We start from the raw sequence: 71,622 nt of genomic DNA, 5'->3' as shown, positions 1-71,622 counted from the left end.
TGGCCAACTATCATCTAGCGTGATGATGATAGCGCAGCCCTTGCCTCATAGAACAGAAGGTCATTTCTATCTTTTTCCATTACAGATACTTGTAGCTCATTTGTGCCGTCATCTGCAGTCCCCTTCCACCCCCTCCTAAACATGGCCGACTATCATCTAGCGTGATGTTGATGATGGCGCAGCCCTTTCCTCATAGAACAGGTGCTCATGTCTATCTTCTTCCATTACAGATATTTGTATCTCACTTGTGCCGTCATCTGCAGTCCCCTTCCACCCCCTCCTAAACATGGCCGACTATCGTCTAGTGCAGAGGGTCCCAACTCCAGTCCTCAAGGCACACCAACAGTGCAGGTTTTCAGGCTTGCCTTAGTATTGCACAGGGGTTGAAATCATCCTGAAAACCTGCACTGTTGGTGTGCCTTGAGGACTGGAGTCGGGAACCTCTGGTCTAGTGTGATGATGATGATGATGATAGCGCAGCCCTTGCCTCGTAGAACAGAAGATCATTTCAATCTTCTTCCATTACAGATATTTGTAGCTCATTTGTGCCGTCATCTGCAGTCCTCTTCCACCCCCTCCTAAACATGGCCGACTATCATCTAGTGTGATGATGATGATGGCGTAGCCCTTGCCTCATAGAACAGAAGATCATTTCAATCTTCTTCCATTACAGATATTTGTAGCTCATTTGTGCCGTCATCTGCAGTCCTCTTCCACCCCCTCCTAAACATGGCCGACTATCATCTAGTGTGATGATGATGATAGCGCAGCCCTTGCCTCATAGAACAGAAGATCATTTCAATCTTCTTCCATTACAGATATTTGTAGCTCATTTGTGCCGTCATCTGCAGTCCTCTTCCACCCCCTCCTAAACATGGCCGACTATCATCTAGTGTGATGATGATGATGGCGTAGCCCTTGCCTCATAGAACAGAAGATCATTTCTATCTTCTTCATTACAGATATTTGTAGCTCATTTGTGCCATCATCTGCAGTCCCCTTCCACCCCCTCCTAAACATGGCCGACTATCATCTAATGTGATGATTATAGCGCAGTCCTTGCCTTCTAGAACAGACGCTGATTTAGTCGTCTTCCATTACAGATAGTTGTAGCTCATTTGTGCAGTCCCCTTCCACCCCCTCCTAAACATGGCCGACTATCATCTATTGATGATGATGATGATGATGATGATGATGATGATGATAGCGCAGCCCTTGCCTCATAGAACAGACGCTCACTTCTATCTTCTTCCATTACAGATATTTGTTGCTCATTTTTGCCGTCACCTGCAGTCCTCTCCCACCCCCCCACTAAACAGGGTCAACTATCATCTAGTGTGATGATGATGATGGCGCAGCCCTTTCCTCATAGAACAGGTGGTCATTTCTGTCTTCTTCCAACAGATATTTGTATCTCACTTGTGCCGTCATCTGCAGTCCCATTCCACCCCCTCCTAAACATGGCCGACTATCGTCTAGTGTGATGATGATAGCGCAGCCCCTTTCCTCATAGAACAGAAGGTCATTTCTATCTCCTTCCATTACAGATATTTGTAGCTGGTTTGTGCCGTCACCTGCAGTCCCCTCCCAGGTATGAAGGATAGTGAAGGCAATATGGGAAGGAAGAGGTTAATGGCAGATGACGATTACACGTCCTCTCCCCCCTTCTTGTGACATTTTCTGATACTCCTGTCACCACAAGAGTGACCCCGCTCCTCTCGGCGTGTGGTGTGCAGATATCCCTTGTGGCCGCGTCTTCAGAGGTGTCACACCGCGCCGTTCCGGGGCTCCGACCATGTGACTTATCAGAAGACCCTCTGTTGTGGGGGGGAGGGGTTTACTAGAAATGCTCATTCTGGTAATCAGAGGCCAGTAATGGGGTCCGCAGGTCCCTGATCACTGCACGGACGTCCGATACCACCCGTCACGTCCTCAGAGGCTCAAAGGGAATGTGGCATCAGAAAATGACCTGTTGAATGAAATGTTTGTTTTTTGTCATATAATATTAATTTAAAAACAAAATGGTATTGTCACAATTTTCACACTGACCACTGGGGCTGTCTTTTCAGGAAGAGTTTTCAGCAGGCTCAGTATCAAGAGGTATCAGGACAGTGACAGGTAACATCTCTATACAGTGGATAACACAGGATCCTCCATTCACAATAGATGTCACAGCTCACCTCCTCACCCTCCTGTACAATGACTGATAACACCTCTATATACAGTAGACAACAGGTATCACAGCTCACCGCCTACTCCTCCTATACAATGACATAACACCTCTATATACAGTAGATAACACAGGATTCACCATTCACAATAGGTAATGTCACAGCTCACATCCTCCCCTCCTGTGCAATTACTGAAAGACATCTGTATATAATAGACAAGAGCATCCACCATTCATAAGTGATGTCACAGCTCTCCTTCTCCCCCTCCTGTGCAATGACTGATAACACCTCTATATACAGTAGATAGCAGGTGTCACAGCTCACCTCCTCCTCCTATACAATGACATAACACCTCTATATACAGTAGATAACACAGGATCCACTAGTCACAATAGGTGATGTCACAGCTCACCTCCTTCCCCTCCTATACAAAGATTGATAATCCCTCTATATGCAGTAGATAATACAGGATCCACCATTCTCAATAGGTGATGTCACAGCTCACCTCCTCCCCCTCCTATACAGTGACTGATAACACCTCTGTATCCAGTGGATAATACAGGACAGTTCATGTCACAGCTCCCCTCCTCCTCCTGTACAATGACTGGATCCCTGTATATACATTAGATGCCACAGGATGCATCATTCCCGGCTCACCTCCTCTCCCTCCTAACTGATCGTCGAGATACAGTAGATAACACCGGATCCAATATTCACAATAGGCGATGTCACAGCTCCCCTCCTCCTCCTGTACAATGACTGATAATACCTCTATATACAATACATAACACAGGATTCACCATTCACAATAGGCGATGTCACAGCTCCCCTCCTCCTGTACAATGACTGATAATACCTCTATATACAATACATAACACAGGATTCACCATTCACAATAGGCGATGTCACAGCTCCCCTCCTCCTCCTGTACAATGACTGATAATACCTCTATATACAATACATAACACAGGATTCACCATTCACAATAGGCGATGTCACAGCTCCCCTCCTCCTCCTGTACAATGACTGATAATACCTCTATATACAATACATAACACAGGATTCACCATTCACAATAGGTGATGTCACAGCTCTCCTTCTCTCCCTCCTGTACAATGACAGTATACAGTAGATAACACAGGATCCACAATTCATAGCTCACCTCCGCAATAATGACTGATAACCTCTATATACAATAGATGACACAGGATAGGTGATGTCACAGCTCACCTCCTCCTCCTGTACAATGACTGATGACACCTCTATATACAGTAGATAACACAGAATCCACCGTTCACAATAGGTGATGTCACAGCTCACATCCTCCCCTTCTCTACAATAACTGATAACACTTCTAGATAAGGTAGATGACACAGGATCCACTATCCACAATAGGTGATGTCACAGCTCACCTCCTCCACCTCCTGTACAATGACAATATACAGTAGATAACACAGGATCCACAATAGGTGATGTCATAGCTCACCTCCGCAATAATGACTGATAACCTCTAAATACAGTAGATAACACAGGATAGGTCATGTCACATGACAGCTCACCTCCTCTCCCTCCTAAGTGACCGATGAATCGTCTATATACAGTAGATAACCCTGGATCCACCATTCACAATAGGTGATGTCACAGCTCACCTCCTCCTGTTCAATAACTGAAACATCTATATAGAACAGATAAGAGCATCCACCATTCACAATAGGTGATGTCACAGCTCTCCTTCTCCACCTCCTGTACAATAACTGTATACAGTGGATAACACAGGGTTCACAATAGGTGATGTTACAGCTCACCCCCTCACCCTCCTGTACAATAACTGAAACACATCTATATAGAACAGATAAGAGCATCCACCATTCACAATAGGTGATGTCACAGCTCTCCTTCTCCACCTCCTGTACAATGACTGTATACAGTGGATAACACAGGATTCACAATAGGTGATGTCACAGCTCACCTCCTCCACCTCCTGTACAATGTCTACCGTGGATAACACAGGATTCACAATAGGTGATGTCATAGCTCACCCCCTCACCCTCCTGTACAATAACTGAAACACATCTATATAGAACAGATAAGAGCATCCACCATTCACAATAGGTGATGTCACAGCTCTCCTTCTCCATCTCCTGTACAATGACTGTATACAGTGGATAACACAGGATTCACAATAGGTGATGTCACAGCTCACCTCCTCCACCTCCTGTACAATGACTGTATACAGTGGATAACACAGGATTCACAATAGGTGATGTCACAGCTCACCTCCTCCACCTCCTGTACAATGACTGTATACAGTGGATAACACAGGATTCACAATAGGTGATGTCACAGCTCACCCCCCTCACCCTCCTGTACAATAACTGAAACACATCTATATAGAACAGATAAGAGCATCCACCATTTACAATAGGTGATGTCACAGCTCACCTCCTCCACCTCCTGTACAATGACTGTATACAGTGGATAACACAGGATTCACAATAGGTGATGTCACAGCTCACCTCCTCCACCTCCTGTACAATGTATACCGTGGATAACACAGGATTCACAATAGGTGATGTCATAGCTCACCCCCTCACCCTCCTGTACAATAACTGAAACACATCTATATAGAACAGATAAGAGCATCCACCATTTACAATAGGTGATGTCACAGCTCACCTCCTCCACCTCCTGTACAATGACTGTATACAGTGGATAACACAGGATTCACAAGAGGTGATGTCACAGCTCACCTCCTCCCCGGTCATTGTCTGATGACACATTCTCTTTAATGTGACTGCAGTTATTAATAATGTCACCGTTGGCTCGCTACTTTCAGCTGTGACATCTACTCCGCAGCCAGACACCAGCATTTTGCTTCCCTTGACCTCTACATATTTGGAGACCCCCATACACGGTAGATGGTCGCCCCGTCCTGCCTAAATCCAGGGATCTGGCCGACCTTAATCTAATCTGCCATGGTGATGTGAGCAGCCGCGCGCGCCGGTGATCCATTGAGCATGACATAAGCGAGCGGCTGCTCATGCATCCGACTGTCAGCTCTGAGGTTTCCGTATTTATTTACACCTGTGTACACAGAGCTGGAGTGACGCATGAACTTGCATGGAAGTCCACGAGAGCTGAGACGTGTGTGACCTGCAGCTAAGATTCCCGTCAGGTTTGGATTTTTCAGTTGCTTTTATAGACTTTGTTTCGCTGCACAATTACCTTTAAAAAAACACAAAAAAAAATAATCTGTGAGCTCACTGACTGATCCCCAGTTAGCTCATTCTGGTCATAGTGCAGTGTCGAGGCTATAGAAGCCAAACAGTGCAACATTTGTAATGAAAACCAATTACAAACGTTATATATAGCCCAAAATACATTGATTTAAAGAGAAAAAAGTGCCCCCGAATTTGGACCCCCCCTTATTGCAGCTGTGGCAAATATGGCATGTATTCATAAGTAATTCTTTGTAATGTGGAAGTGGTGCAGCTTCCTTCCACCTCGCTTCCAGTACGGGCAAATATAGAACATGCTGCTAATTGGAAGTATATGTATAGCACGGACTAATATGAGCTGCACATGTAAAACCTGCCATCTGCAGAACTTGTAGGTATAAGGTCACTGGGGGGCGCCAGGGGTCCACCTGTGGGCACCATAGCATAGAGCTCGAGGAGACGAACAGATCGATATATATATTTGTGGTAAAAGACTCAGTATAACTTGTACATTTAGATCTGTGCATAAGAGTCCAGTGGGCGGGGATAAAAGTAAGACCGCCCACTGGACTCTTAAATATAGAACGATCTAAATAGATTACACGTAATGTTGACTCTTTTCCCACAAAGTCATATATCAATCTGTTCAGCTCCTCCTGCTCTATACAATAGTGGCACAACCACTGTTCGATAAAATATTTACAATAAATCTTAGAGGACGTGCCATTAATATGGATTGTTTTTTGTTTTGTTTTTTTCATCCTGGTGTAAAAGCCGCTGTTCTCCTGAATCCGGCGTTGTTTGTTTTTTCTCTCTACGCCGCTGCGTTCCCGAGATACGGCTCCTTCTTCCCTGTATAGAAATCGTATCCTTTTTAGCCAAGTGGTCGTGTCTTCAAATTTTCTGTGGGCGTTTCTTTTATGAACCACACCCACTTGGCTAACAAGCCAAGATTTTTACGCTGGGAAAAGGAAGCCATATCTCAGGAACAGAGAGGCGTAGGAACAAAAGAAAAACATCGCCGGATTCAGGAGGATGGCGGCGTTTACACTAGATAAAATATAACCTGTTTGTGACAAGTCCTAGTTAAAGGGATATTTAGATTTGAGACATTTATGGTATATCAACAGCATGTGATAAATATTTGATAGTTTGATGTTCCATGTTTGGGATTCCTGCAAACAGAAAAGTGGTGGTTCATGGGGAGGGGGTCCCCGATTACTAATCTAGGGCTTAGTGGCAGCGGTGAGCTGTCATTAACCCTGCCTTAGGTTGACCGGAGGCCACGCTTTCATGCTGCCTTCTCCATTGTAGTTTATAGAGCTGTGAAATGCCGACTTTCCTTCCCTCCATGGTACAAAATATACATTAACAGTTATATTGCTGGAATGTTGTTTTACGAAACGATAGTATTAACCCCTTTAAATCACCCACATGGGGGGGGGATGGGAAAAGTCTGAGGGGTCCAGATATTTTACTAGATGGGGTCCCTCAGCAGTTGTGCCCATGCGGGAGCCATGCTGGGGACGGGTGTCAGGTCTGATGTGACACCTGCCACGTTTCACTGACTCAAACGGAGAGTTTCACATCTCGCATCGGTCCAAGAGCCGCTCGGTGGTGACACGAAACCCGCGCTTCTAGAAACACTCGTCTACTGATTCCTGCCGCTTCTTACTCTGAGAAATTAAAGAAAAAAAAAATATTCTCTCAAATCTGTACAGAAAGTGGCAGATTATTATCACAAGGAAATATTTTTAGGCTTCATAAGAATACAGGAAATGTCATCAGTGAAGTAACAGCGTGTCTAATAGAAAAAAAAAATATATATATATATATACACACATACAAGTGCATCTCCATAAATTAGAATGTCATCAAAAACTTTATTTCAGTAATTCAATACGGGGAAACGCATATATAGAGTCGTCATACACAGAAGGATCTATTTCTATATATTATATAGAGTCGTCATACACAGAAGGATCTATTTCTATATATTATATAGAGTCGTCATACACAGAAGGATCTATTTCTATATATTATATAGAGTCGTCATACACAGAAGGATCTATTTCTATATATTATATAGAGTCGTCATACACAGAAGGATCTATTTCTGTATATTATATAGAGTCGTCATACACAGAAGGATCTAGTTCTGTATACTATATAGAGTCATTACACACAGGGATCTATTTCTATATATTATATAGAGTCATTACACACAGAGGGATCTATTTCTATATATGGTATAGAGTCGTTAGAACACACAGGGATCTATTCCTGTATATGATATACAGCCATTACACACAGAGGGATCTATTCCTATATATTATATAGAGTCATTACACACAGAGGGATCTATTCCTATATATTATATAGAGACATTACACACAGAGGGATCTATTCCTATATATTATATAGAGTCATTACACACAGAGGGATCTATTGCTATATATTATATAGTCATTACACACAGAGGGATCTATTGCTATATATTATATAGAGTCATTACACACAGAGGGATCTATTCCTATATATTATATAGAGTCATTACACATAGAGGGATCTATTCCTATATATTATAGAGTCATTGCACACAGAGGGATCTATTTCTATATATTATAGAGTCATTACACACAGAGGGATCTATTCCTATATATTATATAGAGTCATTACACACAGAGGGATCTATTCCTATATATTATGTAGCGTCATTACACACAGAGGGATCTATTCCTATATATTATAGAGTCATTGCACACAGAGGGATCTATTTCTATATATTATAGAGTCATTACACACAAAGGGATCTATTCCTATATATTATATAGAGTCATTACACACAGAGGGATCTATTCCTATATATTATATAGAGTCATTACACACAGAGGGATCTATTCCTATATATTATAGAGTCATTACACACAGAGGGATCTATTTCCAGTGTTTATTTCTGTTAATGTTGATGATTATGGCTTACAGCCAATGAAAACCCAAAAGTCATTATCTCAGAAAATTAGAACAATTATCACAAAACACCTGCAAAGGCTTCCTAAGTGTTTAAAATGGTCCCTTAGTCTGGTTCAGTAGGCTACACAATCATGGGGAAGACTGCTGACTTGACAGATGTCCAGAAGGCAGTCATTGACACACTCTACAAGGAGGGTAAGCCACAAAAGGTCATTGCTAAAGAAGCTTAGCTGTTCAGAGTGCTGTATCCAAGCATATTAATGGAGAGTTGAGTGGAAGGAAAAAGTGTGGTAGAAAAAGGTGCACAAGCACCAGGGATAACCGCAGCCTTGATAGGATTGTTAAGAAAAGGCCATTTAAACATTTGGGGGAGATTCACAAGGAGTGGACGCTGCTGGAGTCAAGAGCCACCACACACAGACGTGTCCAGGACATGGGCTACAAGTGTCACATTCCTTGTGTCAGGACGCTCATGACCAATAGACAATGCTAGAAGCGTCTTACCTGGGCCAAGGAGAAAAAGACCTGGACTGTTCTCAGGGTCCAAGGTGCTGTCTTCAGATGAAGGTAAATTGTGCATTTCATGTGGAAATCGCGGTCCCAGAGTCTGGAGGAAGAGGAGGCCACAATCCAAGCTGCTGAGGTCTGGTGTGAAGTCTCCACAATCAGTGATGGTTTGGGGCCAAGTCCTCTGCTGGTGAAGCTCCACTGTGTGTAAGGCCCTTTCACACGTCAGTGATTCTGGGACGTTTGTGCTTTTTTGTAAACGTACCAGAATCCCTGACATACGCAGAGCCATTATAATGAATGGGTCTGCTCACACGTCAGTGATTTATCACTGCACGTGTCTCCGTGCAGCGTACCCGCGTGTGCGTGATTGCTGCACGGAGACATGTCCATTTTTTTCTGGCATCACTGATGTTCCACGGACCACGCAGTGGTGTCATCCGTAAAACACGTGCCAGAAAAAAACGTACTTCTAAAATAAAAAACATTTTTACTCACCCGGCTTCAGCCGCGCTCTCTGCAGCCCGTGCAGCCTGCTGCTTCTAACCCGGCTGATTACTGTCACTCATATTCATGATGCACGACACAGCCGACCCGGAAGCAGCTGCTGCGGGGGTCAGCGCCGGCCGGATGCTGCGCCGCGGGAGCGATCAGCACCATGGAGAGCGGGAACGGGCACAGGTGAGTTAATCTCTAAGTGCAATCACGGGCCACGGAGAACGGAGCCCGGATTGCACTTAGACAACCCACGTGTGCCGTGAATCACGGCACACGGAGGAACATGTGCGTGTTTTACACGCCAGTGAAAAACGTCAGTGTTTTTCACTGACGTGTGAAACGGGCCTTATAAAGATCAAAGTCCGCGCAGCCGTCTACCAGGACATTGTACAGCACTTCAGGCTTCCCTCTGCCGACAAGCTTTATGGAGATGGAAATGTCATTTTCCAGCAGGGCTTGGCCCCTGTCCACACTGCCAAAAGCACCACTACCTGGTTTACTAACCACAGTATCACTGTGCTTGATTGGCAGCAAACTCACCTGACCTAAACCCCATAGAGAACCTATGAGAGACACCAGAGACAACAATGCAGACGAGCTGAAGGCGGTTATCAAAGCAACATCGGCTTCCACAACACCTCAGCAGTGCCACAGCCTGATCACCTCCATGCCACATTGCCGCACTGATGCAGTAATTCATGCAAAAGGAGCCGCGACCAAGTATTGAGGCATTTACTGTACAGACTTTTCAGGAGGCGCCGACATTTCTGGGTGTAAAATCATTTTTCAGTTGATCTTATATAATATTCTAATTTTCTGAGATAATGACTTTTGGGTTTCATTGGCTGTAACCAATAATCATCAACATTAACAGAAAGAAACACGTGAAATAGATCCCTCTGTGTGTAATGACTCTATATAATATATAGGAATAGATCCCTCTGTGTGTAATGACTCTATATAATATATAGGAATAGATCCCTCTGTGTGTAATGACTCTATATAATATATAGGAATAGATCCCTCTGTGTGTAATGACTCTATATAATATATAGGAATAGATCCCTCTGTGTGTAATGACTCTATATAATATATAGGAATAGATCCCTCTGTGTGTAATGACTCTATATAATATATAGGAATAGATCCCTCTGTGTGTGTAATGACCCTATATAGTATATAGGAATAGATCCCTCTGTGTGTAATGACTCTATATAATATATAGGAATAGATCCCTCTGTGTGTAATGACTCTATATAATATATAGGAATAGATCCCTCTGTGTGTAATGACAATAAATAATATATAGGAATAGATCCCTCTGTGTGCAATGACGCTATATAATATATAGGAATAGATCCCTCTGTGTGTAATGACTATATAATATATAGGAAGAGATCCCTCTGTGTGTAATTACTCTATAATATATAGAAATAGATCCCTCTGTGTGTAATGACTCTATAATATATAGAAATAGATCCCTCTGTGTGTAATGACTCTATATAATATATAGGAATAGATCCCTCTGTGTGTAATGACAATAAATAATATATAGGAATAGATCCCTCTGTGTGCAATGACGCTATATAATATATAGGAATAGATCCCTCTGTGTGTAATGACTATATAATATATAGGAAGAGATCCCTCTGTGTGTAATTACTCTATAATATATAGAAATAGATCCCTCTGTGTGTAATGACTCTATAATATATAGAAATAGATCCCTCTGTGTGTAATGACTCTATATAATATATAGGAATAGATCCCTCTGTGTGCAATGACTCTATATAATATATAGGAATAGATCCCTCTGTGTGTAATGACTATATAATATATAGGAAGAGATCCCTCTGTGTGTAATTACTCTATAATATATAGAAATAGATCCCTCTGTGTGTAATGACTCTATAATATATAGAAATAGATCCCTCTGTGTGTAATGACTCTATATAATATATAGGAATAGATCCGTCTGTGTGTAATGACTCTATATAATATATAGGAATAGATCCCTCTGTGTGCAATGACTCTATATAATATATAGGAATAGATCCTGTGAGGTAAATCCGGAGATATGACGATAAATCATGATATTCAAGTATGTCAGGAAGCCCTCTCCTGGTGTCACCCCCCCTTTCCTTCACACAACTGGTTTAGCAACAAATCCCATGGCCATCTACTGTGATATGGAGATGAGGTGGTGTGGGAACAATGGACACAGGATGACTCCCTGCCGTCACCCTGTAACAAGAGTTGTATCTCATTAGCAAGGCTATGGAACTAGCTAGACAGAACGACTCCAGTAAAAAATGGTTCATATCTCGCAAGCCATATTTCCGATAAATATGGCAACCATAAAAATGGTGTCGCCGCATGCGGACGATGCCGGCACACCCTTTTTATGGGAGCAGGACATTGGGAAATGCCCCAGGCGTGATATCAGCCAAGGGGGAACTGGCAGACAGGTCATGAGTCCCCTCGTTCTGTAGCTAAATTCATAACTGTCACAATGAGAGCATTGGCGTCCGCCTACGACGCTCCCAGGCCAAGTTATGGCCCATATTCCATGTTGTGGATTGTCCATAACTCAAGCCAGGGGTGGAGCAGTGCTCCCTGTGAGGTCACTAAGGTAGGAGGGGACCTGGATTTGCCCAGGTTGATAACCCTACTTCGGCCATTTTCCAGTGTTCTTTCGCTGGGGGTCACGTGTAGGAAACATCTGTGGGAGTTCCTGGAAACCTGGTCTACAGCGCCCCCCTGTGGCCAGACGCACAAGGTAACTGCTGGAACTGTGTATGCCTGTTTGTAACCCATGCTTGATTGTAACTGTACTCTGACATATGTATATTCTGTAGATTCCCTATTGTATATATTGTAGTTCTAGTGTGCTTTAGGCTGATTAAATTATATAATTAATCTTGGGCTGTTCTGTTATCTCGATCTTGAATCCCACGTCTGTGTGTTCGGCTAATAGTTACCGTAAATCGGTTGGTGGCAGCGAATTGTGCCAAGGATTATTGTGGGGAGGCCAGTGAGATTCGGGGAGATTTTATATATTCCGCCCGCGGAGGTCGGGGGAATATATACTTTACTCTCACCGGGGACCCTTCAATAATCGGCATAAGTAGTATAGCGGCCTCCTTGCTTATTGTCGGGCAATTCCATAATTGGCCTGACTATAAGAGGGGCGCTAGAGAGCGCGTCACGTGCTCTGTCTGTCGGTCGGGAGGTATAAAGGAGGGGTGACCCCCACTTGTTACCCCCCGATTGTGACGTACTGGTAGCCAGCGCGGGGGATTTCTGAGTGACCCCCCCGGTGGTTTGTGACATATTGGTGGCATAGCGGTGGGATCGAGATAATAGTGTGTGTGAGTGTGAGACCCATACTCCCAGACACTAAAGACTGCCTGCAGCAGCTGTGGCTGCTGGGGTCTTCAGACTAGCTCAACACTAGAGTGTCAGAGTGCAGATACTGTAAGGTGTGTGGAGGCATCAGGTGTCAGTTCTGTGTCAGTGACCAAAAGTCTGCAAGAATGGCTGATGGCACCAGGAGCAGAGCTATGCAACTGGCCAATGCTAAGGCAGGAGCCGAAGAGAGGGAGGACGGTGCTGTGGACAGCAATGAGGAGGTTGCCCACGAGTCCTCCAGGAGCTCGACGCCAGAAAACCGTTCTGCAGAGGACAGCGCACAAGCTGGCAATTATGGACAAGATGAGGAGCAGCTCACCCAAGGGTCCTCAACGAGCCAGATGCCAGCCCTCCGCTCTGCAATGGACAGTGAATCACCAGGCTCCGCAGCGGGCCGCAGATCACCACGTGCCATTCCACCGAGCCTGGGAGGCTCGGATAGCCTTCTTCAAATGGCTATGGCCCTTCTCCAGGCTGGAGACCAGGAGGGCTACAAGGGACTCCTGGCAGAGCGCAGGGCAGAGCGGCAAGCAGCGCGTGAGGCTGAGGCTGCGGAGCGGCAGGCAGCGCGTGAAGAGCGCCAGGCAGACCGTGACTACCAGCTGCAGCTAGCTCAGCTCCGGCCCTCATCAGCCACACGTGACCTTCAAGACACCAAACTTCCAAAGGTCCGTGTTGAGGACTTCCCAGTGCTGGAGAAGGATGGAGACTTGGACTCTTTCTTGACTGCTTTTGAACGGACTTGCTTGCAGCACCATCTGAACAAGGACCAGTGGGCCAAATACCTGACCCCCCGTTTAAGGGGTAAGGCCCTGGATATCCTTGGGGACTTGCCTGCTGAGGCAGATCAGGGCTACGACACCATCAAGCGGGCCCTGATCCAACAGTACAACCTCACCCCGGAGTCCTACCGCAAGAAGTTCCGGAGCCTACAGAAGGGACCAAAGGACTCCTGGGCTGACCACCGGCGGGCACTTGCCCGAGCTGCCGACCACTGGACCCAAGGCCTGCAGCTTTCCACCGGACCGGAGATCCTGGACTTGTTCATCACGGAGCAACTCTTGTGGAACTGCCCTGAGGATCTTCGCCAGTTCATCCGAGACCAGAAGCCAAAGGGGTCCACGGCTACAGCTGCCCTGGCCGATGACTACACCAACAATCGTGCTCCTGAGGCCAGGAGAGCAGCCACCAGCAGCACCTGGAGAGGGGGTAAGATGAATTCTGCGACTGCCCCACCTGCCCCTAGACTGCAGGGGGTGTCCCCCTCAACTCCCCTCTCCAGGCCCGTGGCGGAACCAAGACGGTGCCACCAGTGCAACCTACCTGGACACTTCAAGGCCATGTGCCCTCAGCGTCCCAAGGCCCCGGCTCCGTCCCCGTCCCAAGGGCCGCCCAAGGTGTATTGTGTGGGTGGGGGTGGTGGTAGGTCCCTGGACAGCTTCCAACCTGTCACCGTCGGCCGGTCTGTGACCATAGGACTACGAGACAGCGCCTCGGAGGTGACTCTGGTGCGGCCTGAGATGGTGTCCCCCCAAGACTTGATCCCTGGAAAAACCCTCGCTGTCTCCGGGATTGGAGGCACTGACCCGGCGCTGCCTGTTGCTGACATTTATGTGGACTGGGGCGCAGGGCGAGGGGTGAGGGAGGTGGGGGTAACTGATCGGATCCCTGCAAACGTGCTACTTGGGACAGATTTGGGGCAGATAACCTCCCAGTTTGGGCCCCAACCAAGGGCTGAACCTTCAGCCAGTACTGACATGCCTCCGGACAATGTTAATGTGTTATCTATGAATGATGTAAGGGAGGAGGGAGTGAACTCTGATATTTCTGCTTGCATAGACACCATAGACACACACTCAGCTGCAGCTGTGACAGGGGAGGGGGTCAGAGAAAGGTGTGACAATGCCTCTACAAGTAATCAGCCTGTGAGCTGGGATCTGTTGCCCTCTGAAGGGATAAGCAGAGAGCAGGGTGCTGCAGGGGGAGGACCAGTGTGTGGGGTGGGGGCTACCACAGCAAATGTGGGGTCCCCAGAGATTTCACAGCGGGGTTCTGTTGCTGCAGGAGGGGAACAGGCAGGTGAGATTGGGGCCGGTCCAGGAGCGGAAGTGCTCCCAGGTAAGATCTCGGTGCATGGTTCCCCCACAACCGGGGTGTCAGGAAGCCAGGTAGGTCTGCCTGAACCGGCGACTTGGTCAGGAACGGAGGAGGAGCAGGCACGACCCACGGTCGCAGCGGCTGTGGCCGCTGTCACCCGCAGTGGGAGTGCTGGAAGCCAAGGGGCCTCCCGGAGGTCCGATAGCTCTTCCCCTTCTGACCAAGTGGCAGCCGAGTCAGGTGGAGGCCAGGACACAGGTCCCGGGGTACTGACTGAAGATGTGACAGTCTCGTCGATTCTGGCCACATCTAGTCAGGGGTTTCAGGCAGCGTTAGAGGCTGACGACAGCCTGAAAGCTCTTAAGGAGCAGGCGGCACAGCCTCCCTCGGACTCGGACCCGGAGCGAGTGGTCTGGGACCAAGGACGGCTGTACCGGGCCACGGTCCAGCAGGGTTCACCGGAGGCGTGGCCCAGGGACCGACAGTTGGTGGTACCCTATCCGTTCCGGACGGAGTTGTTGCGGATCGCACATGAGATTCCGATGGCCGGACACCTAGGGATCGCTAAGACCAAGGCCAGGTTAAACCAGCATTTCTACTGGCCAAAAATGGGGGCCGATGTGGCTGCCTACTGCCGTTCGTGTGAAACCTGTCAGAGAGTGGGGAAGGCGGGGCCACGCCCCAAAGCCCCGCTAGTATCTCTGCCAATCATCGAGGAGCCTTTCAGGAGGGTGGCTGTGGATCTGGTCGGCCCGCTGGCCATCCCCAGCAGCTCCGGGAAACGCTTCATACTGACGGTAGTGGACTATGCCACCCGGTACCCAGAAGCAGTGGCCTTGTCGTCCATTCGGGCTGACAAGGTGGCCACCGCATTGCTGGAGATTTTCTCCCGAGTGGGTTTTCCCCAGGAAATGCTCACTGACCGGGGGACCCAATTCATGTCCCAGCTGATGGAGGCCCTCTGTAAGCAAGTCCAGGTGCGACATCTGGTGGCCAGCCCGTACCATCCACAGACTAATGGCCTGTGCGAGCGGTTCAATGGCACCTTAAAGCAGATGCTTAAGATGTTGGTCGACTCCCATGGGCGTGACTGGGAGCGGTATCTCCCACACCTGTTATTTGCTTACCGGGAGGTTCCACAGGCCTCAACAGGATTCTCACCGTTTGAGCTCCTGTACGGGCGACGTGTGCGGGGCCCCCTGGCTCTGGTGAAAGAGGCTTGGGAAGGGGATTTGGCCACCCCTGGAGTGTCGGTTATCGAGTATGTCATGCGCTTCCGGGACAAAATGCAGGCCTTGACGCAACTGGTACACGACAATATGGCTCAAGCCCAGGCCGATCAGAAGCGTTGGTACGACCAGAACGCTTGTGAGAGGACCTACCAAGTGGGTCAAAAGGTGTGGGTACTGGTCCCCGTACCACAGGACAAGCTTCAGGCAGCCTGGGAAGGCCCATACCTCGTGTACCAGCAGCTCAACCCTGTAACGTACCTGGTCACCCTGGACCCTGCCCGTGGAAGGCGGAAGCCCTTCCATGTGAACATGATGAAGGCACATCATGAGCGGGAGGCATGTGCGCTCCCCGTGTGCAACCTGCCCGAGGAGGGAGAAGCGGAAACCCTCTTGGATATGCTAGCCCAGGTTAGGGCAGGCGGATCCATTGAGGATGTGGAGGTTGGCCACCAGCTCTTGGAAGACCAACGGTCCCAGCTGTGGGCCACCCTCCTCCCCTTCCGGGGGTTGTTTACCAACCAGCCCGGAAGGACTGACTTGGCTGTCCATCACGTGGACACTGGGGATCATCCCCCGATCCGGCGTTCAGCATATCGGGTCTCCCTGGAGGTGCAGCAACACATGCGCCAGGAGATTGACGAGATGCTGAAGCTGGGGGTGATCCAGGCATCCAACAGCGCTTGGGCCTCGCCTGTAGTCCTCGTCCCTAAGAAGGACCGAACCACTCGGTTCTGCGTGGACTACAGGGGGCTCAATGCGGTCACGGTCGCCGATGCGTACCCAATGCCACGCATCGATGACCTGCTCGATCAGTTGGCCGGGGCTCAGTACCTGACCATCATGGATCTGAGCCGGGGATATTGGCAGATCCCCCTGACTCGCAAGGCCAGGGAACGCTCTGCCTTTATTACCCCATTTGGACTGTACGAGTCCACGGTGATGCCATTCGGGATGAGGAATGCCCCTGCCACTTTCCAGCGGATGGTCAACACCCTGCTCAAGGGACTTGAAGGGTACGCGGCCGCGTACCTGGATGACATTGCCGTCTTCAGTCCCACCTGGGAGGACCACCTAGAGCATCTAGCACAGGTGCTCAGGCGGATCCACCGGGCAGGTTTGACCATCAAGCCGGGAAAGTGTCAGCTGGCCATGAGCGAGGTCCAGTACCTCGGTCACCGGGTAGGTGGGAGAACACTGAAGCCCGAGCCTGAGAAAGTGGAAGCCATCGCATCCTGGCCCACCCCCAGGACCAAGAAGCAGGTGATGTCCTTCTTGGGGACCGCTGGGTACTATAGGAGGTTTGTTCCATGCTATAGTAGCCTGGCAAAGCCCTTGACGGACCTCACCAAGAAGAAGCTGCCCTCTGCAGTCGATTGGACAATGGACTGCGAGACAGCCTTCCGGGCCCTAAAGGACGCCCTGTCCAGCCCGCCCGTGCTACAGGCAGCCGACTTCACGCGGCCGTTTGTAGTACAGACCGACGCCAGTGACTTCGGCCTCGGTGCGGTGCTCAGCCAGGTGGACTCTGCGAGCCAAGAGCACCCAGTCTTGTACCTGAGCAGGAAGCTGTTACCAAGGGAAGTTGCCTATTCCACGATGGAGAAGGAGTGCCTGGCCATAGTGTGGGCCCTGCAGCGTCTGCAACCCTATCTATACGGGCGCCACTTCATCGTGGAGACGGACCACAATCCCCTCAGCTGGTTGCACACCGTCTCTGGGACGAATGGGCGATTGTTGCGATGGAGCCTTGCGCTCCAGCAATACAACTTCACCATTCGACACAAAAGGGGCCGTGACCACGGTAACGCAGACGGGCTGTCCCGACAAGGAGAGGTCGCGGACGGGCGCACGGGGGAACACCGGAGTGTGCTGCCCCCTAGCGCCCTCAAAAGGGGGGAGGTGTGAGGTAAATCCGGAGATATGACGATAAATCATGATATTCAAGTATGTCAGGAAGCCCTCTCCTGGTGTCACCCCCCCTTTCCTTCACACAACTGGTTTAGCAACAAATCCCATGGCCATCTACTGTGATATGGAGATGAGGTGGTGTGGGAACAATGGACACAGGATGACTCCCTGCCGTCACCCTGTAACAAGAGTTGTATCTCATTAGCAAGGCTATGGAACTAGCTAGACAGAACGACTCCAGTAAAAAATGGTTCATATCTCGCAAGCCATATTTCCGATAAATATGGCAACCATAAAAATGGTGTCTCCGCATGCGGACGATGCCGGCACACCCTTTTTATGGGAGCAGGACATTGGGAAATGCCCCAGGCGTGATATCAGCCAAGGGGGAACTGGCAGACAGGTCATGAGTCCCCTCGTTCTGTAGCTAAATTCATAACTGTCACAATGAGAGCATTGGCGTCCGCCTACGACGCTCCCAGGCCAAGTTATGGCCATATTCCATGTTGTGGATTTTGTCCATAACTCCAGCCAGGGGTGGAGCAGTGCTCCCTCTGAGGTCACGAAGGTAGGAGGGGACCTGGATTTGCCCAGGTTGATAACCCTACTTCGGCCATTTTCCAGTGTTCTTTCGCTGGGGGTCACGTGTAGGAAACATCTGTGGGAGTTCCTGGAAACCTGGTCTACAGCGCCCCCCTGTGGCCAGACGCACAAGGTAACTGATTGAATTGCATACCTGTTTGTAAACCATGCTTTATCTGTAACTGTACTCTGACATATGTATATTCTGTAGATTCCCTATTGTATATATTGTAGTTTCTAGTGTGCTTTAGGCTGATTAAATTATATAATTAATCTTGGGCTGTTCTGTTATCTCGATCTTGAATCCCACGTCTGTGTGTTCGGCTAATAGTTACCGTAAATCGGTTGGTGGCAGCGAATTGTGCCAAGGATTATTGTGGGGAGGCCAGTGAGATTCGGGGAGATTTTATATATTCCGCCCGCGGAGGTCGGGGGAATATATACCTTACTCTCACCGGGGACCCTTCAATAATCGGCATAAGTAGTATAGCGGCCTCCTTGCTTATTGTCGGGCAATTCCATAATTGGCCTGACTATAAGAGGGGCGCTAGAGAGCGCGTCACGTGCTCTGTCTGTCGGTCGGGAGGTATAGAGGAGGGGTGACCCCCACTTGTTACCCCCCGATTGTGACGTACTGGTAGCCAGCGCGGGGGATTTCTGAGTGACCCCCCCGGTGGTTTGTGACAGATCCCTCTGTGTGTAATGACTCTATAATATATAGGAAGAGATCCCTCTGTGTGTAATGACTCTATATAATATATAGGAATAGGTCCGTCTGTGTGTAATGACTCAATATAATAATAGGAATAGATCCCTCTGTGTGTAATGACTCTATATAATATATAGGAATAGATCCCTCTGTGTGTAACGACTCTATATAATATATAGCAATAGATCCCTCTGTGTGGAATGACTCTATATAATATATAGAAATAGATCCCTCTGTGTGGAATGACTCTATATAATATATAGGAATAGATCCCTCTGTGTGTAACGACTCTATATAATATATAGCAATAGATCCCTCTGTGTGGAATGACTCTATATAATATATAGGAATAGATCCCTCTGTGTGTAACGACTCTATATAATATATAGCAATAGATCCCTCTGTGTGGAATGACTCTATATAATATATAGGAATAGATCCCTCTGTGTGGAATGACTCTATATAATGTATAGAAATAGATCCCTCTGTGTGTAATGACTCTATATAATATATAGGAATAGATCCCTCTGTGTGGAATGACTCTATATAATATATAGGAATAGATCCCTCTGTGTGGAATGACTATATAATATATAGGAATAGATCCCTCTGTGTGGAATGACTCTATATAATATATAGGAATAGATCCCTCTGTGTGGAATGACTATATAATATATAGGAATAGATCCCTCTGTGTGGATTGACTCTATATAATATATAGGAATAGATCCCTCTGTGTGGAATGACTCTATATAATATATAGGAATAGATCCCTCTGTGTGTAACGACTCTATATAATATATAGGAATAGATCCCTCTGTGTGTAACGACTCTATATAATATATAGGAATAGATCCCTCTGTGTGGAATGACTATATAATATATAGGAATAGATCCCTCTGTGTGGAATGACTATATAATATATAGGAATAGATCCCTCTGTGTGGAATGACTCTATATCATATATAGGAATAGATCCTTGCTATCAGCGTATGCGGCAGAGTGGCTTTTGGCGCTCAGACCTTCCTGTGCGCTCGTGTATATGTTTGTATTGTATATATAGGGTTGTGCACATGGCGCTCGCTCACATCCGCGGTTTACAATTCCTAGTAAACACTCTTTATTTTGATGCTCTGACTCTCCCGCTCGCTCAGCTCACACCCTATTGGTCCTTGTAATTATTGTATTTGAATAATATCCTAACACTGATCTCTGATTGGTGGCTACTTCTGTTGACCACGCCCCTCCTTGCAAGTATTTGGAACCTCAACTGACAGTGTTCTTCATTCACTTGTTACAGTGTGTCAGAGCAGGTGACAGCGCAGGGGGCAGGTGACAGCGCAGGGGGCAGGTGGCAGCGCAGGGGGCAAGTGACAGTGCAGGGGGCAGGTGACAGCGCAGGACAGGGGGCAGGTGACAGCACAGGACAGGGGGCAGGTGACAGCGCAGCGAGCAGGTGACAGCACAGGGGGCAGGTGACAGTGCAGTAGGCAGGTGACCGCACAGGACAGGGGGCAGGTGACAGTGCAGGAGGCAGGTGACCGCACAGGACAGGGGGCAGGTGACAGCGCAGGGGGGAGGTGACAGCACAGGGGGCAGGTGACAGTGCAGGAGGCAGGTGACCGCACAGGACAGGGGGCAGGTGACAGTGCAGGAGGCAGGTGACCGCACAGGACAGGGGGCAGGTGACAGCGCAGGGGGCAGGTGACAGCGCAGGGGGCAGGTGACCGCACAGGACAGGGGGCAGGTGACAGCGCAGGGGGCAGGTGACAGCGCAGGACAGGGGGCAGGTGACAGCGCAGGGGGCAGGTGACCGCAGGAACAGGAGAAAGCGCAGGGGGCAGGTGACAGCGCAGGGGGCAGGTGACAGCGCAGGGGGCAGGTGACAGCGCAGGAACAGGTGAAAGTGCAGTTTCACCCTCTGTTCCCTCCATCGCTTTTCAGGATGATAACCCCCATCATTGACTCCTTGGCCTCCAAGTCAGGTAAGAAAACAATTCCAGTACTGGACTACAACTTCTCCATTCTATCACTGCTGACCTGAACTACAAGTCCCAGCATCTTCTAGACGAGAACCTCCAAGGATGAGCAGGGATGTGTAGTTCTCCTACACTCGGAGGATCATGCATTCACCGCAGTCCCTCTGAGTGTATGTAGGTCGCTGCTATTCCTCTGTGCTGCTGTGAGCCGTCCCCATGCAGTTTCGGTTGTGGTGCGTGGGAGTGTGGCAGGGTTGTAGTCACACACATGTGCCAGCTTGTCAGTAAAGGGCCGTGTCGTGTATATCTGGGGCAAGAAACAGAAAATCTTTTATAGGATGTGTTGAAATGGACCTCGTCCTCGTATCGTTCTCTGCTGAGAAACTACAGCTCCCGGCGTGCTGAGACTTGTAGTCTCCCAAGAGATGGAAATAAAGAATTACCAGAAGCACTGGGGATGTTTATCATGTTTAAAGTGGGGGGTCTTAGCCTCCGGTTGTGAGCGCCCCTTTAATGTTAATATGTTGTCTTTTACAGGAAAGGACAGGGCATGTTTTGAGAAGTTGTACCAGCTGGGTGCTGAGCTGGGACACGGCGGATTCGGGACGGTGTACGGGGCATGGAGACTGGCAGACCACACGCAGGTGAGTGTGGCAGGACCCTGCTTGTAGGATCTGCACGCCCCTGTCTGTAGGATCTGCACCCCTTCCTTGTAGGATCTGCACCCCTTCCTTGTAGGATCTGCACCCCTTCCTTGTAGGATCTGCACCCCCGTCTGTAGTATCTGCACTGCCTGTCTGTAGTATCTGCACCCCTTCCTTGTAAGCTCTGCGCCCCTTGCTTGTAGGATCTGCACCCCCGTCTGTAGTATCTGCACCCCTTCCTTGTAGTATCTGCACCCCTTCCTTGTAAGCTCTGCGCCCCTTGCTTGTAGGATCTGCACCTCTTGCTTGTAGGATCTGCACTGCCTGTCTGTAGTATCTGCACCCCTTCCTTGTAGTATCTGCACCCCTTCCTTGTACGCTCTGCACCCCTTGCTTGTATAATCTGCACCCCTTGCTTATAGGGTCTATAGTAGTATCTTGTAGTATCTGCACTCCCGCCTGTACGATCTGAACCCCCCCTGCTTGTAGGATCTGCACCCCTCGCCTGTAGGATCTGCACCCCTCGCCTGTAGGATCTGCACCCCTCGCCTGTAGGATCTGCACCCTTCGTTTGTAGGATCTGCACCCCCTTCTGGTATTATCTGCACCCCTCGCCTGTAGGATCTGCACCCCTCGCCTGTAGGATCTGCACCCTTCGTTTGTAGGATCTGCACCCCCTTCTGGTATTATCTGCACCCCTCGCCTGTAGGATCTGCACCCCTCGCCTGTAGGATCTGCACCCCTCGCCTGTAGGATCTGCACCCCTCGCCTGTAGGATCTGCACCCCTCATTTGTAGGATCTGCACCCTTCGTTTGTAGGATCTGCACCCCCTTCTGGTATTATCTGCACCCCTCGCCTGTAGGATCTGCACCCCTCGCCTGTAGGATCTGCACCCCTTGCCTGTAGGATCTGCACCCCTCGCCTGTAGGATCTGCACCCCTCGCCTGTAGGATCTGCACCCCTCGCCTGTAGGATCTGCACCCCTCATTTGTAGGATCTGCACCCTTCGTTTGTAGGATCTGCACCCCCTTCTTGTATTATCTGCACCCCTCGCCTGTAGGATCTGCACCCCTCGCCTGTAGGACCTGCACCCCTCGCCTGTAGGATCTGCACCTCTCGCCTGTATGATCTGCACCCCTCGCCTGTATGATCTGCACCCCTCGCCTGTAGGATCTGCACCCCTCGCCTGTATGATCTGCACCCCTCGCCTGCAGGATCTGCACCCCTCGCCTGTATGATCTGCATCTGTAGAATCTGCACCTCCCTGCCTCTAGGATCTGCACCTCCCTGTCTGTAGGATCTGCACCCCTCGCCTGTAGGATCTGCACCCCCTTCTTGTATTATCTGCACCCCTCGCCTGTAGGATCTGCACCCCTCGCCTGTAGGATCTGCACCCCTCGCCTGTAGGATCTGCACCCCTCGCCTGTATGATCTGCACCCCTCGCCTGTAGGATCTGCACCCCTCGCCTGTATGATCTGCACCCCTCGCCTGTAGGATCTGCACCCCTCGCCTGTAGGATCTGCACCCCTCGCCTGTAGGATCTGCACCCCTCGCCTGTATGATCTGCACCCCTCGCCTGTAGGATCTGCACCCCTCGCCTGTATGATCTGCACCCCTCGCCTGTAGGATCTGCACCCCTCGCCTGTAGGATCTGCACCCCTCGCCTGTAGGATCTGCACCCCTCGCCTGTATGATCTGCACCCCCCAGCCTGTAGGATCTGCACCCCTCGCCTGTAGGATCTGCACCCCTCGCCTGTATGATCTGCACCCCTCGCCTGTAGGATCTGCACCCCTCGCCTGTAGGATCTGCACCCCTCGCCTGTATGATCTGCACCCCTCGCCTGTAGGATCTGCACCCCTCGCCTGTATGATCTGCACCCCTCGCCTGTATGATCTGCACCCCTCGCCTGTAGGATCTGCACCCCTCGCCTGTAGGATCTGCACCCCTCGCCTGTATGATCTGCACCCCTCGCCTGTAGGATCTGCACCCCTCGCCTGTAGGATCTGCACCCCTCGCCTGTAGGATCTGCACCCCTCGCCTGTATGATCTGCACCCCTCGCCTGTATGATCTGCACCTCTCGCCTGTATGATCTGCACCCCTCGCCTGTATGATCTGCACCCCTCGCCTGTATGATCTGCACCCCTCGCCTGTATGATCTGCACCCCTCGCCTGTAGGATCTGCACCCCTCGCCTGTAGGATCTGCACCCCTCGCCTGTATGATCTGCACCTCTCGCCTGTATGATCTGCACCCCTCGCCTGTATGATCTGCACCCCTCACCTGTAGGATCTGCACCCCTCGCCTGTAGGATCTGCACCCCTCGCCTGTATGATCTGCACCTCTCGCCTGTATGATCTGCACCCCTCGCCTGTATGATCTGCACCCCTCACCTGTAGGATCTGCACCCCTCGCCTGTATGATCTGCATCTGTAGAATCTGCACCTCCCTGCCTGTAGGATCTGCACCCCTCGCCTGTAGGATCTGCACCCCTCTCTTATTGTATGGAGAGACTGACTTAATCTCTTGCTCCCCCAGGTGGCCGTGAAGCATATCAAGAAGAGTCGAGTGACGGATTGGGCTCAGCTGGTAAGCGATACACGTTCTCCGGCACCGGTGCCGCTCCCTGTTCAGTAAAGCTACATTAGCTGCATGTGATACTTTATCTGCTCTATGCTGCCCCCTAGACACCAAAAAATTGTTTACTGTAATTTGCTAATTTTATTTTTTCTCGCTTTTAGGGCAATTTCTCTCGGGTGCCCATGGAAGTGTATCTACTGTTGAAGGTGAAGGGCCACCACGGCATCGTTGAGCTCCTGGACTGGTTTGAGACCTCCGATGGCTTCATGCTGGTGATGGAGATGCCGGAGCACTGCCGGGACCTGTTTGACGTCATTACCGAGCACGGTCCCCTGGAAGAAGACGTCGCCCGCAGTCTGTTCTGTCAGGTGGTGGACGCCGTTGTGCACTGTCACGCCCAGGGGGTCACCCACCGAGACCTCAAAGACGAAAACCTTCTGCTCAACACCCAGACGGGGACGGTCAAACTCATTGATTTTGGCTCCGGCGCCTTACTCCACAATTCCACCTATAGTAACTTCGATGGTGAGTGATGCCTCTCATGCGCTGATACATTGTAACAAACTACCATAGACAGTTACTAGACCTGTATATAGGGATCGGACTGTATACAAAATTAACCCCATATGTTCTGCCCTACAGGAACTAGAGTGTACAGCCCGCCAGAATGGGTGGCATTTCGGAGGTACAAAGCGGTGCCCGCTACCGTGTGGTCTCTGGGTATCCTGCTCTACGACATGGTGTGTGGGGATATTCCGTTCGAGAGAGATCAAGAAATCCTACAGGCTCAAGTTGTCTTCAAAACCAAAGTTTCTCAAGGTAAGAGACCAGAGTAGTAAATATGTCGCCTTTAAGTGGGTCATCCTTGTTTAGAACACATGTACGCTCATCTTGAGTGAGCGTGCATGTGTAAAGGGATGGGAGAAATGGCTATGGATGGGTGGGGAGCGGGTCCTCCATCACTTCGTTGACGAGAGTGGTAAATATGCCACCATGTTGGCACCTTTAAGTGGGTCATCCTTGTTGAGAACACATGTACGCTCATCTTGAGGGAGCGTGCCTGTGTAAAGGGATGGGAGAAATGGCTATGGATGGGTGGGGTGCGGGTCCTCCATCACTTTGTTGCACTGTCTACGCAGCTTGCTTCACTTTCCACGCTAAAGTCGCCATATACCCATTATATCTTCATATGTGCCTTTCCAGAATGTGAAAATTTAATCCGCCGGTGTCTATCTACCCGCCCCTTGGAGCGTCCATCTCTAGAACAGATTCTTCAGCATCCCTGGATAAAAGAGGAGCGCACGTAACGCCGTAAATGGAGGCCGAGACATCCCTGGCCACCAGGGGGCACTGTACACTGGTGAAGCACAAAATGGCTACCTCCGATATTCCGGCCTAGGAGAGGAACATCAGCTCCGAAGGACAATAAACTTAATTAGACAAACTATTGTGACATTTACAAGATGTCCCGTAAGCGGTGCCAGTGCGGTGCTGCCGGCTGCACCCTGCCATGACTCAGAGATTGCGCAAACAGGAGAAATAATTCATTAAGATGGCCGGTTCTACAAGACAACCTTCCCGGGAGGCGGCAGATCCTCAGTAATAACCTGAGAAGAGCTTCGTGCTATTAAATAGGAACTTGGACCATATTAATGGAGACAAAATGGTGCTCGCGCATCACAGTCTAGGCCCGTCATGGCGCTCGCATGCCACAGTCTAGGCCCGTCATGGCGCTCGCGTGCCACAGTCTAGGCCCGTCATGGCGCTCGCGTGCCACAGTCTAGGCCCGTCATGGCGCTCGCATGCCACAGTCTAGGCCCGTCATGGTGCTCCCGTGCCACAGTCTAGGCCCGTCATGGCGCTCGCGTGCCACATTCTAGGCCGGTCATTGTGCTTGCGGGTCACAGTCTAGGCCGGTCATTGTGCTTGCGGGTCACAGTCTAGGCCCGTCATGGCGCTCGCGTGCCACAGTCTAGGCCGGTCATTGTGCTTGCGGGTCACATTCGAGGCCGGTCATGGCGCTTGTGGGTCACAGTCAAGGCCAGTCATGGCGCATATATTTATTAATATTGTCACTTAAAAAATATATATTACGCCTGTTTTAGGTATTCCTCAAAATGAGTCTTAAAGGAATGCGGCACTCAGACAGAAAATCGGCATAATATTATTTTTTTCATTCTTTCCATTCATAGGAATGACAATATTGGTTAATTCGTTTTTACAGAATATTCCCAACGTTGTCTATATAAGATAAAAGATACATTCTTGGCTCTTCACTACAGCAGGCACAAAATGGAGGAATTGACCATAGCAACCAATCAGATCGACTGTTTCATTTCCCAATCTGGGTTACAGAAATTAGACCTGGAATCTGATTGGTTGCTATACATTAAGATAAGGCAGCCATCCATAGCAACCAATTAAATTGCTTCTTTCATTTTACAGAAAGAACTGGCAGCTTATGGTTGCTAAGGGCAACACCTCAGAGGGGCGTCCTCCAGTTTTCTGCCATTTTGTCACCCTGTGAGGGGCTCATTGCATCTTTTGTTGAAAGAGTAAATACTTGTGTATTAAATGAAGCGTCCATATACTTTCCAGTCTGAGATTTGGGTGTTGTTATTTTTTTATATAATGTATTGATGTTATTTAATAAATGGCTGATATACGTTTTCTACACGATGTGTCTACATGGTTTCATGTGAGGGAATAATGAAGCCGTGGGCCTGCGGAAGCCTCCTGTCACCGCCATCTTGGTGCTTCCGTTAAGCCTAGTCACAGGCCGAGCTCCAGAGGACACTGCGATTTCTGCTATATTCTGACATACCAAAGCATTATATACATATATATATATATATATATATGTATGTGTGCGCGTGTGTGATCGCTTTCAATATATTATATATTATCTATGTGTATATATATATATATATATATATATATATATAAAATAAAATATAATATAAAGCTTAGTGTATATATGTGTGTGTATGCATGTATGTGTGTGTATATGTGTATGTCTGTATGTGTGTGTATATGTGTATGTCTGTATGTGTGTGTATATGTGTGTGTATGTATGTATGTATGTATATGTGTATATATGTGTATGTCTGTATGTGTGTGTATGTATATGTGTGTATGTATATATGTATGTATATGTGTGTGTTTGTATATGTGTGTATGTATGTATGTATATGTGCATGTATGTATGTGTGTGTAAGTAAATGGTGTATGTATATGTGTATATGTGTATGTGTGTGTGTGTGTGTATATATGTGTGTGTGTGTGTGTGTGTATATATATATATATGTATGTGTGTGTATGTATATCTGTGTGTATATGTGTGTATGTGTGTGTGTGTGTATGTATGTGTGTGTGTGTGTGTGTATATGTGTGTGTGTGTGTGTGTGTGTGTCTGCTAAACGAATCCGCACCGTCACAGTTACAATCACAAAGTTTTGCACAGATGCCTCATGTGACTCAGGGAACGTCATAGACTATGGTTTGAGGGGAAAATTTAACCCCATACTTTACAGTTATTTGCAAAAAAAACCTACTCACATTAAAGTCAATGGAGCTGGGAGCTACAGGTCATTAATAGCAGCTGTGATTGGTTGCTATAGGCAACCGGGGACATTCTTAGTATAAGAAGCTTATGTGTGAGGTAATAAGATATCGGTGGTGAGATGGATAGAGAGAGACAAACAGAGAGAGAGAGAGAGAGAGAGAGACAGTCGGATAGAGAGAAACAGAGACAGCGAAAGACAAAGAGAAGCAGAGACGGATAGAGAGAGATGGATAGAGAGAGAAACAGAGACAGACAGAAAGATGGTTAGAGAGAGCGAGACAAAGAGAAAAAGAGAGAGGCATACAAGGAGAGAGACGGAGAGAGACAGACGGAGAAAGACAGACAGAGACAGACAGACAGAGACAGACAGAGACAGACAGACAGAGACTTCGTTACTATCCCGGGCAATGCCAGGTACTACAGCTAGTGTGTGTGTATATATATATATGGATTAATATACGTAATAAGTATAATATATTGAAAGTGATCACAAGTCCCCTAAAAACTTAAAGTGCCCCATTTTTTTATTTTTTTTTATCTCTGCGCCTCCCCCAAAAATGTAATTAAAAAGTCATCAAAATTTCGTATGTCCCCCAGAATGCTGCCACTAACACTGCATTTTGCTGCCCAAAGAAAAGAACAAGTCCTCACTTCGCTCCATTGACGGAAGAGTAAAAAGTTGTGTCAGCCAATGGCGTCACTAATCACGATTTTTTTACTTCAGTACTAAAATACAAAGATAAACAAGACGCGTTTGGTGTCGCCGTCATCGCTGTGACCCGGAGGATCGAGTCACCGGGTGATTATTGCGGAATAATGGACGGTGTAATGGCGGAATCGCTCTATTTATTGTTTTTCTCATTTCGCCTCATTTGGAATTTTTTGCGTGAATTTTATAGTAAAGTGAACTCATTCCACAAAAGTAAACACGCCCCAATACGACAACCAGAAATGGTTAACGTCCCCATTCGGGAGGGGCTCGGTGTCTGATAACCAGGAGCAGCCGGGTAAACAATGGCGGACGTCAGAGACACAGGTGACACATGAAGCGAGGAAATCGATGTTTGACTGCCCCAGATCTGCTTCCGTGTATTTTCCAGGATGGGACACGAGCATCACAAACAATGTCAGAATATAGATAAATAAGGGCAGCGCCCGTCTGTCACGGCCGGGGGCGGAGGCCATCATAAACTGGCCCCGCAGTTTCCAGTCTGGAGATTCATCCCCCACTTCCTTTACTTTGCGCAATTCCTTAATTGACCTCCGGAGGCGCTAGAGCCCATTTCACAATCAATAATCGATCGATCAGACGGATGATGATGATTTATACGGCAAGATCATCCTTTATTTCGATATTAAAGTCAACCTATGAAGCACAATTTTATGTGCTGCCGAACGATCGACCGATCAATGATTGATAACGCTCAACGATCATCAATCGTCTTGTTATATCATGGATCCGTGCTCAATTGTTTGCCCTCATTAAAATACCCCACATGTAAACAATAAACAGATGCGATTGCCGGGTAAGCGATTGTCTATACAAAGAACAGAAGCAGAATTAGTGCTTTCCATAAACTGCTATCGCCGTCTAGTGGAATATGATGGAATTACACTGCCAACTGTAAATTCAGTCCATGCATAAAAGCTGAAACCTTACAAATTATTGCCATAGATTCCAAATCCACTGGTGACATCCACAGTATGACAGATGCACTCCTTCATATACGGAGGGAGCTGAGCCGCCCACAGGTGCCGGCTGTGTTATACAGCCAGAACCCAGGCTAGCTCAGATCACCGCAGTTTAACTCTTCAGGTGCATCTGTCAATTGTGATGGCAGCAGTTAAGAGGTTGGAAATAGGCCAGGTCTCTGCCATGTTTGTTCACCCATGAAACAATGTATTGTACAAGTGATCACAGGTTCAAGACCCCTTGGAGACAAATTCAAATTGGAGAAAAAAAAATCATGAAAAATATAAATATGTAAAATTTGATATCACTCCTTTTTCCACAACTAAAATACATAAACATTACAAATTGCCCCTATTTGTTCTTGCCGTGGGAGTAATCGAAGCAACTAAAAATGTCACCGCAACACCGCACGGAGGATAGATCTGCCCACTCATAGTGGGAATGGAGTGAGGGCACTGGGGGGTGGGTATTGTACACTGTGTGGGGGAGGCCATATTAAAGTGTGTATGGGCGAACATTGTGTGTGTGGGGGGCACTGTGGTGGGACCAGGCATTATACTGTGTGTGGGGGGCACGGTAGGAGCAGGCATTATACTGTGTGTGAGGGCACTGTGGGGCCAGCCATTATACTGGATGTGGGGGTGGCCATTATACTGTGTGTGGGAGCACTGTAGGAGCAGGCATTATACTGTGTGTGGGGGGCACTGTAGGAGCAGGCATTATACTGTGTGTGGGGGCACGGTAGGAGCAGGCATTATACTGTGTGTGGGGGGCACTGTGGGGGTGGCCATTATACTGTGTGTGGGGGCACGGTAGGAGCAGGCATTATACTGTGTGTGGGGGGCACTGTGGGGGTGGCCATTATTCTGTGTTTACAGGGCACTATGGGTATAGGCATTATACTATGTGGGGGGCACTGTGAGGGCAGGCAATATACTGTGTGTGTGCAGGGTCATTGTGGGGGTGGCCATTATACTCTGTGTGCAGGGGCACTGTCTGGGCGATCATTATACTATTTGTGGCGGGCACTGTGGGAGCAGGCATTATACTGTGTGTGGGAGCACTGTGGGAGCAGGCATTATACTGTGTGTGGGAGCACTGTGGGAGCAGGCATTATACTGTGTGTGGGGGGCACTGTGGGGGTAGGCATTATACTGTGTGTGGGAGCACTGTGGGAGCAGGCATTATACTGTGTGTGGGGGGCACTGTGGGGGTAGGCATTATATTGTGGGGGAGACTGCGAGGGCAGGCATTATACTGTGTGGGGGGGCATTGTGGGGGCAGCCATTATACTGTGTGTGGGGGGCCAATGTGGGGACAAGCATTATACTGGTTGTGGGGGGCCTTGTGGGGGTGGCCATTATACTGTGTGTGGGGGCACGGTAGGAGCAGGCATTATACTGTGTGTGAGGGCACTGTGGGACCAGCCATTATACTGGATGTGGGGGTGGCCATTATACTGTGTGTGGGAGCACTGTAGGAGCAGGCATTATACTGTGTGTGGGGGGCACTGTGGGGGTGGCCATTATACTGTGTTTACAGGGCACTATGGGTATAGGCATTATACTATGTGGGGGGCACTGTGAGGGCAGGCATTATACTGTGTGTGTGCAGGGTCATTGTGGGGGTGGCCATTATACTCTGTGTGCAGGGGCACTGTCTGGGCGATCATTATACTATTTGTGGCGGGCACTGTGGGAGCAGGCATTATACTGTGTGTGGGAGCACTGTGGGAGCAGGCATTATACTGTGTGTGGGGGGCACTGTGGGGGTAGGCATTATATTGTGGGGGAGACTGCGAGGGCAGGCATTATACTGTGTGGGGGGGCATTGTGGGGGCAGCCATTATACTGTGTGTGGGGGGCCAATGTGGGGACAAGCATTATACTGTGTGTGGGGGGCACTGGGGGGGGGGCGGCCATTGTGAGGGCACTGTGGGGGCGGCCATTATACTGTGTGTGGGGGGCCAATGTGGGGACGAGCATTATACTGTGTGGAGGGGGCACTGGGGGGGGCGGCCATTGTGAGGGCACTGTGGGGGCGGCCATTATACTGTGGGGGGCCAATGTGGGGACGAGCATTATACTGTGTGGAGGGGGCACTGGGGGGGGCGGCCATTGTGAGGGCACTGTGGGGGTGGCCATTATACTGTGTGTGGGGGGCACTGGGGGGGGGGGCGGCCATTGTGAGGGCACTGTGGGGGCGGCCATTATACTGTGTGTGGGGGCACTGACTGCAGCTGATGTCTTATCAGGATTACGGGCTGCAGACGATCTCTTATAATCAATGATTTATTGTGATTTTCCAATGTGTCTGTAATGAATATTGTCTGTGATTTTTTTTAAAAAACTGTCCAGAAAAAAATACAAAGTCACGTTGGGAGCAATGATCTGCAAATATGAAGAAGAGGTGACAGTAACGCGTGAGGGGAGACGCCATCATTCACACCTAGTGTAGTCTGATAGAGAGCTAGAAACCCACAAAATGGCGCCCAATCTCTACAGGCGACACGTTCACTGTCACGCCTTCCAGTGAACGTGCTGACGCAGTGTCGTGACGTAACCGGGAAACAGTTGCGTGGACAGATCGTTCCCAGTCACCTGGGTTCCCCCCCTCTGTGGTTGGTGACGTTGGCTCGGAAGTGAGCTGGCGGCTGCTGCCGTGGAGTGGCGGACCCGGAAGTGCGGCTGAGCCGGGTGACATGGCGGTGGCGGCCGGTGCTGGGGACGAGGAGAGGGACATGAAGCAGCTGCAGTCAGAGCTGAGGGAGCCGGGGAGCCCGCCCGGGAGGAGCGCGGGAGACCGTGAGTGTCCGCGCACAGCAGGGGGCGCGCTGGGACCTGTAGTGCACTGACACTCGCCCTGTACACTGCACAGAACATTTTTTCTTTTTCCTGCTATGTTTGGACTACAGCTCCCAGCATGCCCTGCAAGCCTCTGCACTGAGAGGGGACGCTGGGACTTGTAGTGCTGGGGTCTCAGGCTGTCTCCTGTATGGGGGATGCTGGGGGTTGTAGTGCTGGGGTCTCAGGCTGTCTCCTGTATGGGGGATGCTGGGACTTGTAGTGCTGGGGTCTCAGGCTGTCTCCTGTATGGGGGATGCTGGGACTTGTAGTGCTGAGGTCTCAGGCTGTCTCCTGTATGGGGGATGCTGGGACTTGTAGTGCTGGGGTCTCAGGCTGTCTCCTGAATGGGGGATGCTGGGACTTGTAGTGCTGGGGTCTCAGGCTGTCTCCTGTATGGGGGATGCTGGGACTTGTAGTGCTGGGGTCTCAGGCTGTCTCCTGTATGGGGGATGCTGGGACTTGTAGTGCTGGGGTCTCAGGCTGTCTCCTGAATGGGGGATGCTGGGACTTGTAGTGCTGGGGTCTCAGGCTGTCTCCTGTATGGGGGATGCTGGGACTTGTAGTGCTGGGGTCTCAGGCTGTCTCCTGTATGGGGGATGCTGGGACTTGTAGTGCTGGGGTCTCAGGCTGTCTCCTGTATGGGGGATGCTGGGACTTGTAGTGCTGGGGTCTCAGGCTGTCTCCTGTATGGGGGATGCTGGGACTTGTAGTGCTGGGGTCTCAGGCTGTCTCCTGTATGGGGGATGCTGGGACTTGTAGTGCTGGGGTCTCAGGCTGTCTCCTGTATGGGGGATGCTGGGACTTGTAGTGCTGGGGTCTCAGGCTGTCTCCTGTATGGGGGATGCTGGGACTTGTAGTGCTGGGGTCTCAGGCTGTCTCCTGTATGGGGGGATGCTGGGACTTGTAGTGCTGGGGTCTCAGGCTGTCTCCTGTATGGGGGATGCTGGGACTTGTAGTGCTGGGGTCTCAGGCTGTCTCCTGTATAGGGGATGCTGGGACTTGTAGTGCTGGGGTCTCAGGCTGTCTCCTGTATGGGGCATGCTGGGGGTTGTAGTGCTGGGGTCTCAGGCTGTCTCCTGTATGGGGCATGCTGGGACTTGTAGTGCTGGGGTCTCAGGCTGTCTCCTGTATGGGGGATGCTGGGACTTGTAGTGCTGGGGTCTCAGGCTGTCTCCTGTATGGGGGATGCTGGGACTTGTAGTGCTGGGGTCTCAGGCTGTCTCCTGTATGGGGGATGCTGGGACTTGTAGTGCTGGGGTCTCAGGCTGTCTCCTGTATGGGGGATGCTGGGACTTGTAGTGCTGGGGTCTCAGGCTGTCTCCTGTATGGGGGATGCTGGGACTTGTAGTGCTGGGGTCTCAGGCTGTCTCCTGTATGGGGCATGCTGGGGGTTGTAGTGCTGAGGTCTCAGGCTGTCTCCTGTATAGGGTTTGCTGGGACTTGTAGTTCTGGGGTCTCAGGCTGTCTCCTGTATGGGGCATGCTGGGGGTTGTAGTGCTGGGGTCTCAGGCTGTCTCCTGTATGGGGGATGCTGGGACTTGTAGTGCTGGGGTCTCAGGCTGTCTCCTGTATGGGGGATGCTGGGACTTGTAGTGCTGGGGTCTCAGGCTGTCTCCTGTATGGGGGATGCTGGGACTTGTAGTGCTGGGGTCTCAGGCTGTCTCCTGTATGGGGGATGCTGGGACTTGTAGTGCTGAGGTCTCAGGCTGTCTCCTGTATGGGGGATGCTGGGACTTGTAGTGCTGAGGTCTCAGGCTGTCTCCTGTATGGGGGATGCTGGGACTTGTAGTGCTGGGGTCTCAGGCTGTCTCCTGTATGGGGGATGCTGGGACTTGTAGTGCTGGGGTCTCAGGCTGTCTCCTGTATGGGGCATGCTGGGACTTGTAGTGCTGGGGTCTCAGGCTGTCTCCTGTATGGGGGATGCTGGGACTTGTAGTGCTGGGGTCTCAGGCTGTCTCCTGTATGGGGGACGCTGGGACTTGTAGTGCTGGGGTCTCAGGCTGTCTCCTGTATGGGGGATGCTGGGACTTGTAGTGCTGGGGTCTCAGGCTGTCTCCTGTATGGGGGATGCTGGGACTTGTAGTGCTGGGGTCTCAGGCTGTCTCCTGTATGGGGCATGCTGGGACTTGTAGTGCTGAGGTCTCAGGCTGTCTCCTGTATGGGGGATGCTGGGACTTGTAGTGCTGGGGTCTCAGGCTGTCTCCTGTATGGGGGACGCTGGGACTTGTAGTGCTGGGGTCTCAGGCTGTCTCCTGTATGGGGGATGCTGGGACTTGTAGTGCTGGGGTCTCAGGCTGTCTCCTGTATGGGGGATGCTGGGACTTGTAGTGCTGGGGTCTCAGGCTGTCTCCTGTATGGGGCATGCTGGGACTTGTAGTGCTGGGGTCTCAGGCTGTCTCCTGTATGGGGGATGCTGGGACTTGTAGTGCTGGGGTCTCAGGCTGTCTCCTGTATGGGGGACGCTGGGACTTGTAGTGCTGGGGTCTCAGGCTGTCTCCTGTATGGGGGATGCTGGGACTTGTAGTGCTGGGGTCTCAGGCTGTCTCCTGTATGGGGGACGCTGGGACTTGTAGTTCTGGGGTCTCAGGCTGTCTCCTGTATGGGGGATGCTGGGACTTGTAGTGCTGAGGTCTCAGGCTGTCTCCTGTATGGGGGATGCTGGGACTTGTAGTGCTGGGGTCTCAGGCTGTCTCCTGTATGGGGGACGCTGGGACTTGTAGTGCTGGGGTCTCAGGCTGTCTCCTGTATGGGGGACGCTGGGACTTGTAGTGCTGGGGTCTCAGGCTGTCTCCTGTATGGGGGATGCTGGGACTTGTAGTGCTGGGGTCTCAGGCTGTCTCCTGTATGGGGGATGCTGGGACTTGTAGTTCTGGGGTCTCAGGCTGTCTCCTGTATAGGGTTTGCTGGGACTTGTAGTGCTGGGGTCTCAGGCTGTCTCCTGTATGGGGCATGCTGGGGGTTGTAGTGCTGGGGTCTCAGGCTGTCTCCTGTATGGGGGATGCTGGGGGTTGTAGTGCTGGGGTCTCAGGCTGTCTCCTGTATGGGGCATGCTGGGACTTGTAGTTCTGGGGTCTCAGGCTGTCTCCTGTATGGGGGATGCTGGGACTTGTAGTGCTGGGGTCTCAGGCTGTCTCCTGTATAGGGGACGCTGGGACTTGTAGTGCTGGGGTCTCAGGCTGTCTCCTGTATGGGGGATGCTGGGACTTGTAGTGCTGGGGTCTCAGGCTGTCTCCTGTATGGGGGACGCTGGGACTTGTAGTTCTGGGGTCTCAGGCTGTCTCCTGTATGGGGGATGCTGGGACTTGTAGTGCTGAGGTCTCAGGCTGTCTCCTGTATGGGGGATGCTGGGACTTGTAGTGCTGGGGTCTCAGGCTGTCTCCTGTATGGGGGACGCTGGGACTTGTAGTGCTGGGGTCTCAGGCTGTCTCCTGTATGGGGGACGCTGGGACTTGTAGTGCTGGGGTCTCAGGCTGTCTCCTGTATGGGGGATGCTGGGACTTGTAGTGCTGGGGTCTCAGGCTGTCTCCTGTATGGGGGACGCTGGGACTTGTAGTGCTGGGGTCTCAGGCTGTCTCCTGTATGGGGGATGCTGGGACTTGTAGTGCTGGGGTCTCAGGCTGTCTCCTGTATGGGGGACGCTGGGACTTGTAGTGCTGGGGTCTCAGGCTGTCTCCTGTATGGGGGACGCTGGGACTTGTAGTGCTGGGGTCTCAGGCTGTCTCCTGTATGGGGGATGCTGGGACTTGTAGTGCTGAGGTCTCAGGCTGTCTCCTGTATGGGGGATGCTGGGACTTGTAGTGCTGAGGTCTCAGGCTGTCTCCTGTATGGGGGATGCTGGGACTTGTAGTGCTGGGGTCTCAGGCTGTCTCCTGTATGGGGGACGCTGGGACTTGTAGTGCTGGGGTCTCAGGCTGTCTCCTGTATGGGGGATGCTGGGACTTGTAGTGCTGGGGTCTCAGGCTGTCTCCTGTATGGGGGATGCTGGGACTTGTAGTGCTGGGGTCTCAGGCTGTCTCCTCTATGGGGGATGCTGGGGGTTGTAGTGCTGGGGTCTCAGGCTGTCTCCTGTATGGGGGATGCTGGGGGTTGTAGTGCTGGGGTCTCAGGCTGTCTCCTGTATGGGGGATGCTGGGGCTTGTAGTGCTGGGGTCTCAGGCTGTCTCCTGTATGGGGGATGCTGGGGCTTGTAGTGCTGGGGTCTCAGGCTGTCTCCTGTATGGGGCATGCTGGGGGTTGTAGTGCTGGGGTCTCAGGCTGTCTCCTGTATGGGGGATGCTGGGGGTTGTAGTGCTGGGGTCTCAGGCTGTCTCCTGTATGGGGGATGCTGGGACTTGTAGTGCTGAGGTCTCAGGCTGTCTCCTGTATGGGGGATGCTGGGACTTGTAGTGCTGAGGTCTCAGGCTGTCTCCTGTATGGGGGATGCTGGGACTTGTAGTGCTGGGGTCTCAGGCTGTCTCCTGTATGGGGCATGCTGGGGGTTGTAGTGCTGGGGTCTCAGGCTGTCTCCTGTATGGGGCATGCTGGGGGTTGTAGTGCTGGGGTCTCAGGCTGTCTCCTGTATGGGGGATGCTGGGACTTGTAGTGCTGGGGTCTCAGGCTGTCTCCTGTATGGGGGATGCTGGGGGTTGTAGTGCTGGGGTCTCAGGCTGTCTCCTGTATAGGGGATGCTGGGACTTGTAGTGCTGGGGTCTCAGGCTGTCTCCTGTATGGGGGATGCTGGGGCTTGTAGTGCTGAGGTCTCAGGCTGTCTCCTGTATGGGGGATGCTGGGACTTGTAGTTCTGGGGTCTCAGGCTGTCTCCTGTATGGGGGATGCTGGGACTTGTAGTGCTGGGGTCTCAGGCTGTCTCCTGTATGGGGGATGCTGGGACTTGTAGTGCTGGGGTCTCAGACTGTCTCCTGTATGGGGGATGCTGGGACTTGTAGTGCTGAGGTCTCAGGCTGTCTCCTGTATGGGGGATGCTGGGACTTGTAGTGCTGGGGTCTCAGGCTGTCTGCTGTATGGGGGATGCTGGGACTTGTAGTGCTGGGGTCTCAGGCTGTCTCCTGTATGGGGGATGCTGGGACTTGTAGTGCTGGGGTCTCAGGCTGTCTCCTGTATGGGGGATGCTGGGGGTTGTAGTGCTGGGGTCTCAGGCTGTCTCCTGTATGGGGGATGCTGGGGGTTGTAGTGCTGGGGTCTCAGGCTGTCTCCTGTATGGGGGATGCTGGGGGTTGTAGTGCTGGGGTCTCAGGCTGTCTCCTGTATGGGGGATGCTGGGGGTTGTAGTGCTGGGGTCTCAGGCTGTCTCCTGTATGGGGGATGCTGGGACTTGTAGTGCTGGGGTCTCAGGCTGTCTCCTGTATGGGGGATGCTGGGGGTTGTAGTTTTATTTGTACTGTGATGGCCCCTGACAGGTGCGGGGGGGTCTCCTCTGGGGGCGCAGTGCGGAATGGCGGGAGAGGCTGAGGGACCCCCAGTGTTTATGGGGGATGTTGATATCGGGGGCTTCATGTGTCTGTCCCCCTGTGGAGAGCAGTGGTCACCTGGGAAATATGAGGACCTGCAGGAGGGCTGATACCAGGGAGCAATAGCCTGCACCATGTGTGGAATATGGTCTGTGCCCCGGTGACTGAGGCTCGGGGTCAGTCTTGTCTTCTCTGCTGCAGTTTTATACCATTTTGTGCCTCTTTTTTTGGGGGGGAAGGGGGGTGTAGGGCGCAGATGTGGAGCGGAGCGCGGCCCCTCCACTGAATGAAAGCTGCGTGTGTTCTGTGCGGAGCACTTGTCATACTGGAGGGGCCGGGACCCCCACAGGACACTGAGGCGAGGGCGCGGAACGGGGACACTGGGGAGGGGAGCGCGGAGCGGGGACACTGGGGAGGGGGGGGGCGCGGAGCGGGGACACTGGGGAGGGGGGGGCGCGGAGCGGGGACACTGGGGAGGGGGGGGCGCGGAGCGGGGACACTGGGGAGGGGGGGGCGCGGAGCGGGGACACTGGGGAGGGGGGGCGCGGAGTGGGGACGCGAAATAGCGGTAACACGAAGAAGGGGACACCTAGGAGGGAGGGACGCAGAGCGGGGATGTGGAGAGCGGGGGACACTTAGGGACGTGGAGGAGGGGTGCGGAGCGGAGACACTTCGGCGCCGGGTGTTTGGACCACAGAACAATGGAATCTAGGGGGCGGTTTTATATTGTGTGCTGATAACTGGTTGTGTATTAACCCTGTGTGTCCTACGCTGAGACCACCCCCGGTCATTATCTAGCCCCCTCCCGTGTATGGTGAGACCACACCCGGTCATTATCTAGCCCCCTCCCCTGTAATGAGCCCTCCCATCAGGGGTTATATTGGGGCTCGCTGGGAGTTGTGGAGTCACTGGAGGTCGCAGGTCACCGCAGCAGACCATGGAGTGTGTCATCTGTGAGTACGGTGCAGTGCATGCTGGGAGTTGTAGTTTTGGGGTAGTGGTGGGGTTTGTTGGGGGTCACGGTGCGGTCTGTCCTCTTTGTAGGGCAGAGGTCGGATTCTTCTCCCTTGTGTCTTCTCTATACCCGGGTGTGATGCATGCTGGGAGTTGTAGTTTTGCGTTAGTTGGGGTAGTGGTAGGGTTTGTTGGGGGTCACGGCGCGGTCTGTCCTTCTTCTAGGGCAGAGGTCGGAGTCTTCGCCCTTGTGCTGTCTCTATACCCGGCTGTGATGCATGCTGGGAGTTGTAGTTCTGTGTTAGTCGGGGTAGTGGTGGGGTTTGTTGGGGGTCACGGCGCGGTCTGTCCTCTTTGTAGGGCAGAGGTCGGAGTCTTCGCCCTTGTGCTGTCTCTATACCCGGGTGCATGCTGGGAGTTGTAGTTCTGCGTTAGTTGGGGTAGTGGTGGGGTTTGTTGGGGTCACGGCGCGGTCTGTCCTTGTTGTAGGGCAGAGGTCGGAGTATTCTCTATACCCGGGTGCATGCTGGGAGTTGTAGTTCTGCGTTAGTCGGGGTAGTGGTAGGGGTCACGGCGCGGTCTGTCCTTGTTGTAGGGCAGAGGTCGGAGTCTTCTCTATACCCGGGTGCATGCTGGGAGTTGTAGTTCTGCGTTAGTCGGGGTAGGGGTCACGGCGCGGTCTGTCCTCTTTGTAGGGCAGAGGTCGGAGTCTTCTCTATACCTGGCTGTGATGCATGCTGGGAGTTGTAGTTCTGCATTAGTCGGGGTAGGGGTCACGGCGCGGTCTGTCCTTCTTGTAGGGCAGAGGTCGGAGTCTTCTCTATACCTGGCTGTGATGCATGCTGGGAGTTGTAGTTCTGCATTAGTCGGGGTAGGGGGTCACGGTGCGGTCTGTCCTTCTTGTAGGGCAGAGGTCGGAGTCTTCTCTATACCCGGGTGTATGCACTGCGCAGCCCTCGTCCTTGTGTCTTCTCTATACCCGGCTGTGATGCATGCTGGGAGTTGTAGTTTTGCGTTAGTTGGGGTGGTGGTGGGGTTTGTTGAGGGTCACGGCGCGGTCTGTCCTCTTTGTGGGGCAGAGGTCGGAGTCTTCTCTATATCCGGGTGCATGCTGGGAGTTGTAGTTCTGCGTTAGTCGGGGTAGTGGTAGGGGTCACGGCGCGGTCTGCCCTCTTTGTGGGGCAGAGGTCGGAGTCTTCTCTATACCCGGGTGCATGCTGGGAGTTGTAGTTCTGCGTTAGTCGGGGTAGTGGTAGGGGTCACGGCGCGGTCTGTCCTCTTTGTGGGGCAGAGGTCGGAGTCTTCTCTATACCCGGGTGCATGCTGGGAGTTGTAGTTCTGCGTTAGTCGGGGTAGTGGTAGGGGTCACGGCGCGGTCTGTCCTCTTTGTGGGGCAGAGGTCGGAGTCTTCTCTATACCCGGGTGCATGCTGGGAGTTGTAGTTCTGCGTTAGTCGGGGTAGTGGTAGGGGTCACGGCGCGGTCTGTCCTCTTTGTGGGGCAGAGGTCGGAGTCTTCTCTATACCCGGGTGCATGCTGGGAGTTGTAGTTCTGCGTTAGTCGGGGTAGTGGTAGGGGTCACGGCGCGGTCTGTCCTCTGTGGGGCAGAGGTCGGAGTCTTCTCTATACCCGGGTGCATGCTGGGAGTTGTAGTTCTGCGTTAGTCGGGGTAGTGGTAGGGGTCACGGTGCGGTCTGTCCTCTTTGTAGGGCAGAGGTCGGAGTCTTCTCTATACCCGGGTGCATGCGCTGCGCAGGCCTCGTCCTTGAGTCTTCTCTATACCCGGGTGCATGCACTGCGCAGCGCTCGCTCCGGACCAGTAGAACCAGTGCAGCCGCGGTCGGGCTGTATAAATGTAACTTCTTCCTTTCTCTCGCAGGGGTGAATCGTCGTCTGAAGTATCTGAGCCTGGCCGTGCTGGTTGTGCAGAACGCCTCCCTCATCCTCAGCATTCGCTATGCCCGCACCCTGCCCGGCGACCACTTCTTCTCCACCACCGCGGTGGTCATGGCCGAGATCCTCAAGGGCATCACCTGCCTGCTGCTCATGCTGGCCCAGAAGAGAGGTACGTGCTGGTTCCAAAGCCGTGTTCCCCTGACAATCTTTCCTGCAACCTATCAGTTCCAAAGCCGTGTCCCCCTGACAACCCTTCCTGCAACCTCAGTTCCAAAGCCGTGTCCCCCTGACAACCCTTCCTGCAACCTCAGTTCCAAAGCCATGTCCCCCTGACAACCCTTCCTGCAACCTCAGTTCCAAAGCCGTGTTCCCCTGACACCCCTTCCTGCAACCTATCCGTTCCAAAGCTGTGTCCCCCTGACAACCCTTCCTGCAACCTATCCGTTCCAAAGCTGTGTCCCCCTGACAACCCTTCCTGCAACCTATCCGTTCCAAAGCTGTGTCCCCCTGACAACCCTTCCTGCAACCTATCCGTTCCAAAGCTGTGTCCCCCTGACAACCCTTCCTGCAACCTATCAACACCCTGCCCTGTAGTATAGAAATAAAAATGCTGGGCGATCTGTGAGTGGGGTGTGACAGGAGGTGTTGTCTGGGGGACATGGGAAAGTGCCGCTCGCACATGAGCGGAGATCAGATTGCATGAGATCAGATCTGCAGAGAAATATCCCTTGTCCAGCGGCGTCAGACCAGACTCTACCCATGGACACAAGAAAAGCCCCGATGGGCGCAGAATAGAGATGTCATTGCTGTGGGGTGAGACTCTGCTCTGCAGATGGAGGACTCTGTGCTGGGGATTAGGCAGAGACATGCAGGAGCCGCAGGATGACTCTTCCCCCCCCCCCCCCCCCTTATCATGGCGGGATCTCTGCAGCAGGAGCCTCAGGATGACTCTGCCCCCCCTTATCATGGCGGGATCTCTGCAGCAGGAGCCTCAGGATGACTCTGCCCCCCCCTATCATGGAGGGATCTCTGCAGCAGGAGCCTCAGGATGACTCTGACCCCCCCTATCATGGCGGGATCTCTGCAGCAGGAGCCTCAGGATGACTCTGCCCCCCCCCTATCATGGCGGGATCTCTGCAGCAGGAGCCTCAGGATGACTCTGCCCCCCCCCCTATGATGGCGGGATCTCTGCAGCAGGAGCTTCAGGATGACTCTGCCCCCCCCTATCATGGCGGGATCTCTGCAGCAGGAGCCTCAGGATGACTCTGCCCCCCCCTATCATGGCGGGATCTCTGCAGCAGGAGCCGCAGGATGACTCTGCCCCCCCCTATCATGGCGGGATCTCTGCAGCAGGAGCCTCAGGATGACTCTGCCCCCCCCCCCCTATCATGGCGGGATCTCTGCAGCAGGAGCCTCAGGATGACTCTGCCCCCCCCTATCATGGCGGGATCTCTGCAGCAGGAGCCTCAGGATGACTCTGCCCCCCCCCCTATCATGGCGGGATCTCTGCAGCAGGAGCCTCAGGATGACTCTGCCCCCCCCCCTTATCATGGCGGGATCTCTGCATGTTCCTCTGTCCTCTGTCTCCTTTATCCGGAGCCATTGTCTTGTGTCCTCCAGATACAAATCCACTCAGATAAGTCTGATCTTCAGACAATTCCCGGGTGGGATCTTATCTCCAGGGAGAACAAAAGGATCCAGCCCCCTCCAGATATCATTAATGGGGGGTCTCTGCGGGGGTCTCCCAGTCTTTACAGGAAGGTCTTGTGTCTTCTGCTGTTCTTATAAGATTTCTGCTTGCTGCGGAAATATCGTCCTGATCCGGGAGCAGTGCGGGCGGTGTGCTGCTTGTGCTGCCGTCCTCTCTTCTTCGCCCGACATCCCGGCGTCTCTGCCACGTACAATAGTCCCTGTCACTTTGTGGCGCCGGGAAGAAAAGACCGGATCAGGGCAGCGCAAATCAAATTACTCCAGGATATCGGAGCCGTGACCCGAGAGAACAATGGGACGAGATCTGGAACTTTGCAAATAAACGTGAACAATACTGACAACAAGCAGAGATCCTGAAATAAAAAAAAGGGACGGACACCAAATAAAACCAGGCTTTATTTATACAGGACTCGTAAGACGGCAGCAGGGGAGGCTGGTTGGGTACAGAGGGGGAGGCTGGCTGGGTACAGCGGGGGAGAGGGAGGCTGGCGGGGGAGAGGGGGAGAGGGGGAGGCTGGCTGGGTACAGAGGAGGAGAGGGGGAGGCTGACTGGGTACAGCGGAGGAGAGGGGGAGGCTGGCTGGGTACAGAGGAGGAGAGGGGAGGCTGACTGGGTACAGAGGAGGAGAGGGGGAGGCTGGCTGGGTACAGAGGAGGAGAGGGGGAGGCTGGCTGGGTACAGAGGAGGAGAGGGGGAGGCTGGCTGGGTACAGAGGAGGAGAGGGGGAGGCTGACTGGGTACAGCGGAGGAGAGGGGGAGGCTGGCTGGGTACAGCGGGGGAGAGGGGGAGGCTGGCTGGGTACAGCGGGGGAGAGGGGGAGGCTGGCTGGGTACAGCGGGGGAGAGGGGGAGGCTGACTGGGTACAGCGGGGGAGAGGGGGAGGCTGACTGGGTACAGCGGAGGAGAGGGGGAGGCTGGCTGGGTACAGCGGAGGAGAGGGGGAGGCTGACTGGGTACAGCGGGGGAGAGGGGGAGGCTGGCTGGGTACAGAGGAGGAGAGGGGGAGGCTGACTGGGTACAGCGGGGGAGAGGGGGAGGCTGGCTGGGTACACTGGAGGAGACGGGGAGGCTGGCTGGCTGGGTACACTGGAGGAGACGGGGAGGCTGGCTGGGTACAGCGGAGGAGAGGGGGAGGCTGGCTGGGTACAGCGGAGGAGGGGGGAGGCTGGCAGATCGCAGCGGAGGAAGCTGACCGGCTGTGCGGGTGTTTTCTTTGGCCTTACCATAGGGTCAGTCCTGACAAGTCCTGTACATTCCCGGAAGTCACGATGTCCCCGTGATGGCGCTGACCCTGCAGAGCTGCGGCCATAGTTGTGCGGAGACCCTCGCCCTGTAGAGCTGCGGCCATAGTTGTGGGGATTTCCTCGCCCTGTAGGGGCTTTGCTGCACTGTGGGGGGCCTCGCAGCGGTTGCGGGGGGCCTCACAGCGGTTGCAGGGGGCCTCGCAGCGGTTGCGGGGGGCCTCGCAGCGGTTGCAGGGGGCCTCGCAGCGGTTGCAGGGGGCCTCGCAGCGGTTGCAGGGGGCCTCGCAGCGGTTGCGGGGGGCCTCGCAGCGGTTGCGGGGGGCCTCGCAGCGGTTGCGGGGGGGCCTCGCAGCGGTTGCGGGGGGCCTCGCAGCGGTTGCGGGGGGCCTCGCAGCGGTTGCGGGGGGCCTCGCAGCGGTTGCGGGGGGCCTCGCAGCGGTTGCGGGGGGCCTCGCAGCGGTTGCGGGGGGCCTCGCAGCGGTTGCGGGGGGCCTCGCAGCGGTTGCGGGGGGCCTCGCAGCGGTTGCGGGGGGCCTCGCAGCGGTTGCGGGGGGCCTCGCAGCGGTTGCGGGGGGCCTCGCAGCGGTTGCAGGGGGCCTCGCAGCGGTTGCAGGGGGCCTCGCAGCGGTCAGACTGTGACTGAGGCGGTGTGCTGTGTTTCTGCAGGTAATGTGAAGGAGCTGGCGGTGTATCTGTACGACGCCATCATCATCCAGTACATGGACACCCTGAAGCTTGCGGTGCCCTCCCTCATCTACACCTTACAGAACAACCTGCAGTATGTGGCCATCTCCAACCTCCCGGCCGCCACCTTCCAGGTAAGACCCCGGCCCCTCCCCTCGCACCTGCGGTATTAATATGTCGGGATGACGATGGCGGCTGTGACCGGATGTTGACATCAGATTCAGACATTTTTGTGGGAAAAGTTTCTGTAAAACCTGCCTTTTATTCAGCGACGTCCCTGGAGTCCAGTGGGCGGTCCTAGTCAGTGATTGACAGTCCTCTGTATGGATGTGGATGCAGATCCAGCTGTCAATCACTAGTAGGACCGCCCACTGGACTCTTGACTACAAACACCAGGGATCTCTATGAATAAAATACCCCTTCTTTCCTCCTGCCCGGCTTCTCTATCCCTTGTGTGACGGGCGGGTTCCTTTGTAGGGCGGCTGGATTTCGGCAGGTGCAGGAGGGTGCGCCCATAAGCCTGGGACAATGCCCCTGTGGCGTAACACCTCCTTACGTCTCAGGAGATGGAAATGATAAAAATAGGTAATTGTCTTGAGATTAAATCTGACGTCAGAATCCTAAACCCCCGCCGGTCCCAGGTCAGAGCCGCCGAGCCCGAAACCTGTGCCTTTTGGGTTTGGCCCCCACCCTTTTGCCTGTGTGTATATCTGTGTCACATCTGCGGTGCGCACCGACACTGCGCAGATGGAGAGGAGCTGAATATATTCTAATCGAGGTCCCCCGTCCCCGGTCTTGTACTCGCTTTTCGACATTTTCTTTACAAGTCTATGGGAGCCTCGTTCTGGCCCTCATAGACTTTTAGTGGGAGTTTGTGATGTAACTTGTGACTTCCGGCCAATCAGAATCAGTAATAAGATGTCACTGCGGGATCGGAGTAATGACGAAGAAAGGTGAAAATGCCGGAGGGTGAATATGTGACCGGGGGAGGGACCCGGGGTAAAATTATCCCTCTACCAGTAAGAAAAACACCCAGCAGCACTCTGGCCTGAGCTTTATTAAAGGCATGTGTCCCAGGTGATGGCGGAGGTAGGCTGGTTTCACACTACGTTTATTTAACATGCGTCAGGAACGTTTTTTTGCTGCAAACGCATCTGTTATTTTGCAGGATCCTGTCACTGGATGTTTAGGGGCGGGCATTGGAGTCATGTGATCGGGAGTGAGGGGAACTAGACTGGGAGGAGGCTTCTGACAGCTGCAGACGCTGGTAACCAAGGTAAACATCGGCCTTGGATACCCGATATTTACCTTGGTTACGAGTGTCCGCAGCTCTCAGGTGGGAGAGAGAGGGAGGGAGGGGGAGAGAGACAGATCACGCGAGACTGGTTCTGGGCATGCTCAGTAGAGCAAGCAGGATCTTGTCTATCAGCACGCCAGTGTTCACATGCGTTTGCATGCAGTATAGTCAGGATCCAGCAATTTGCGGTATTTGGACGCAGCTCAAAAACGCTACAAGTAGCGTTTTTGAAAGATGTTAAAAAACTGCAAGTCGCTGGATCCTCACTATAACGCAGGCAAACGCAGGTGAACGGATGTTAACGCGAGTCCATTGCAAATGCATTGAAATGAAAACGCATTTGCACTGGATCCGCTTTTCCGCTAAAAAAAACGTTTTCAACGGATGTTAAATAAACGTAGTGTGAAACCAGCCGTAAGTGTAGAGGGGGCTCCCCTGTCCTCCTGCAGTCACTCTTCTGCTCCTCCTGTCAGCCCCCTGTCCTCCTGCAGTCACTCTTCTGCTCCTCCTGTCAGCCCCCTGTTCTCCTGCAGTCACTCGACAGGAGGAGCAGAAGAGTGACTGCAGGAGAACAGGGGGCTGACAGGAGGAGCAGAAATCTCCTCTGTTCTCCTGCAGTCACTCTTCTGCTCCTCCTGTCATCTCCTCTGTTCTCCTGCAGTCACTCTTCTGCTCCTCCTGTCATCTCCTCTGTTCTCCTGCAGTCACTCTTCTGCTCCTCCTGTCATCTTCCCTGTCCTCCTGCAGTCACTCTTCTGCTCCTCCTGGCAGCCCCCTCTTCTGCTCCTCCTGTCAGCCCCTTGTCCTCCTGCAGTTATTCTTCTGCTCCTCCTATCATCTCCCGTCCTCCTGCAGTCACTCTTCTGCTCCTCCTGGTAGCCTCCTCTTCTGCAGTCACTCTTCTGCTCCTCCTGGTAGCCTCCTCTTCTGCAGTCACTCTTCTGCTCCTCCTGGCAGCCCCCTCTTCTGCAGTCACTCTTCTGCTCCTCCTATCATATCCCCTGTCCTCCTGCAGTCACTCTTCTGCTCCTCCTGTCAGCCCCCTGTCCTCCTGCAGTCACTCTTCTGCTCCTCCTGTCATCTCCTCTGTTCTCCTGCAGTCACTCTTCTGCTCCTCCTGTCATCTTCCCTGTCCTCCTGCAGTCACTCTTCTGCTCCTCCTGGCAGCCCCCTCTTCTGCTCCTCCTGTCAGCCCCTTGTCCTCCTGCAGTTATTCTTCTGCTCCTCCTATCATCTCCCGTCCTCCTGCAGTCACTCTTCTGCTCCTCCTGGTAGCCTCCTCTTCTGCAGTCACTCTTCTGCTCCTCCTGGCAGCCCCCTCTTCTGCAGTCACTCTTCTGCTCCTCCTATCATATCCCCTGTCCTCCTGCAGTCACTCTTCTGCTTCTCCTGTCAGCCCCCTGTCCTCCTGCAGTCACTCTTCTGCTCCTCCTGGCAGCCCCCTGTCCTCCTGCAGTCACTCTTCTGCTCTTCCTGGCAGCCCCCTGTTCTCCTGCAGTCACTCTTCTGCTCCTCCTGTCATCTCCCCTCTTCTCCTGCAGTCACTCTTCTGCTCCTCCTGTCAGCCCCTTGTCCTCCTGCAGTCACTCTTCTGCTCCTCCTGTCAGCCCCTTGTCCTCCTGCAGTCACTCTTCTGCTCCTCCTATCATCTCCCGTCCTCCTGCAGTCACTCTTCTGCTCCTCCTGGCAGCCCCCTCTTCTGCTCCTCCTGTCAGCCCCTTGTCCTCCTGCAGTCACTCTTCTGCTCCTCCTGTCAGCCCCCTCTTCTCCTGCAGTCACTCTTCTGCTCCTCCTGTCAGCCCCCTCTTCTCCTGCAGTCACTCTTCTGCTCCTCCTGTCAGCCCCCTCTTCTCCTATAGTCACTCTTCTGCTCCTCCTGGCAGCCCCCTCTTCTCCTGCAGTCACTCTTCTGCTCCTCCTGGCAGCCCCCTCTTCTCCTATAGTCACTCTTCTGCTCCTCCCCTGTTCTCCTGTAGTCACTCTTCTGCTCCTCCTGTCAGCCCCTTGTCCTCCTGCAGTCACTCTTCTGCTCCTCCTGGCAGCCCCCTCTTCTTCTATAGTCACTCTTCTGCTCCTCCTGTCATCTCCCCTGTCCTCCTGCAGTCACTCTTCTGCTCCTCCTGTCATCCCCCTCTTCTCCTATAGTCACTCTTCTGCTCCTCCTGGCAGCCCCCTTTTCTTTTATAGTCACTCTTCTGCTCCTCCTGTCATCTCCCCTGTCCTCCTGTAGTCACTCTTCTGCTCCTCCTGTCATCTCCCCTGTCATCCTGCAGTCACTCTTCTGCTCCTCCTGTCAGCCCCTTGTCCTCCTGCAGTCACTCTTCTGCTCCTCCTGGCAGCCCCCTCTTCTCCTATAGTCACTCTTCTGCTCCTCCTGGCAGCCCCCTCTTCTCCTATAGTCACTCTTCTGCTCCTCCTGTCAACCCCTTGTCCTCCTGCAGTCACTCTTCTGCTCCTTCTGGCAGCCCCCTCTTCTCCTATAGTCACTCTTCTGCTCCTCCTGTCATCTCCCCTGTTCTCTTGCAGTCATCTCCTCTGTTCTCCTGCAGTCACTCTTCTGCTTCTCCTGTCAGCCCCTTGTCCTCCTGCAGTCACTCTTCTGCTCCTCCTGTCATCTTCCCTGTCCTCCTGCAGTCACTCTTCTGCTCCTCCTGGCAGCCCCCTGTCCTCCTGCAGTCACTCTAATGCTCCTCCTGGCAGCCCCCTCTTCTCCTATAGTTATCTCCCCTGTCCTCCTGGCAGCCCCCTGTCCTCCTGCAGTCACTCTTCTGCTCTTCCTGGCAGCCCCCTGTTCTCCTGCAGTCACTCTTCTGCTTCTCCTATAGTCACTCTTCTGCTCTTCCTGGCAGCCCCCTGTTCTCCTGCAGTCACTCTTCTGCTTCTCCTATAGTCACTCTTCTGCTCCTCCTGGCAGCCCCCTCTTCTCCTCCTGCAGTCACTCTTCTGCTCCTCCTGGCAGCCCCCTGTCCTCCTGCAGTCACTCTAATGCTCCTCCTGGCAGCCCCCTCTTCTCCTATAGTTATCTCCCCTGTCCTCCTGGCAGCCCCCTGTCCTCCTGCAGTCACTCTTCTGCTCTTCCTGGCAGCCCCCTGTTCTCCTGCAGTCACTCTTCTGCTCCTCCTGTCATCTCCCCTCTTCTTCTGCAGTCACTCTTCTGCTCCTCCTGTCAGCCCCTTGTCCTCCTGCAGTCACTCTTCTGCTCCTCCTGGCAGCCCCCTCTTCTCCTATAGTCACTCTTCTGCTCCTCCTGGCAGCCCCCTCTTCTCCTATAGTCACTCTTCTGCTCCTCCTGTCAGCCCCTTGTCCTCCTGCAGTCACTCTTCTGCTCCTCCTGGCAGCCCCCTGTCCTCCTGCAGTCACTCTTCTGCTCTTCCTGGCAGCCCCCTGTTCTCCTGCAGTCACTCTTCTGCTCCTCCTGTCATCTCCCCTCTTCTTCTGCAGTCACTCTTCTGCTCCTCCTGTCAGCCCCTTGTCCTCCTGCAGTCACTCTTCTGCTCCTCCTGGCAGCCCCCTCTTCTCCTATAGTCACTCTTCTGCTCCTCCTGGCAGCCCCCTCTTCTCCTATAGTCACTCTTCTGCTCCTCCTGTCAGCCCCTTGTCCTCCTGCAGTCACTCTTCTGCTCCTTCTGGCAGCCCCCTCTTCTCCTATAGTCACTCTTCTGCTCCTCCTGGCAGCCCCCTCTTCTCCTATAGTCACTCTTCTGCTCCTCCTGTCATCTCCCCTGTTCTCTTGCAGTCATCTCCTCTGTTCTCCTGCAGTCACTCTTCTGCTTCTCCTGTCAGCCCCTTGTCCTCCTGCAGTCACTCTAATGCTCCTCCTGGCAGCCCCCTCTTCTTCTATAGTCACTCTTCTGCTCCTCCTGTCATCTCCCCTGTCCTCCTGCAGTCACTCTTCTGCTCTTCCTGGCAGCCCCCTGTTCTCCTGCAGTCACTCTTCTGCTCCTCCTGTCATCTCCCCTCTTCTTCTGCAGTCACTCTTCTGCTCCTCCTGTCATCTCCCCTCTTCTCCTATAGTCACTCTTCTGCTCCTCCTGGCAGCCCCCTCTTCTCCTATAGTCACTCTTCTGCTCCTCCTGTCATCTCCCCTGTTCTCTTGCAGTCATCTCCTCTGTTCTCCTGCAGTCACTCTTCTGCTCCTCCTGTCATCTTCCCTGTCCTCCTGCAGTCACTCTTCTGCTCCTCCTGGCAGCCCCCTGTCCTCCTGCAGTCACTCTTCTGCTCCTCCTCTGTTCTCCTGCAGTCACTCTTCTGCTCCTCCTGGCAGCCCCCTCTTCTGCAGTAACTCTTCTGCTCCTCCTGTCAGCCCCTTGTCCTCCTGCAGTCACTCTTCTGCTCCTCCTGTCAGCCCCCTCTTCTCCTGCAGTCACTCTTCTGCTCCTCCTGTCAGCCCCCTCTTCTCCTGCAGTCACTCTTCTGCTTCTCCTATAGTCACTCTTCTGCTCCTCCTGGCAGCCCCCTCTTCTCCTGCAGTCACTCTTCTGCTCCTCCCCTGTTCTCCTGTAGTCACTCTTCTGCTCCTCCTGTCAGCCCCTTGTCCTCCTGCAGTCACTCTTCTGCTCCTCCTGTCAGCCCCTTGTCATCCTGCACTCTTCTGCTCCTCCTGTCATCTCCCCTGTCCTCCTGCAGTCACTCTTCTGCTCCTCCTGTCATCCCCCTGTCCTCCTGCAGTCACTCTTCTGCTCTTCCTGGCAGCCCCCTGTTCTCCTGCAGTCACTCTTCTGCTCTTCTTGGCAGCCCCCTGTTCTCCTGCAGTCACTCTTCTGCTCCTCCTGTCATCTCCCCTCTTCTTCTGCAGTCACTCTTCTGCTCCTCCTGTCAGCCCCTTGTCCTCCTGCAGTCACTCTTCTGCTCCTCCTGGCAGCCCCCTCTTCTCCTATAGTCACTCTTCTGCTCCTCCTGGCAGCCCCTTGTCCTCCTGCAGTCACTCTTCTGCTCCTCCTGGCAGCCCCCTCTTCTCCTATAGTCACTCTTCTGCTCCTCCTGGCAGCCCCCTCTTCTCCTGTCAGCCCCTTGTCCTCCTGCAGTCACTCTTCTGCTCCTCCTGTCAGCCCCTTGTCCTCCTGCAGTCACTCTTCTGCTCCTCCTGTCAGCCCCTTGTCCTCCTGCAGTCACTCTTCTGCTCCTCCTGTCAGCCCCTTGTCCTCCTGCAGTCACTCTTCTGCTCCTCCTGTCATCTTCCCTGTCCTCCTGCAGTCACTCTTCTGCTCCTCCTGTCAGCCCCTTGTCCTCCTGCAGTCACTCTTCTGCTCCTCCTGTCATCCCCCTGTTCTCCTGCAGTCACTCTTCTGCTCTTCCTGGCAGCCCCCTGTTCTCCTGCAGTCACTCTTCTGCTCCTCCTGTCATCTCCCCTCTTCTTCTGCAGTCACTCTTCTGCTCCTCCTGTCAGCCCCTTGTCCTCCTGCAGTCACTCTTCTGCTCCTCCTGGCAGCCCCCTCTTCTCCTATAGTCACTCTTCTGCTCCTCCTGGCAGCCCCCTCTTCTCCTATAGTCACTCTTCTGCTCCTCCTGTCAGCCCCTTGTCCTCCTGCAGTCACTCTTCTGCTCCTCCTGGCAGCCCCCTCTTCTCCTATAGTCACTCTTCTGCTCCTCCTGGCAGCCCCCTCTTCTGCAGTCACTCTTCTGCTCCTCCTGGCAGCCCCCTCTTCTCCTGTCAGCCCCTTGTCCTCCTGCAGTCACTCTTCTGCTCCTCCTGTCAGCCCCTTGTCCTCCTGCAGTCACTCTTCTGCTCCTCCTGTCAGCCCCTTGTCCTCCTGCAGTCACTCTTCTGCTCCTCCTGGCAGCCCCCTCTTCTCCTATAGTCACTCTTCTGCTCCTCCTGGCAGCCCCCTCTTCTGCAGTCACTCTTCTGCTCCTCCTGTCAGCCCCTTGTCCTCCTGCAGTCACTCTTCTGCTCCTCCTGGCAGCCCCCTCTTCTCCTATAGTCACTCTTCTGCTCCTCCTGGCAGCCCCCTCTTCTCCTGCAGTCACTCTTCTGCTCCTCCTGTCAGCCCCTTGTCCTCCTGCAGTCACTCTTCTGCTCCTCCTGTCATCTTCCCTGTCCTCCTGCAGTCACTCTTATGCTCCTCCTGGCAGCCCCCTCTTCTCCTATAGTCATTCTTCTGCTCCTCCTGTCATCTCCCCTCTTCTCCTATAGTCACTCTTCTGCTCCTCCTGGCAGCCCCCTCTTCTCCTATAGTCATCTCCCCTGTCCTCCTGCAGTCACTCTTCTGCTCCTCCTGGCAGCCCCGGTTTCCTGCAGTCACACTTCTGTTCTTATGTTTCAGGTCACGTATCAGCTGAAGATCCTGACCACGGCCCTGTTCTCGGTGCTGCTCCTGAGGAAGGGCCTGTCTCGCCTGCAGTGGGGCTCGCTCGTCATCCTCTTCATCGGAGTGGCCATCGTGCAGTCTGAGCAGTCGGGCAGGAAGGAGAGCGTGGCAGTGAGCGGGCAGAACTACATCGTGGGCCTGATCGCGGTGGCGGTGTCCTGCCTGTCCTCCGGCTTCGCGGGCGTGTACTTTGAGCGCATCCTGAAGGGCAGCTCTGCCTCCGTTTGGCTGCGCAACGTTCAGCTTGGCATCTTCGGCACAGCGCTAGGACTCCTGGCCATGTGGCAGCAAGACGGCGTGGCCATGGCCGAACGTGGCTTCTTCTATGGCTACACGCCTCTGGTGTGGTGCGTCATCTTCAACCAGGCCTTTGGCGGGCTCCTGGTGGCCGTGGTGGTGAAATACGCCGACAACATCCTGAAAGGCTTTGCCACCTCGCTGTCCATCGTGGTGTCCACCGCCGTTTCTGTCCACCTCTTTGGATTCCACGTGGACCTGCCCTTTGCTCTGGGCGCTGGACTGGTCATAGGTGCTGTGTACCTGTACAGCCTCCCGCGGACGCCGGAGCCCGTCCTGTCCATCAGCGGCGGCGGCCAGACGCCATCACACAAGGAGCCCTTCATGCCAAAGTCAGTGCTCACCAACTGAAGGGACCGCTGAGGTGGAGGGGAGCGGGCTACGCGGCCGCTCGCTCTGGGGGGGGCTACGCGGCCGCTCGCTCTGGGGGGGGCTGCGCGGCCGCTCGCTCTGGGGGGGGGCTGCGCGGCCGCTCGCTCTGGGGGGGGCTGCGCGGCCGCTCGCTCTGGGGGGGGCTGCGCGGCCGCTCGCTCTGGGGGGGGGCTGCGCGGCCCGCTCGCTCTGGGGGGGGGCTGCGCAGCCGCCTCCCTGCGGAGAGAGATCACAGTATTCATCTTTATTACTTCTGATCCCCCCCCCCCCGCTGGTATTAACACGCTGCTGTGAGCACTAACCCGGGCACAGGACATTGTGACGTGCCCTCACCACAGCCGCCCCCGTATACAGTGTGAACACTACCGTATACCTCAGACGCCTCCGAGGTACGACGCCATGTAAATACATCCGTCTCCAGTCCATGTTTCCCCCACTAAGTCGTATATGTGTGCAGGACACGGCCCCCCGGGACGGACAGTGTGCGCAGCATTGTGAATCCCTCGCACGCTGCACCTCGGGGGCGTTTCTGCGACGACATCCACCGTAAACAGTACATAAACATGGCCACTGTCTCCCAAAAACAGGGCAGCCATTGAGCGAGTGTTTTGGATTTTCAGCTCCGCTCCATCGCAGTAAATGCAGCTTACCTGTAATACCAGACCTGACCTCTGAAGCAGGGTGGCGCTGTTTTTGGAAGACGATAGGAATAGGTTCCCTTAAAGGTGGTGATAAGCTATGGCCGCCATCCCCGCTCCATATTTGGGGGGGGGGGGGTGCAGCTTTTTACGTATGGAGCGAGTCTTGCCCCCCTATTGATGGTATATGGGACCCTGTACAAATCACTCAAAAATTCCCGCTATCACTTGTAAATAGATATTTTTTTATGAGGAAGGAAGATTTATTTAATTAAAGTGCACAAATCCTGATGCGGGAGGATGGATAAATGATCCGGAAAGGAAACCAGCGCCCCCCGTATGCACAGGCTGGGCCTGGTACTGCAGCTCAGTCTTAGTCTGAGGACCGGAAGCGGCTCGGTGTCCGTGTGCCACCTCTATGCACCACAGGCCCCGGGGGTCTGGCTCCTGTAGTCAGGGGGTCTCGGTGCCTGCGGGGTTAACCCTTTATGAGGCAGCTTTTTATTTGAATGACTGAATATTTAATAGCACTTTTGATATGGGGGGGCGCGGGGTTGTTATAATGGTGGGGGGGGGCTCTGACTGGTGCCACGTGTTGGGGATGATTCTGTTTTTCTCTAGTTTGCATCTCACCCTTCATTAACCCTGCACACGATGTGACGAGCGCCCCCCTATGTAACAGGACCCCGGTGTTGCGGCTTCTTCTGCATGTCCCGTCATCGTTTCCTCCTTGCACTAAACATTAATTGTTCTACTGTAAAAAATAAAATCTTTTTCTTTTTATTCCTTGTCTGTGCTCATTAATCCTGACCCCGCTGACTAACGAGACCAGTAACCTCCATCGTGCCCGTCACTGCCGTCCTATAGGAGGGGGGTGTATGGTGGGCGCCTGGGTCTGACAGCTCCGATCATCACCGACAGGATCCATTCCTGTATACAGATCCGGTGTGCGAGGATGAAGAGGACGACTCCGAAAATTGAGCTCGGAAAGGAAAGCCTCCGAGAAGGGGGGGGGGGGGGGAGGTGGTCCCTTTGAGTATATAGAAGGCTTATAGATCAGAGCCGTATACATCCTCACAAACCTCCTCTAACACGACTTACAGGCATCACCGGCACGAGAAGCCCCCGGGGTCTCTCTCCTCAGGGACGACTTGGATGAAATAGTGACCTACGGTCCCAGTCGCTGCCCGCAGCAGTGTACGGGTCCTCACACAGGGCCATATGGTCACTTATTGCAGGTTTTCATGTAAATTGATGCATCCTCACCACCATCGTCTATGATCTCTGCACATCCATCATTATGATCAGATTTGTGCTATACCTGCAGTGTAAAGAATGGCGGCACTGCCATAATTATCAAGGAATCTACAATCCTAGTATTGACCCCTAGGCACATTGCTTCCTAGTAGTGATGACCGTGCACTACCATGCTCGGGTGCTCAGTACTGGTAACTAGTGATGAGCGGGCACTACCATGCTCGGGTGCTCAGTACTGGTAACTAGTGATGAGCGGGCACTACCATGCTCAGGTGCTCAGTACTGGTAACTAGTGATGAGCGGGCACTACCATGCTCGGGTGCTCAGTGAGGGTAACTAGTGATGAGCTGGCACTACCATGCTCGGGTGCTCAGTACTGGTAACTAGTGATGAGCGGGCACTACCATGCTCGTGTGCTCAGTACTGGTAACTAGTGATGAGCAGGCACTACCATGCTCGGGTGCTCAGTACTGGTAACTAGTGATGAGCGGGCACTACCATGCTCAGGTGCTCAGTACTGGTAACTAGTGATGAGTGGGCACTACCATGCTCGGGTGCTCAGTACTGGTAACTAGTGATGAGCGGGCACTACCATGCTCGTGTGCTCAGTACTGGTAACTAGTGATGAGCTGGCACTACCATGCTCGTGTGCTCAGTACTGGTAACTAGTGATGAGCGGGCACTACCATGCTCGGGGGCTCAGTACTGGTAACTAGTGATGAGCGGGCACTACCATGCTCGGGTGCTCAGTACTGGTAACTAGTGATGAGCTGGCACTACCATGCTCGTGTGCTCAGTACTGGTAACTAGTGATGAGCGGGCACTACCATGCTCGGGTGTTCAGTACTGGTAACTAGTGATGAGCGGGCACTACCATGCTCGGGTGCTCTGTACTGGTAGCTAGTGATGAGCGGGCACTACCATGCTCGTGTGCTCAGTACTGGTAACTAGTGATGAGCTGGCACTACCATGCTCGTGTGCTCAGTACTGGTAACTAGTGATGAGCGGGCACTACCATGCTCGGGTGCTCTGTACTGGTAACTAGTGATGAGCGAGCACTACCATGCTCAGGTGCTCAGTACTGGTAACTAGTGATGAGTGGGCACTACCATGCTCAGGTGCTCAGTACTGGTAACTAGTGATGAGTGGGCACTACCATGCTCGGGTGCTCAGTACTGGTAACTAGTGATGAGCGGGCACTACCATGCTCAGGTGCTCAGTACTCTTAACTAGTGATGAGCGGGCACTACCATGCTCGGGTGCTCAGTACTGGTAACTAGTGATGAGCGGGCACTACCATGCTCAGGTGCTCAGTACTGGTAACTAGTGATGAGCGAGCACTACCATGCTCAGGTGCTCAGTACTGGTAACTAGTGATGAGTGGGCACTACCATGCTCGGGGGCTCAGTACTGGTAACTAGCGATGAGCGGGCACTACCATGCTCAGGTGCTCAGTACTGGTAACTAGTGATGAGCGGGCACTACCATGCTGGGGTGCTCAGTACTGGTAACTAGTGATGAGTGGACACTGCCATGCTCAGGTGCTCAGTACTGGTAACTAGTGATGAGCGGGCACTACCATGCTTGGGTGCTCAGTACTGGTAACTAGTGATGAGTGGACACTACCATGCTCAGGTGCTCAGTACTGGTAACTATTGATGAGCGAGCACTACCATGCTCAGGTGCTCAGTACTGGTAACTAGTGATGAGCGGGCACTACCATGCTCGGGTGCTCAGTACTGGTAACTAGTGATGAGTGGGCACTACCATGCTCGGGTGCTCAGTACTGGTAACTAGTGATGAGTGGGCACTACCATGCTCGGGTGCTCAGTACTGGTAACTAGTGATGAGTGGGCACTACCATGCTCGGGTGCTCAGTACTGGTAACTAGTGATGAGCGGGCACTACCATGCTCGGGTGCTCAGTACTGGTAACTAGTGATGAGTGGGCACTACCATGCTCGGGTGCTCAGTACTGGTAACTAGTGATGAGCGGGCACTACCATGCTCGGGTGCTCGGTACTGGTAACTAGTGATGAGCTGGCACTACCATGCTCGGGGGCTCAGTACTGGTAACTAGTGATGAGCGGGCACTACCATGCTCGGGTGCTCAGTACTGGTAACTAGTGATGAGCGGGCACTACCATGCTCGGGTGCTCAGTACTGGTAACTAGTGATGAGCGGGCACTACCATGCTCGGGTGCTCAGTACTGGTAACTAGTGATGAGCGGGCACTACCATGCTCGGGTGCTCAGTACTGGTACCTAGTGATGAGCGGGCACTACCATGCTCAGGTGCTCAGTACTGGTAACTAGTGATGAGCGAGCACTACCATGCTCGGGTGCTCAGTACTGGTAACTAGTGATGAGCGGGCACTACCATGCTCAGGTGCTCAGTACTGGTAACTAGTGATGAGCGGGCACTACCATGCTCGGGTGCTCAGTACTGGTAACTAGTGATGAGCGAGCACTACCATGCTCGGGTGCTCAGTACTGGTAACTAGTGATGAGCGGGCACTACCATGCTCAGGTGCTCAGTACTGGTAACTAGTGATGAGCGGGCACTACCATGCTCGGGTGCTCAGTACTGGTAACTAGTGATGAGCGAGCACTACCATGCTCAGGTGCTCAGTACTGGTAACTAGTGATGAGCGAGCACTATCATGCTCAGGTGCTCAGTACTGGTAACTAGTGATGAGCGGGCACTACCATGCTCGGGGGCTCAGTACTGGTAACTAGTGATGAGCGGGCACTACCATGCTCGCAGTCGAACACAACTTGTGTACTGAAGTTAATGGGGAACTCGAGCATTTTCCAGGAAATCTTCCAAAACTACAATCCCCTCAGGCAGTTTACATGTCTCAGTGTCTGCTTGAAGATCTAGTTTTGCAGCAGCCAGAAAGGAGGTCACAATGCACTTCATAGCGTCTATACAACATAACGCATCCCGTCTGGATCAGTGGAGTCCTATGTAATAGCAGGGTGAGGGCAGCAGGGGGCGGTGCGGGGCTGAACCTTTGTACTGTTATCAGTGGCTCATTCCTTGCATTCCTCCTGTGATCGGGCAGAGGCCGCACAGATCCAGGTGAGACGCCGTGTTATGTCATACAGACACTATACAATGCACGTACAGCGCCTTGAGAAAGTATTCACACCCCATAAACATTTCCACATCTGTTCACGTTACAAACAAATATATATATTTGTTTTTGATTGTGAGACCAACACCGAGTACAAGGGTTTGTGAAATCTAGAAAAAAGGATTCCTGGTTTTCCCAAATATTTTCAAAATATAAAATCTGAAAATTATGAGGTGCATTAGATTAGTATTCAGCCCCCAGAGTCAGCACTTTGTAGGACCACCTTTCTCTGTCTTGCATTAGTATTCATCCCCCGGAGTCAGCACTTTGTAGGACTACCTTTCTCTGTCTTGCATTAGTATTCATCCCCCGGAGTCAGTACTTTGTAGGACCACCTTGATGTGTTTTGCATTAGTATTCAGCCCCGGAGTCAGCACTTTGTAGGACCACCTTTCTCTGTCTTGCATTAGTACTCAGCCCTGGAGTCAGCACTTTGTAGGACCACCTTTCTCTGTTTTGCATTAGTACTCATCCCCCGGAGTCAGTACTTTGTAGGACCACCTTCCTCTATTGTTTGGGGTCTCTCGGGCTTTGCTCATCTAGAGGTGACCTTTCCTCTTCTCTCGCTCGGTGAGGTTGGATGGAGACGTCAGTGATCGGGGATTTTCCCGTCTTGTCGCAGATTCTGGGGGGATTCGGTCTGGACGGTGACTCGGCCGCTCACACACCGGAACATGCTCTGATCTGATCCCTTCATTGTAGCTCTGCAGGATGCTGAGGGTCGTTGTCCTGCTGGAAGGTCCTACACCTCGGTCTCTGGTCTGCTGCAGCCTCTAACAGGGTTTCCTCCAGGATTGTCCTGTATTTAGCTTCATCCATCTTCCATCACCTCTGACCAGCCCCTGCCCCTGCTGAAGAAAAGCCTCCTCACAGCAGAATGCTGCCTCCACCATGTGTGACTGTGGGGAGGGTGTTATCAGGGTGATGTGCAGTGTTATTTTATCCCAAACAGTTCTCCTTTGGCCTTATCAGGCCAGAGCCCCTTCTTCCACTGCTCGCTGTGTCTTCTACATACTTTTTAAGGCTTTCAATAATGTCTGTCTTGTGTCCACACAGGGCAGATTAATGCAATATATGGCTAATATTCGTCCTGTGGATGGATTCTCCCTCCTGAGCTGTGATCGCTGTGGCTGTGGCTCCTCCCGTCACCAGGGGCCTCTCTGCTATTCCTCTCATTAGCGCTCTCCTTCTTGAGGTCTCAGTTTCGGTGGCGGCCATGTCTTATAGGATTGCCGTTGTGCCGTAATCCTTCCATTTTTTGGATGCTGCATTGATCAGTGCTCCGTGACATGTTCAGAGCTTGGGCTATTTTCTATAACCTAACCCTGCTTTCCTCTTCTCCTCTATATCCCTGACCTGTCCGGGGTGCTCCTTGGCTTTCATGATACTGTTTGATCCTTAATATTTTCAAACCTTTGAGGCCTTCACAGAACAGCTGTAGCTATACTGAGAAGAAAGTACACCCCGGCTACGACAATGGACGAATCAGTGACTTCTAGAGGTGATTGGTCCCCCCAGGATTCAGGGGGGCTGAATAGAAATGCACAGCCCAATGTTAATTATAATATATATATATATATATATATATATATATTAGCTGTACTCCCCAGCTTCGACCGGGTTAATAACTGCTGTTAACAAAATAGAATGTATTAACGCCCAGGATAGTAACGGTCTCTTTCCCTGTCGGTCGGTCTCTTTCCCTGTCGGTCGGTCTCTTTCCCTGTCGGTCGGTCTCTTTCCCTGTCGGTCGGTCTCTTTCCCTGTCGGTCGGTCTCTGTCTCTGCCTCTTTCCCTGGCTGCATTGTGACACGCCAACATTCCATATAAGGGCGTGGCTGCGCATTCTTCTGAAGTTCTGGCTGCACTGTGGCTCCCAGCTCCATTCGCTTTAATGGAGGCAGGTTTTTTTGGCGAATAACTGTAAAGTGCAGGGTTAAAAATTTCCCCTCAAAACATAGTCTATGACGCTCTCGGGGTCCAGACATGTGTGTGTGCAAAATTTTGTAGCTGTAGCTGCGATGGTGCAGATGCCAATCCCGGGGAGACACACACTGACACGGACACGGACGGACACGGACACACACGGACAAACACGGACACGGACACACACACGGACACGGACACACACACGGACACGGACACACACACGGACACGGACACACACACGGACACGGACACACACACGGACACGGACACACACACGGACACGGACACACACACGGACACGGACACACGGACGGACACGGACACACGGACGGACACGCACACGGACGGACACGCACACGCGGACACGCGGACACGCGGACACGCGGACACGCACACGCGGACACGCACACGCGGACACGCACACGCACACGCGGACACGCACACGCGGACACGCACACGCGGACACGGACACGCACACACACACACACGGACACACACACACACACACGGACACACACACGGACACGGACACACACACGGACACGGACACACACACGGACACGGACACACGGACGGACACGCACACGGACGGACACGCACACGGACGGACACGCACACGGACGGACACGCACACGCGGACACGCACACGCGGACACGCACACGCGGACACGCGGACACGCACACGCGGACACGCACACGCGGACACGGACACGCGGACACGGACACGCGGACACACACACACACGGACACACACACACACGGACACACACACACACGGACACACACACACACGGACACACACACACACGGACACACACACACACACGGACACACACACACACACACGGACACACACACACACACACACGGACACACACACACACACACGGACACACACACACACACACACGGACACACACACACACGGACACACACACACGGACACACACACACACACACGGACACACACACACACACACACACACACGGACACACACACACACGGACACACACACACGGACACACACACACGGACACACACACACGGACACACACACACACACGGACACACACACACGGACACACACACACACACGGACACACACACACACACGGACACACACACACACACACACGGACACACACACACACACGGACACACACACACACACACACGGACACACACACACACACACACGGACACACACACACACACACGGACACACACACACGGACACACACACACACACGGACACACACACACACGGACACACACACACACGGACACACACACACGGACACACACACACGGACACACACACACACACGGACACACACACACACACGGACACACACACACACGGACACACACGGACACACACACACGGACACACACACACGGACACACACACACACACGGACACACACACACGGACACACACACACACACACGGACACACACGCACACACACACGGACACACACGCACACACACACACACCTTTATATATTAGATAGATTATATATATAAAATTTCCTTTACACTTCACAAATACTTGCTACATATTGGGATTTTATGTAATATATCAACACTAACATGTGTTACCTACACACTATATATCTTTGTGTGTTTGTGTGTATATATATATAATCTAGATATGTGTGATATATATATCTATCTATAGCTATAGATCTATGATATATACACACAATTTTCCTGCAGCCACCACTAGAGGGAGCTCTTTGCTACATACTGATGTAATTTCTAGCAGTAGCCGGCTCCCTCTAGTGGTGGCTGCGGTGTATCATGTTTTGCCATGTCGGAGCTCACACCAGTGACTTGTTTCCTATACTGGAGTGACTGGTAACCAGTATAGATCACTAGGTCAATGAATACTCGTAATTCTCTTTTTTTTTTTTCTTTTTTCAGGATTGATTGCAAGCAAAAAGGCTCGTAACCAGGACGGGGGCGCAGCGGTGCTGTGGACTGTGGTGTATGAGGATAACTGGACTTACCCCACAATTGATGGCACTTACACGTGTTACCAAGCGTATGGCGGACATCGGGGAGGCGACCACCACGAATGCACTGCTCAGTGTCCATAGCAGGGACTGCCCCTATTACACAGAGGGTCGGACGCTAGCTGTGATCACCGCCTAGGTGTCGCCTACAGCCCCTCGTCTTGTCTGAGAGGCTCCGGTTGTTGGATCGCGAGGTGCTGTCCGCTGTACAGTACACTGCCTCTCCACTCTGCACAGACTTGTTTCAGGAAGCAGAAGAGATCACATGGCCTTGAGCTATTAGACAATAGCGTGTGATCAGTGTACGGGGGGAGGGGGGCTCTACCGCCATGTAACGGGGATAATGTAACGCTCCTAATAAATGACTCCGCCTTATCCCAAAAATTCTCTTCCTTTGCTGGTCGGCAGAGTTGGGGGTGAGCGAGGTATTGGGGGGTTATTCCACTTCCACCATCGCAGAATGATTGTCATTCCTGTGCTCACCACCAGAGGGCAGTGTGATACAAGACTCTCAGAGGGGGGATTACCCCAGTCTAATTCTGAGTCGCCGCCCCTTTAAGGGCCACAACAGTGATGACAAGAGATTCCGGAACGCGTCACATTTTATCCAAAATTACAGCATGTCACTTCATGATTGAGGAAAGATAACTCCCATCATCTGCGGTGTCACCCGGGAACTCCATGCAGATGGTCAGGATGGCATTATGTGGGCACTTTAGGCTCTATACGGCAGCACATGGGCATCTTTGCCAGTTTCTGGCTCCATGTGGGAACAGTGCAGTAATATATGGGTGCGGTGTTACTTCTGTGCACCATATGGCGGCAGAAATAGGAAACCTGTTGATGGGGCAATAAAGTTCTATGGCCAGAGAATATATCCAGGCACTTACGAGACCCTTTATTCGGACAGTAAAAGATGGGGGGTCCACAACTGCCAGAAAGCAGCATGAGTCTGATCAGGATGTCACCACGCGGCCCCCCGTTATCCCGGGCAGTGGGGGCTCCGCAGCTTTTTCCTACTTTAGTCCTCTGGCCGACAGCGGCAAAAATCAGGGAGCGAAGCTGGGAATACTGGTGATGGATACTGGGAATACCAGTGATGGATACTGGTGATGGATACTGGTGATGGATACTGGTGATGGATACTGGTGATGGATACTGGTGATGGATACTGGGAATACCGGTCAAGAATACTGGGAATACTGGTCAAGAATACTGGGAATACTGGTCAAGAATACTGGGAATACTGGTCAAGAATACTGGGAATACTGGTCAAGAATACTGGGAATACTGGTGAAGGATACCGGTGATGGATACTGGGAATACCGGATACTGGGAATACCGGTGATGGATACTGGGAATACCGGTGATGGATACTGGGAATACTGGTCAAGAATACTGGGAATACTGGTCAAGAATACTGGGAATACTGGTCAAGAATACTGGGAATACTGGTCAAGGATACTGGGAATACTGGTCAAGGATACCGGTGATGGATACTGGGAATACCGGTGATGGATACTGGGAATACCGGTGATGGATACTGGGAATACCGGTGATGGATACTGGGAATACCGGTGATGGATACTGGGAATACCGGTGATGGATACTGGGAATACCGGTGATGGATACTGGGAATACTGGTCAAGAATACTGGGAATACTGGTCAAGAATACTGGGAATACTGGTCAAGGATACTGGGAATACTGGTCAAGGATACTGGGAATACTGGTCAAGAATACTGGGAATACTGGTCAAGAATACTGGGAATACTGGTGAAGGATACCGGTGATGGATACTGGGAATACCGGATACTGGGAATACCGGTGATGGATACTGGGAATACCGGTGATGGATACTGGGAATACTGGTCAAGAATACTGGGAATACTGGTCAAGAATACTGGGAATACCGGTGATGGATACTGGGAATACCGGTGATGGATACTGGGAATACCGGTGATGGATACTGGGAATACCGGTGATGGATACTGGGAATACCGGTGATGGATACTGGGAATACCGGTGATGGATACTGGGAATACCGGTGATGGATACTGGGAATACCGGTGATGGATACTGGGAATACCGGTGAAGGATACTGGGAATACCGGTGAAGGATACTGGGAATACTGGTGAAGGATACCGGTGATGGATACTGGGAATACCGGATACTGGGAATACCGGTGATGGATACTGGGAATACCGGTGATGGATACTGGGAATACCGGTGATGGATACTGGGAATACCGGTGATGGATACTGGGAATACCGGTGATGGATACTGGGAACACCGGTGATGGATACTGGGAATACCGGTGATGGATACTGGTGATGGATACTGGGAATACCGGTGATGGATACTGGGAATACCGGTGATGGATACTGGGAATACCGGTGATGGATACTGGGAATACTGGTGATTGATGGATACTGGAAATACTGGTGATGGATGGATACTGGGAATACTGGTCAAGAATACTGGGGCTTCTGGGAATACTGGTGATGGATACTGGGAATACTGGTGATGGATACTGGGAATACTGGTGAAGGATACCGGTGATGGATACTGGGAATACCGGTGATGGATACTGGGAATACTGGTGATGGATGGATACTGGGAATACTGGTGATTGATGGATACTGGGAATACTGGTGATTGATGGATACTGGGAATACTGGTCAAGAATACTGGGAATACTGGTGATGGATACTGGGAATACTGAAGGATACTGGGAATACTGGTGAAGGATACTGGGAATACTGGTGAAGGATACTGGGAATACTGGTGAAGGATACCGGTGATGGATACTGGGAATACCGGTGATGGATACTGGGAATACTGGTGAAGGATACTGAGAATACTGGTGATGGATGGATACTGGGAATACTGGTGATGGATGGATACTGGGAATACTGGTGATGGATGGATACTGGGAATACCGGTGATGAATACTGGGAATACCGGTGAAGGATACTGGGAATACCGGTGATGGATACTGGGAATACCGGTGATGGATACTGGGAATACCGGTGATGGATACTGGGAATACCGGTGATGGATACTGGGAATACCGGTGATGGATACTGGGAATACCGGTGATGGATACTGGGAATACCGGTGATGGATACTGGGAATACCGGTGAAGGATACTGGGAATACCGGTGATGGATACTGGGAATACCGGTGATGGATACTGGGAATACCGGTGATGGATACTGGGAATACCGGTGATGGATACTGGGAATACCGGTGATGGATACTGGGAATACCGGTGATGGACACTGGAAGCGGAGCTGTTCCGGCAGCGTCTGTGCTGTGATAATCCAGCCGGACCCCGAGGATGGAGCAGACGACTTATTGATATTGTGGGTAATGTCTTCACCATGGTGCAATACTGGCGGCTCCCAGTGGAGAGCGCTACATGACAGGGCAGCCCCAAGTGACCGTCAGTGGCAGCCGACCGCGCTCATCAATCACTGTCACTGACCGCTTATACTGAATGTAGAAAGTAAATTGCGACTGACCCATCACATCACACCGGCAGGAAAACCGCATCACCCGCAACAAGGAAAAATGGCTTCTAGAGCAAAAGCCAATCTATAAAGGTAAGAGCTGATTCCAACGCTCAGTAACATGGCGTCCACGGCCTCAGCATTCTGCCAGCACTATAGGTGCAGCAACTTTCTTCCCCTCAATACCCAGCATTCACTGCTCCCTCCATTGTGCAAGGACCGACCCTGAAGAGAGCACCTCTCACACCTGTTACTAGTTAAGACAAGCATCAGCAGCGACAAAGCCCCGCCCCCACTTCCTGTAGTGATAAATACACCCCCCACTTCCTGTAGCGACAAAGACACACCTCCACTTCCTGTAGCGATAAAGCCCCGCCCCCACTTCCTGTAGCAATAAAACCCCACCCCCACTTCCTGTAGCGATAAAGCCCCGCCCCCACTTCCTGTAGCAATAGACACACTTCCACTTCCTGTAGCGATAAAGCCCCACCCCCACTTCCTGTAGCAATAGACACCTCCACTTCCTGTAGCGATAAAGACACACCTCCATTTCCTGTAGAGACAAAGACACACCTCCACTTCCTATAGCAATAAAGCCCCTCCCCCACTTCCTGTAGCGATAAAGACACACCTCCACTTCCTGTAGAGACAAAGACACACCTCCACTTCCTATAGCAATAAAGCCCCGCCCCCACTTCCTGTAGTGACAAAGACATACCTCCACTTCTTGTAGCAATAAAGCCCCGCCCCCACTTCCTGTAGCAACAAACACCTCCACTTTCTGTAGCAATAAAGCCCCGCCCCCACTTCCTGTAGCGATAATGCCCCTCCCCCTCTTCTACTACAGACACAAAGACCCACCTCCACTTCAACTGGAGAAAGACCCGCCCCCGCTTCTATTAGAGAAAAAAAGACCCGCCCCCGCTTCTACTAGAGAAACAAAGACCCGCCCCGTTTCTACTAGAGAAACAAAGACCAGCCCCGCTTCTAAGACCCGCCCCCGCTTCTACTAGAGAAACAAAGACCCGCCCCCGCTTATAGCAAAAGAAAGACCCGCCCCGCTTCTACTAGAGAAACAAAGACCTGCCCCCGCTTCTACTAGAGAAACAAAGCCCGCCCCGCTTCTAAGACCCGCCCCTGATTCTAATAGAGAAACAAAGACCCGCCCCCGCTTTTAAGACCCGCCCCTGATTCTAATAGAGAAACAAAGACCAGCCCCCGCTTCTACTAGAGAAACAAAGACCAGCCCCGCTTCTAAGACCCGCCCCCGCTTCTACTAGAGAAACAAAGACCCGCCCCCGCTTATAATAGCAAAACAAAGACCCGCCCCCGCTTATAATAGCAAAACAAAGACCCGCCCCCGCTTATAATAGCAAAACAAAGAGCCGCCGCCGCTTCTACTAGAGAAACAAAGACCCGCCCCCGCTTCTACTAGAGAAACAAAGCCCGCCCCGCTTTTCTAAGACCCGCCCCTGATTCTAATAGAGAAACAAAGACCCGCCCCCGCTTCTAGTAGAGAAACAAAGCCCGCCCCCGCTTCTAATAGAGAAACAAAGACCCACCCCCGCTTCTAAAGAAACAGACCCACCCCCGCTTCTAATAGAGAAACAAAGACCCGCCCCCGCTTCTACTAGAGAAACAAAGACCCGCCCCGCTTCTAGTAGAGAAACAAAGCCCCACCCCCGCTTCTAACAAAGACCCGCCCCCGCTTCTAATAAACAAAGACCCGCCCCCGCTTCTACTAAAGAAACAAAGCTTGCCCCGCTTCTACTAAAGAAACAAAGCTTGCCCCGCTTCTAAGACCCGCCCCTGCTTCTAATAGAGAAACAAAGACCCGCCCTCGCTTCTAATAGCGAAACAAAGCCCGTCCCCGCTTCTGGAGCAACAAAGACCCGCCCCTGCTTTTAATAGAGAAACAAAGACCCTCCCCCGCTTCTAATAGAGAAACAAAGACCCGCCCCCGCTTCTAATAGAGAAACAAAGACTCGCCCCAGCTTCTAATAGAGAAACAAAGACTCTCCCCCGCTTCTAATAGAGAAACAAAGACTCGCCCCCGCTTCTAATAGAGAAACAAAGACTCGCCCCCGCTTCTAATAGAGAAACAAAGACTCGCCCCCGCTTCTAATAGAGAAACAAAGACTCGCCCCCGCTTCTAATAGAGAAACAAAGACTTGCCCCCGCTTCTAATAGAGAAACAAAGACTCGCCCCCGCTTCTAATAGAGAAACAAAACCCCACCTCCTCTTCTGGTAGAGAAAGACCCGCCCCCGCTTCTAGTAGAGGAAGACCCGCCTCCGCTTCTAGTAGAGAAAGACCCGCCCCCGCTTCTAGTAAAGACCCGCCCCCGCTTCTAATAGAGAAACAAAGGCCCGCCCCCTCTTCTAGTAGAGAAAGAAGGACCCGGCCCCGGTTCTAATAGAGAAACAAAGGCCCGCCCCCTCTTCTAGTAGAGAAACAAAGCCCCGCCCCCACTTCTAATAGAGAACTAGTGATGAGCGAGCACTACCATGCTCGGGTGCTCAGTACTGGTAACTAGTGATGAGCGGGCACTACCATGCTCAGTACTGGTAACTAGTGATGAGCGGGCACTACCATGCTCTGGTGCTCAGTACTGGTAACTAGTGATGAGCGGGCACTACCATGCTCAGGTGCTCAGTACTGGTAACTAGTGATGAGCGAGCACTACCATGCTCGGGTGCTCAGTACTCGTAACTAGTGATGAGCGGGCACTACCATGCTCAGGTGCTCTGTACTGGTAACTAGTGATGATGGGCACTACCATGCTCGGGTGCTCAATACTGGTAACCAGTGATGAGCGAGCACTACCATGCTCGGGTGCTCAGTACTGGTAACCAGTGATGAGCGGGCACTGCCATGCTCGGGTGCTCAGTACTGGTAACTAGTGATGAGCGAGCACTACCATGCTCGGGTGCTCAGTACTCGTAACTAGTGATGAGCGGGCACTACCATGCTCAGGTGCTCAGTACTGGTAACTAGTGATGAGCGAGCACTACCATGCTCAGGTGCTCAGTACTCGTAACTAGTGATGAGCGGGCACTACCATGCTCGGGTGCTCAGTACTGGTAACCAGTGATGAGCGGGCACTGCCATGCTCGGGTGCTCAGTACTGGTAACTAGTGATGAGCGAGCACTACCATGCTCGGGTGCTCAGTACTCGTAACTAGTGATGAGCGGGCACTACCATGCTCAGGTGCTCAGTACTGGTAACTAGTGATGAGCGAGCACTACCATGCTCGGGTGCTCAGTACTGGTAACTAGTGATGAGCGGGCACTACCATGCTCGGGTGCTGAGTACTGGTAACTAGTGATGAGCGGGCACTACCATGCTCGGGTGCTCAGTACTGGTAACTAGTGATGAGCGGGCACTACCATGCTCGGGGGCTCAGTACTGGTAACTAGTGATGAGCGGGCAAAACCATGCTCGGGTGCTCAGTACTGGTAACTAGTGATGAGCGGGCACTACCATGCTCAGGTGCTCAGTACTGGTAACTAGTAATGAGCGGGCACTACCATGCTCGGGTGCTCAGTACTGGTAACTAGTGATGAGCGGGCACTGCCATGCTCGGGTGCTCAGTACTGGTAACTAGTGATGAGCGGGCACTACCATGCTCGGGGGCTCAGTACTGGTAACTAGTGATGAGCGGGCACTACCATGCTCGGGTGCTCAGTACTGGTAACTAGTGATGAGTGGGCACTACCATGCTCGGGTGCTCAGTACTGGTAACTAGTGATGAGTGGGCACTACCATGCTCGGGTGCTCAGTACTGGTAACTAGTGATGAGCGAGCACTACCATGCTCAGGTGCTCAGTACTGGTAACTAGTGATGAGCGGGCACTACCATGCTCAGGTGCTCAGTACTGGTAACTAGTGATGAGCGGGCACTACCATGCTCGGGTGCTCAGTACTGGTAACTAGTGATGAGCGGGCACTACCATGCTCGGGGGCTCAGTACTGGTAACTAGTGATGAGCGGGCACTACCATGCTCGCAGTCGGACACAACTTGTGTACTGAAGTTAATGGGGAACTCGAGCATTTTCCAGGAAATCTTCCAAAACTACAATCCCCTCAGGCAGTTTACATGTCTCAGTGTCTGCTTGAAGATCTAGTTTTGCAGCAGCCAGAAAGGAGGTCACAATGCACTTCATAGCGTCTATACAACATAACGCATCCCGTCTGGATCAGTGGAGTCCTATGTAATAGCAGGGTGAGGGCAGCAGGGGGCGGTGCGGGGCTGAACCTTTGTACTGTTATCAGTGGCTCATTCCTTGCATTCCTCCTGTGATCGGGCAGAGGCCGCACGGATCCAGGTGAGACGCCGTGTTATGTCATACAGACACTATACAATGCACGTACAGCGCCTTGAGAAAGTATTCACACCCCATAAACATTTCCACATCTGTTCACGTTACATAAAATCTATATATTTGTTTTTGATTGTGAGACCAACACCGAGTACAAGGGTTTGTGAAATCTAGAAAAAAGGATTCCTGGTTTTCCCAAATATTTTCAAAATATAAAATCTGAAAATTGAGGTGCATTAGATTAGTGTTCAGCCCCCGGAGTCAGTACTTTGTAGGACCACCTTTCTCTGTCTTGCATTAGTATTCAGCCCCCAGAGTCAGCACTTTGTAGGACCACCTTTCTCTGTCTTGCATTAGTATTCAGCCCCCGGAGTCAGCACTTTGTAGGACCACCTTTCTCTGTCTTGCATTAGTATTCATCCCCCGGAGTCAGTACTTTGTAGGACCATCTTGCTGTGTTTTGAATTAGTATTCAGCCCCCGGAGTCAGCACTTTGTAGGACCACCTTTCTCTGTCTTGCATTAGTATTCATCCCCCGGAGTCAGTACTTTGTAGGACCATCTTGCTGTGTTTTGAATTAGTATTCAGCCCCCAAAGTCAGCACTTTGTAGGACCACCTTTCTCTGTTTTGCATTAGTACTCATCCCCTGGAGTCAGCACTTTGTAGGACCACCTTTCTCTGTTTTGCATTAGTACTCATCCCCTGGAGTCAGCACTTAGAGGAAGGTGGTCCTACAATCTTTTGGGGTCTCTCGGGCTTTGCGCATCTAGAGGTGACATTTCCTCTTCTCTCGCTCGGTGAGGTTGGATGGAGACGTCAGTGATCGGGGATTTTCCCGTCTTGTCACAGATTCTGGGGGGATTCGGTCTGGACGGTGACTCGGCCGCTCACACACAGGAACATGCTCTGCTCTGAACCCTCCATTGTAGCTCTGCAGGATGTTGAGGGTCGTTGTCCTGCTGGAAGGTCCTACACCTCGGTCTCTGGTCTGCTGCAGCCTCTAACAGGGTTTCCTCCAGGATTGTCCTGTATTTAGCTTCATCCATCTTCCATCACCTCTGACCAGCCCCTGCCCCTGCTGAAGAAAAGCCTCCTCACAGCAGAATGCTGCCTCCACCATGTGTGACTGTGGGGAGGGTGTTATCAGGGTGATGTGCAGTGTTACTTTATCCCAAACAGTTCTCCTTTGGCCTTATCAGGCCAGAGCCCCTTCTTCCACTGCTCGCTGTGTCTTCTACATACTTTTTAAGGCTTTCAATAATGTCTGTCTTGTGTCCACACAGGGCAGATTAATGCAATATATGGCTAATATTCGTCCTGTGGATGGATTCTCCCTCCTGAGCTGTGATCGCTGTGGCTGTGGCTCCTCCCGTCACCAGGGGCCTCTTGGCTGCTCCTCTCATTAGCGCTCTCCTTCTTGAGGTCTCAGTTTCGGTGGCGGCCATGTCTTATAGGATTGCCGTTGTGCCGTAATCCTTCCATTTTTTGGATGCTGCATTGATCAGTGCTCCGTGACATGTTCAGAGCTTGGGCTATTTTCTATAACCTAACCCTGCTTTCCTCCTCTCCTCTATATCCCTGACCTGTCCGGGGTGCTCCTTGGCTTTCATGATACTGTTTGATCCTTAATATTTTCAAACCTTTGAGGCCTTCACAGAACAGCTGTAGCTATACTGAGAAGAAAGTACACCCCGGCTAAGACAATGGACGAATCAGTGACTTCTAGAGGTGATTGGTCCCCCCAGGATTCAGGGGGGCTGAATAGAAATGCACAGCCCAATGTTAATTATAATATATATATATATATATATATATATATTAGCTGTACTCCCCAGCTTCGACCGGGTTAATAACTGCTGTTAACAAAATAGAATGTATTAACGCCCAGGATAGTAACGGTCTCTTTCCCTGTCGGTCGGTCTCTTTCCCTGTCGGTCGGTCTCTTTCCCTGTCGGTCGGTCTCTTTCCCTGTCGGTC

The 71,622-nt window shown here is 52.4% G+C and overlaps 2 protein-coding genes across 3 annotated transcripts; both read left to right on the top strand.

Moving 5' to 3' along the window:
* Window positions 1-21,137: 21,137 nt before the first annotated feature.
* PIM2 (Pim-2 proto-oncogene, serine/threonine kinase) lies at window positions 21,138-27,177 on the top strand. Of its 2 annotated transcripts, XM_075322992.1 has the most exons (6): window positions 21,138-21,291; window positions 21,823-21,929; window positions 24,468-24,518; window positions 24,671-25,034; window positions 25,152-25,328; window positions 25,713-27,177. In XM_075322992.1, the coding sequence occupies exons 1-6, from the start codon at window positions 21,252-21,254 to the stop codon at window positions 25,814-25,816; spliced, it is 843 nt and encodes a 280-aa protein (XP_075179107.1). In that variant the 5' UTR covers window positions 21,138-21,251; the 3' UTR covers window positions 25,817-27,177. The 2 variants fall into 2 exon arrangements, with proteins under 2 accessions (XP_075179107.1, XP_075179106.1); XM_075322991.1 differs by lacking the exon at window positions 21,138-21,291 and having other exon boundaries at window positions 21,558-21,929.
* Window positions 27,178-32,383: 5,206 nt separating this feature from the next.
* On the top strand, window positions 32,384-62,166 carry SLC35A2 (solute carrier family 35 member A2). Its single transcript, XM_075322990.1, has 5 exons — window positions 32,384-32,571; window positions 40,893-41,078; window positions 44,532-44,683; window positions 52,110-52,783; window positions 61,715-62,166. The coding sequence occupies exons 1-5, from the start codon at window positions 32,469-32,471 to the stop codon at window positions 61,740-61,742; spliced, it is 1,143 nt and encodes a 380-aa protein (XP_075179105.1). The 5' UTR covers window positions 32,384-32,468; the 3' UTR covers window positions 61,743-62,166.
* The last annotated feature ends 9,456 nt before the right edge of the window (window positions 62,167-71,622 follow it).

The sequence above is a fragment of the Anomaloglossus baeobatrachus genome, chromosome 9 (genome assembly GCF_048569485.1).
Source record: "Anomaloglossus baeobatrachus isolate aAnoBae1 chromosome 9, aAnoBae1.hap1, whole genome shotgun sequence".
Classification (NCBI taxonomy): domain Eukaryota; kingdom Metazoa; phylum Chordata; class Amphibia; order Anura; family Aromobatidae; genus Anomaloglossus; species Anomaloglossus baeobatrachus.
The sequence above is the reverse complement of the archived record's forward strand: the minus strand, read 5'-3'. Positions and strand labels throughout refer to the sequence as shown.

Bases quoted from the DNA above. Each gene is read 5' to 3' on its own strand.
- PIM2 (XM_075322991.1), top strand. From the start codon at position 21,711: ATGGAAATAAAGAATTACCAGAAGCACTGGGGATGTTTATCATGTTTA. The intron at 21,930-24,467 runs GTGAGTGTGGCA...TTGCTCCCCCAG, and splicing joins GACTGGCAGACCACACGCAG to GTGGCCGTGAAGCATATCAA. The intron at 24,519-24,670 runs GTAAGCGATACA...TCTCGCTTTTAG, and splicing joins TGACGGATTGGGCTCAGCTG to GGCAATTTCTCTCGGGTGCC.
- SLC35A2 (XM_075322990.1), top strand. From the start codon at position 32,469: ATGGCGGTGGCGGCCGGTGCTGGGGACGAGGAGAGGGACATGAAGCAG. The intron at 32,572-40,892 runs GTGAGTGTCCGC...TTTCTCTCGCAG, and splicing joins CGGGAGGAGCGCGGGAGACC to GGGTGAATCGTCGTCTGAAG. The intron at 44,684-52,109 runs GTAAGACCCCGG...CTTATGTTTCAG, and splicing joins TCCCGGCCGCCACCTTCCAG to GTCACGTATCAGCTGAAGAT.